This window comes from Mesocricetus auratus, unplaced genomic scaffold, assembly GCF_017639785.1.
Source record: "Mesocricetus auratus isolate SY011 unplaced genomic scaffold, BCM_Maur_2.0 Super-Scaffold_100003, whole genome shotgun sequence".
NCBI classification, from domain to species: domain Eukaryota; kingdom Metazoa; phylum Chordata; class Mammalia; order Rodentia; family Cricetidae; genus Mesocricetus; species Mesocricetus auratus.
The window spans coordinates 737,201-809,289 of NW_024429188.1; the positions used below are offsets into that span (position 1 = coordinate 737,201).

The window sequence follows — 72,089 nt, forward strand, 5'->3', positions numbered from 1 at the left end:
ATGGAGGTATTATTTCATATAAATAGGCATAGAAGACCTCTTACAGTAACATATACTACCTTCAATAAAGTGAAGTATCAAATAATACCTTTTTTTAAACAAGGGCTCTCGTTGGATATCTCAGGCTGGCCTGAAACTCATTTAGTTAATCCAGATTAGCCTCAAATTCACAATCCTTCTCTCTGTGACACTTGAATTCGTGGATTGCAGATGTGTTCCACCTTGTTCAGGTAGTAATGATGATTTTTAAGAGTACATTACAGTGGGAATATTCTTAAGATGTGCAAAAAGCCCTTAGGAAGGAATGGCACCTGACATGTTCCCAAGGTATAAAGGGGCTGGTTTAATTGGAATAGAGTAAGCCACAAAAGAATGGGGAAAGAGCCAAGATACAGAATCCAATTAGGTGAATGGAATAGTTAAAGACTGTGTGTGGACCTCAAGGTAATAGTAAGGAAATAAATGGGGGCACGCAAAGCTTCTAAGCTAAGGAATGATATTAGACTTTTTGTTTGGTTTCGTCTCATTTTGGATTTTTTGAGACAGGGTTTTTCTGTAGCTTTGGAGCCTGTCCTGGAGACCAGGCTGACCTTCGAACTCACAGAGATCTATCTGCCTGCCTCTGCCTCCCGAGTGCTGGGATTAAAGGCAGGCACCACCACTGCCCAACTGAGGTTAGACTTTTACAGATGACAATTCCGACTTCTCTCTGGAGATCAGTCTGCAGAAGGCAAAGGCAGGAAAGTGAAGACTGGTAGTAGACTCTGCTATTGACTCCCCCACCCATCAAGCAGAGCACCTCCTGCTTGAGGTTCCAATTGCACTAAAAACTTGTTGCATATGGTATATACCACAGTTATTCATATACCTGCCTCTCAGTTAAAGTACGAACTGCACATGGGAATAAGTTGGTGATAACTGGCACTTAAGTTTCATGAATAGAAGAAGGAACCATTTGGGAGACTACTTTTTGTATCGTAGGCTAGAACCCCACTTTGCCCATTTCTTTACCTGTTTTCTCTCTTCCCAATGAATATGCAGCACTTCACATGGTGGCCTGCTTGTTTGAAACATGTCTGAAGCAGCTAGGAGTAGCTTTGATATATCTTCTACTATGTTTTCCCAGAGGAAGAAATTCTCAGCTTCCCAGTAATGTTATTAAGCAGAAGCTAATTTCCTCATTGATCCCATTTCTATCTTAAATAGAAATGAAACTGCCCAAATGAAAGCAGGATCTTGAAGACATATGTGCACTCTATGTTGTTAACTGTATTATTTAAAATGGCTAATACCAATGGACAAATTGGTAAAGAAATGTGCTAAAATGCATATAATGATTCATATTTTTAAAAGGATGGACAGTCCTGCATATGCAACAATATTGTTGACATTTGAGGATATTGTGCTATGAGAAATGAGCTAGGTGCAGAAGAAAGCATGCTGCATAAGTGCAAATACATGATGCTAATAATTGTAATTGCTAATTTTCATTGTCAACTTGTCCAGACTAGAATCAATCAAGATGAAAAAGATACCTATTTCCAAAGAGGTTTAACTGAATGTAAAAGAATCACCCTAAATGCAAGTAGCACCGTCTCCTGGGCTAAGTTCCTGGATGGAATAAAAAGACGGATGGTAGTAAAACACTAATTCATTCTTTTCAGAAAAACTCCATCGCTCGTCTGCAAGCCCTGTCTCCCCCTTTATGTTGTACTATACCCTCCAAGCCAAACAGTGAGCCAAAATAAACCATTTCCTCACATTTCAAACCGACCAACCAACAACCCAGAAAACAATTCCAAAGAATAAAAATAAAACCAAACAACCAAAGAACAAAAACAACAACAACCAGTACGTGATTGGAAAACATAAACTACAACTGACTAATTCTTTGAAGACACACTGTGGACAAGTTTGAGATGTAGAATTGTCAGGATGGATGTAGACTTTGGGGAGGGAATGCCTACATCTTCTGAGTTTTCACTTGCTGCTGTGACAAAATCAGAGTTGGTTTACTGAATCATGTGTCTGAGAGTGGCCCCCTACCTCCTTATTACCCTGACTTTTAGTGCCCCTTAAAATTTATATCAGGAGAGACGACCTCTCCTAACAAAGAGATTTCTAAAAATTGTACGTGATAATATAATTTCCTACCAAATTAATTAGGGAAATAGCATTTGAACCAACTGCTTTTTTAGTATTTATATCATTTCAAACAAAGAAAACAGATAATCATGTCCTTATATCAGTTCAAAGGCAGAAATTGCTTTTGCTCAGCGCTGCCTTCTTGTGTGTGTTAACAGTGGCTGCCAAGGTAATATCAACTCTCAGCAGAGGCCTGGATGTTCTTGCATCTCATCCAGCTCACCCTAGTGAGTACGAAGATCAGAGCTCTATCTCCAGGGTACTGCCAAACAAACAAATTAAGTCTTCCATCAAACTGCCATTTGCACAGCCCAGATCAGGGCTCTTCACCTATAATTTCATTACTCTGACATCAGTAGTAACATATGAACTGAATCTGAAATTAGAATAGTAAGTTGATTGACTGACATAATTGTCAATTTATTTTAGATGTTACCCGGGGGGGGCGTTTATTCTGAAGTGGCTTTTATTAATTCCTTTCAAATTACAGTTGATGAATTTACTGGCACTGTGTTCACCATATAGTAAAGCAGCAAGCATGTTTAAGTAGTGGATTTTCAGACCCAGAAAGACAAATATGGTATGCATTCACTTATAGGCAGATATTAGTTGTGAAGTCATTGGGAAGCAGACTACAACCCATATAACCAGAGTAAAAGTATAGAGTAAGGGACTAGAGAGAAGAGAGGGATCTTTTTAGGAAGGAGAAATAGGGTAGTTATGGATGGAAAAAGGTGGGGGGACAGGAAAGGGAAAATCAAAAGAGGTTGTGGAGGGAAGAGGTAACCACGGAGGAAATATAGGAAGGAACAACTAAAACTAAGGACCATCTAAGGCGTTATATGGAAACCTAATACAGTAGAATCTTCCCAAAATATATACATATATTAATGTGAGCTAAATGAAATTGCCAAATAACATGGGAGACAGAGCCCCAACTGGACATCTCTCATCATCAAACAAAGCTTCCAATACTAGGAAAAAGTTACATCTAATCAAGTTGTTAATTAAAGGTGTCCCACAGGGATCCCCAAACAACCCAGGCTATTAGTTTCTCTCTATAAAATGATAAGGTCCTATTGCTGAAGACTACAGGCACACAGTTCACTGAATATAGAGAAGTCAAGATGGTGCCTATCCAGAGCCTTCACCCCAAGAGTGTTCATGGTACTGGAAGGTGCTCTGCATGCTACTAAAGGAGAAAGACACACCTGCCTACAGTCCCTTCAATATACACTGGGGACACGTCTACAAGACATACTGGTGCAATGGTTGCACAAACCTTATGGGAGTAACCAACCAATAACCTGTTTTAAGGTTCACTTCATGAGATGGAACCCACTCCTGATACTGTTTGGGTGGCCAAGAACCTGAGACTGATATACCAGGAACCCAGGTGAAAAGCAAATACTGCTAAAGGGATGTAGCAATAAAATGACTACCAAAGACATCTGCTATACTTATAGATCAGTGGGTTGCTAAGCTACCATCAGAGAAGCTTCCTCCTGCAACAGGTGGGAACAAATGCAGAGATCCACAGGCAGACATAATGCAGAGAGTGAGTGATCTTGGAACACTCATTCCTAAATGGGATGTCTCCATCAGATCCCTCCCCTCGGGGCTCTCACTAGGAACTTTGCAGAAGAGGAAGCAAAGAGTAAGAGTCTGTTGTGTGACAAAACTTTTCCTGGGGAGACACAACATACGTGTTTACTCAGCCCAAATAGGGAGCCCACTGAGAGGACCAGGGAGCCAGACTAGAGTCATGGACTAATGGCCCCAGCAAGGGACCAGGCCTTAGTTTCAGTTTACTGGAACTGAGCAAGCAGTTCTTGGGGAAGCCGCACCCCGCTAGCAACCATTCAGAGGGAGCCCCCACAAACTTGTGCAAACTTAAGAGAGCTAAAGATAACATCTCTCATCCTGCAGCTGAAAAGCCCCTAACCACTGAGCCACAACCAATCCTATAGCAACCTGTAAACTTTTTGTTTAAACCCACCAAGCAGTCTTCAGGCTAATCTCTCCTCCCTAGAATTCTGCTAACCTGGTTTAAAAGGAGCCGGTGGACTTCTCTCTGGGTCACCATGTGCTACCCCAACATGCTGGAATAAGCAAAGTGCTCTTGTTAATTGCATACGTTACTGTTGGTCTTTTCTTGGGGGCATCTCTTGGACCCTAATACCCACAACAGACCACAACACACATTGATGAACCAATGAATTTTACTGGAGTCACTCCCTGGAATATGGGTGAGAGGTTACTTACAGGAACAGAAATGACTCAAGGACAGCTGCATCACCAAAGTCCACACCAGCATGGATGACACCTCACAAAGCTGGGAACCGAGCCTGCAGGTAGCTTAACCATTGGAAAATGCCTTTCCAGGTGCCTCAGTTGATCTAAATCTTCTAGGCAGCTTGACTGGTTTCTACTTCTAGGCAGCTGGTCTTCTCCTCTGAGCATCTCCTTTGCAGCTCAGCTTCTCAGTCTGAGGGGGACTCTCCACTTTTATTGTTTACTCTGGCAGGGAGGGGCCTAGTGAATCTGATCAATTTCAGGGACTTCCTGAAGCAATTTTGAGTTGTTTACCTTCCCACTTAAGGAACTTCCTGCAGGATAGAATGTTTCAATAGAGGTGGAAACTGTTGCACACCACTCCATCCCTTCCTTCAGCTTTGACATTCTTTCAGTCCCCACTTCCACAATGATCCCTGTGCCTTCCAGGCAGTGACTACACTTGTGACTAAGAATTAAATCACCATGCCACAATAACAGTCACTTGTTCTCAGGAGCTTCACCAAGGGTTATGAGTTGAGGCAGGTAACAACCATGATCTATGGGCATAAACATTTAGAAGGCAGTTTGACAGAAACAGTCATCATTCTTTTTTTCTTCATTTTGTAATTTCATGTACATTGTTGTTTTGCCTGCATGTATATCTGTGTGAAGGGGTCAGGTTCCCTAGAACTGAGATTACAGACAGCTGTAAGTCGCCATGTGGTTACTGGGAATTGAACCATGGTCCTCTGGAAGAGCAGCCAGTGCTCTTAACCACTGAGTAATTTCTCCAATCCCATGAGATAATCATTCTCAATTAAGATATGGCCTTGAGTTTTCCATGCTCCAGTGGATGTTTGCCCCCACTCATGATCATATAGGTAAAACTAACTGAACTTAGTGGATTATAAAAAAAATAGAAAAGACATGAAGTTTGAAGAAGATGCTAGGGAAGATACACACACACACACACATATAAGTATTGGAAGTGGGAAACTATGTATGGCATTTTCAAAAACTAAGAAAATTTGAAAAGGCATTGAGGAAAAGTAAAAAGGTTTTCTACTTTAAAAAATTTAAAAAATTTTACAAAGGCCAGCCTGGTCTGCAGAGTGAGTTCCAGGACAGCCAGGGCTGTTACACAGAGAAACTCTATCTCAAAAAACCAGGGGGAAAAGATGAGTTTCTTGTAGATAACAGATACACGGATTTTGTTTCTTAATCTATTCATCTAGCCTATGTTTTTTGATTGGTGAGTTGAGGTCATTAATATTTAGAAATAATTTTGAAAGGTATGTGTAGACTGTAGTCATTTTAATGATTTTTCAGTTTGTATTCTTTTTCAAAATTTAAATTAGAAACAAGCTTGCTTCACTTGTCAATCCCAGTTCTCTCTCCCTCCCCTCCCCACCCCCACCAACTCCCCCAACCCCCACCCAATCCCCACTACCCTCCCCAGGGAGGGTGAGGCCCTCCATGGGGGATTTCCAAAGTCTGTCATATCATTGGGGCAGGGCCTAGGACCTCCCCCATGTGTCCTGGTTTGTATTCTTAATTGTGCTTTTTATTTCATTAAGTTGTAACATTTATTTTATTTCTATAATCTTTTGACTGGGCTTATTTACCTCTAGTTCAAGGTTTGACTTCTGTTATTCTATTTAGGGTGTGTAAGAGGGTGTTGGATATGAAATTTTGCAGGCTGCTTTATTATAGTAAGGTTTTCTTTCTCCATCAATTATGTCACAGTTTTGCTGGGTACAGTAGTCTAGGTTGGCAGTCATGGTGTTTTAGGACTGAGAGTGCCTTTCTCCAGGCTCTTCTGGCTTTCAAAATGTTCGCTATGATCACTTTGTGTTGTTCTAACAGGTTTTCCTTGATGTGTCACTTTCATTTATTCTCTTGTAGATTTCAATATTTTCAACTGTTCTGTATATTTAATATTTAAACTATAATATGCCATGGGTGTTTCTTTTCTGGTCTTGTCTGGTTCAGGTTCTGTGTGATTCGTGTATCTGTATGGGTATATCTTTCTGTAATTTGGGAAGTATTCCTTTATGAAGAAAGTGACTTATGTAGGAGAGGTGGCTCACAGACAAAGAATTTGGAGGCTACAGTACTGGAACTAGGCTTGCTTAAAAGATATTTTATCTCTAATAATATGGGTATGTGGGTATAGCTATACTCAAAGGCCAGAAGAGTGAATCTTAACCCCTGGAAATGAAATTATGAGTGATTGTGATCTGTCTGGCACGTATGCTAGGAACCAATTTTGCTCTTCAAGAGCAATGCACACTCTTAAACACTGAGCCATCTCCCTAAACTGTCCAATAGTTTAATATAGTTATGCATAGTTATACATTCGCCTTTTAGAACCGTTTTCATTGTGTCTTATGTTCTGGTATGTTGTTTTTATTTTCATCTAATTCTATGAAATTTTTAAACTCATTCGTGATTTCTTTCATGGCCCATTGATTGTTGTTCAGTGTATTGTTCAATCTGTTGAGTCTGTGTATTTTCTGTATTTCATTTTGATCAGATAGAATATGAGAAGATATTTCAATTTTATTATTGTATGTTATAACTTAGTTTGTATTCTAAAATATGGTCTGTTTTGGAAAAGCTTCCATAGGCTGGTGAGACTGTAGTGTATTTTCCATCTGCTGAGTGTAATATTCTTAAAATGTCTATTAAGTCCATTTTTGATAGATAAGGTTTGAGTTTTGGCAGGCTAACCTACTTAGCGGGTATTGAAGGCACCCACTATTGTTGTATTGAGGTCAGTCTGTGATGTTACATAAAGTAGTGTTTGTTGTGTGGAATTAGGTGTATCAATGTTGAAGTGAACTGGTTCTTTGTTAATTGTTGCTTTAATAAATGACAAGTGTCTTTCTTTTTAAAATTACATTTGTTTCCAGGGGTGTAGATCATGGTGCACAAGTGGAGATCAGAAGACAATTGGCAGGATTCTGTTCTCTCCTTCCATGGTGTGGGTCACAGGGTTTAAACTGAGGTATTCATGCTTGGCGGCAGGTATTTTTGCATTTTGCGCCATATTGTCAGCCCAGAAAGTAATCTTCTTTATCAATTTTGAGTAATATTGATTTGAAATCTACCTTATTGAGTTTTAGTATAGCTACACCTACTTGCTTATGAAATCCTTTTCTTTTAAATATATTTTTCATACTACTATCCTAAGGTTTTGTCTTTGCCAGTAACGTGAATTTTTGCAGACAGCAAATAGATGAATCTTCTTAGAATCCAGTCAGTCTTCATCTTTTGATACGAGAAATGGAGATCAGTAACATCAGAGACTCTATTGGAAAATATGTATTGATTCATTTTTTTCCTACCAGTTATCTACAATTCAAGTACTTTTTTCATACAGTATATTTTGAACATATTGTCTCTGACATCCAACGCTTCCCAGATCCTTTGCACCTCCTTACCCACCTATCTTTATGTTATTTCGCTCTCAAAACAATAAATAAATAAATAAAAACAATTGGAAAAACACACAAAAATCCAAGATAAAACAATATGCTACACTAGTGAGATCTCCAGAGATCTACAAGGATAACACCAACTGGCAAACTAAGCAATAGTGGAGAGACTACATTAAATGCCCCCCCCTTGATGGTAAGGTTGATGACTACCTTATATGTCATCCTAGAACCTTCATCCAGTGACTGATGGAAGCAGAGACAGATACCCACAGCTAAACACTGAACTGAACTTCTGGAACCTAGTGACAGAGATGGAGGAGTGATGAGCAAAGGGGTCAAGACCATGATGGTGAAACCCACAAAGACAGCTGACCGAATAAGGGGGGAGCTCTTGAATCCCAGACTGATGCCTGAGAAGCCAACAGGGGACTGATCCAGACTCCATGAATGTAGTGTAGTGAGGAGGCCACAGAAATCACTGGGGCATTGGGTACTAGTAGATCAGTGTTTATCATGGTTTATGAGTGATGTTTGGGAGCCCATTCCAAATATAGAGGGATGCTTTCTCAGCCTGGACACATGGGGAAGAGCCTAGGTCCCGCCCTGAATGAAATTATGGACTTTAGAGATCCCCCCAAGGATGGCCTCACCCTCCCTGGGGAATGATGTGGGTATTGGGGGGCTGGGGGGCTGTAGAGGGACAAGGGAGGAGGGGTGGGAGAGGGAGCTGGGATTGACATGTGAAGCATTCATGTTTCTAATTTAAATAAAAACATTACCAAAAAACCCAATATGCTAAAAACAAAAATTTCCCTACACACACACACAGACAAAACTGAAATTTTGTTTTGTATTAGCCAACTACTCCTGATTCTTGCTATTTTATTATTTTTGCAATGTCTGGTATCTTTCTAGTACTGTTTGCTTATACACTGTTCTAATGTAGTTTGCTTATTCATGTAACCTCATATTTCTTTTCAGTTTGTAGAATTCTTTATTTATATTTTACACTGCTGGGTGAGTGGTCATTAATTCCTTAATTTATGTTTAGCATGGAAGGCCTGTCTTCATCCCTCAATTATGAAGGATAACTAACAGTCTGTGTGTTTCAGAAAGATAGAATACATTATTCCATGAACTTTTGGCTTTTATCATTTCTGTTGAGCAATCTATATTCTGGTAGATCTGCCTTGTATTTCACTTTGTGTTTCTGTTAGCTCTCAATATTCTTCTTTTGTTCTGAATATTTAACCTCTATACTATACTATACTATACTATACTATACTATACTATGCAGAGATTTTTCTCTGGCCTTGTCTATTTGATACTCTAAACACTCCCTGTATCTGGATGGACATCTCTTTCCCTAGATGTGTGGAAAAAACTTTTTTTTGGTTTTTAGAGACAGGGTTTCTCTGTATTGTTTTGTAGGCTGTCTTGGAACTCGCTCTGTAGACAAGGCTGGCCTCGAAGTCACAGAGATCCACTTGCCTCTGCCTCCCGAGTGCTGGGATTAATGGTATGCGCCACCAATGCAGGTTAGTTTCAAACTCACAGAGATCTGCCTGCATCTTGTATTTTTTTCTCCTACCATATGGGTTTGTCCTTTCTACTTTCTTAATGACATTCTTTAAAGTGCAAAGGTATTCTCTTTTGGGTTTTTGAGACAGGGTTTCTCTGTGGCTTTGGAGCCTGTCCTGGAACTAGCTCTTGTAGACCAGGCTGGCCTTGAACTCACAGAGATCCACCTGCCTCTGCCTCCTGAGTGCTGGGATTAAAGGCGTGTAGACCTTTAGCTTGTATTTCTCCTTCTATTCCCAAGGTTTGTAAATTTGATCTTAGAAAGTTGTTTCATCAGTGTTGCATATTCAGTTCACAGTTTCTTGCTGTTTTATCATTATCTATGTGAATAATTTATCTACCTTGTCTTCAAGTCATGATGTTCCTCCATCTGGTCCATTTTATTTGTGAAGCTTGCCACTAAGTTTCGTGTTTGATTTATTGGGCTTTTCATTTTTAAAAATTCAATTTTACATTTTTCAGTATATCTATCTCATTTTGAAATTCTTCATTCATATCCTGTATTGAATTCCTTATTTGCTATAGCTCTTTGTTTGTATCACTTTTGAGTTAATTAGGGAGTTTGTGTTTTCTTTGACTTTCTTGAATATCTTTATAATCTTGTCCAAATATTTGTGATTCTAATTTGTTCTCATTTGGTTCCATTATTGTGGAACTGGTCATTTTTTAGACACTCAGTTAGCCTTAATTTTTCATGTTTCTTGGTTTTCTCCATTGAGACTTACACATCTGGGATTAGATTGCTGGTTGTACTTTTGTTAACCACCCATATTATTTCCATTCAATTATTTGTAAAGTTCCAGTGAGACTAGTTTTTAGTAGGGATTACATGTTGTTCCTCCCCATTGATCTGAGTATGTAGCTTGGAGGCCCCAAACCCTTAATCCATGCGCTCAGTGCAGAGTTCTGTCTGTAAGTACTGAATCAGCTGTAAGTAAGCATTATACTGACATGAATTGGACCCTAGTTTTTAGGCACTTGCTATTGCTATTCTTCTTGTAGAAAGGTAATGGAAAGCTCCCAACTGTGAATCAGATTTCTACCATGTGGAGCACAGTATTTTTCTAAATCAAAAAATCAAAGGGGAAAAAAACCCTCTACAACAGGTATTCTGCAAGCTTATTCTTGCGTATAGTATGACATGTCCTTGGTACAAGAGTGGGGCATGCAGAGCAGGATTTATGCCTCTCTTGAGTCCTGCCACCAACACTGTAATGGTCTTTAAAGGGGGGGTTGTGATCATCACTTTAAATCTGTCATATCACCCAACAAACGTAGGATCATATAAAACTAACTGGGAAAGATCTCATTCCAGAGATGAGAGCTAGTTAGACAAACCACCAGATGGTTAGGTAATGGCATCATCAGAGAAAACTGTGAAGAGATGGTCGTTGACAAAATTAGAATGAGGTTACCTTGTGTATGTATGATGTCACTTGCCTACAGTCCCATCCTTGGAAGGCTAGAACAAGAGGACTGCGATTTTGCGGATATCCTAGGCTTCCTCATGGTGAGACCTTGTCTTAATGCCAACAACAAAAGTGAAATCATTGTGCCCTTGTAAAGCAATTGATCTGAAGATTATTTTTCTTAAGTGTGATTATCTGACACAACGGAATGTCTTCTAATCTTTGCCCCTTTTGTATTCTGCTCATTATTCTTTCAGCATAAGCACATTTCAAGAATTTTCTTCCCAAATCAGTTAGTTCACCTAACATCCCTCAAGACTGAGGTCTAAAAACAATTGGAGAGTACTTGTAAAACCCCTAAAAAGAAAAGACATTCTGGAAACAGGTTCTTGTGTCTCCTCCCACTGGTTATTATACAATGGACCCTAGAGAATTAAAATGTTCACATAAATCCTGTTCTACCAGAAAGGAAACTTTGAAGCTTTGCTGCCCAACAGGAGAAACTTGCCTCCCAGGAAGAGGTTTTGTGATGGTATTTTGTTCAGGATCTAATAAAGCTTTCGTAAAGATCAGAGTACAAAGCTAGCCACAGCCATAGAGGCCAGGCAGTGGTGAGGCACAACTTTAATCCCAGCACTCAGGAAACAGAGGCAGATGGATCTCTGTGAGTTCATGGCCACTCTGGGCTACATGACAGTGAATCAGTCTAAAAGAGGAACAAAGCTCACACCTACAATCCCAGCACCAGGGAGGTGGAGACAGGAGTGATATGGCTGAGCGGAGAGAGGAATGTAAGGTAGAAGGAGACAGGAGTGCATTGTAGTCTCAGTGAGTCTGGGCAGCAGTGCAGTCTCAGACAGCAGTCTGAGATTTGGTGAGGAACAGTGCAGTCTGCAGATGCACTCCGAGGTTCAAAGGTGTGAACATTGTTAAAGGTGAGAACTCTCTAGTGGCTGGATACTTTGCTCGCTCTGCTTCTCTGGTCTTCAAGCTTTAACACCAATATCATCTCTAGGTTCTTTTTGTTTGTTTGTTTGGGCTTTGTTTTTGTTTTTTGAGACAGAGTTTCTCTGTATTGTTTTGCGACAGGGCTTCTCTGTATAGTTTTGGAGGCTGTCCTGGAACTCGCTCGGTAGACCACGCTGGTCTCAGACTCACAGAGATCCACCTGCCTCTTCCTCCTGAGTTCTGGGATTAAGGGCATGTGCCACGAATGCCCAGCCTGTCTCTAGGTTCTTTATTACTCTTGTTACAAGATTTCACATGTTTCTGGTGACTTATAGGACCAGCTTGCAGGACAGATTATAGCCAAGACAATGATGAGTGGGACCATACCTTGTCCAAAATTGCTTAACTATGTATATTTCTTGCCCTCAACTTAAACTTAAAGCTCTCACCAGTACCCCTGAATATCACCCTGGACTCCTCTATCTGTAACTCTTCCCAATGCAGCCACACTGAATGAATCTCTTTTCTCCAATCGTCACTATTCTCCCCCCCCAGCGGTGGTTAAGTTTTTTGTTTGTTTGTTTGTTTTTTAGGTTTGGGGTTTTTTGTTGTTGTTGTTTTGGGTTTTTTGTCAGCTTGACACAAGATATAGTCATCTGGGAAGAGACAACCTCAACTGAGAAAATATCTCCACCGTACTGGTCTATAGGCAAATCTGTGGGCCATTTTCTTGATTAATGATTGATATGGGAGGGCCAAAGGCACTGTGGGAAGTGCCACCCCTGGACAAGTGGTCCCAGGTTGTATTAAAAAAGTAGGATTAGCAAGCCATGGAGAACAAGTCAGTAAGCAGTATTCTATGTGGTCTTTGCTTCAGTTCCTGCTTCCAGGTTCTTGCCCTGCGTGTGCTCTTACACTGGCTTCCTACAGTGATGGACTATGATGTAGTACTGCAAGGCAAATAATCCCCTTCCTCAGGTTGCTTTCGGTCATAGTGTTTTGTCACAAAATTAGACAACAAACTAGGACATTTTAATTGGTGTATAGATGTTGGTAGCCAAACTTAACTCACCGAAGCTTCCTTTTATCCTAAATACTATGATAACATACCTTCTTATCAAACATAAGGGTCTGAGAATTGCTGAAGAAGACCCAAGACCCAAATAGTATGTAAAAACAAAGAGTGTTTATTCCAGCATGTGGGGGTCTACCACTTGTACAAATTGGCAACCCTGAAAGGAGCACATAGACTCCTTTTAAGCTCAGCTAGGGGAATTCTAGGAACATTAGGTCATCTCAAACACAATTTGTAGCTATGCTAGTACATCTTTAATTGGCTGTGGTTATAGTTTTACAATTTGGGGGCATACTTGGGCAAGGCATGTTTTAGGGAGATTACAGGAACTGTCCTCTTTGGTGACTGCCTTGAGGTACTACAGGAGCTGACTCAGTCCTGGCATGTGTTATCTCCCTCATCTCTGTGTGCATACTGCCTCTCTGGTTGTCCTTTTAAGAAACTGAAACTCAGGCCCAGTAGAACAATGAAGAAAGTTCAGACATTTCACAAATTGCTACCAAAAATACAAAACCAACCAAGGCCGGAACCTTGAGAGTATACCAAGAACTCTCTAAATCACAAAACTAAACAGCAAATAAGATCAGATCAAAATCTACAGGCCCCCATTTCTTTTATTAATTCAGCAATCTGTGTTAGTAGATCACTAACACCAAAGGATCAGTTCAAGAAGGCCAAGACTTGGAGAACCTAGAAATTCTCCTGCAATTTAATAAGTGGGACCCGTTAGCCAAAAGTCTGCCTCCTTACCTGTCTTCTCCTAAACTGTTACTGGCACTTAGTTCCATGAACCTACTTCCTATTTTCCCCATACTTTAAAAGAAAGCCAGGAAACGGAAATCAGTAGAGAATAATGTATTTACTTACAATTAGTTCAACTTGAGTAGGTACAGACTCCCACTTTCTTTCTGACTTCCCTATAGCAGCATTGCAATGGTATACAAAAGGGGAAAACAAAAATCATGAAGTTGTACATACATCTGCTAATTCAACTGTGAAATAAGCTAGCAGAACTCTGGGAAATCTCTTAACTGGCACAAAGAGTTTGAGCCTTTCCCTTTGCCTAGGATCCTGGGAAATGTCCAGTTCTCTGGGGGCATGCTGCTTAAGTGATCTGATAAGTCCAAGGAAGAGGCACAAATGTGATTATTAAGAATATCTCATCTCTCATCAGGCCTTCTGCATAAGGTCATGGTTACCAGTGTTCATTGTTGGCTTTGAGTCTCTATTGATTTTTTCTCCTCCTCTCCTTCTACCACAGTTTTTGTCCCTTCTGCATCTATCACATGCCGGTCTGTACTATGTTTTCTCTTATTGAAAGGATGGTGCATTATTGAGCCTTTCTCTTTATCTTTAATGTTTGTTCCTGCCCTGAGCAGCTGCATTCACTGTGAGGTTTAATCTAAGAGGCCTCTATTTAAGGCCTAGCCCTCCAAGATGGACTCGTTCTCATTCTGTTTTTTTTCTAGAAATTTCACTCCTGGCTATTGAAATTTTATTGACGTTTTGATATCATCTACCTCACATGGTGACTGGATCTCCAATTGTTTATAGTTTATTCCCTGTAAATTCTAGCCATGTGTATTATCTGTTATTTTCCTAAAATTTCTGGAGATTATTAATGATAATATTTTCAATATCATGATCTCTTTTTATGATCTGGTATTTATTATTTAAAATATTATAATAGTTAATACACTTTAATTATACAGATGTTGCATTATGATTTTTGTGCATGTAACTGATATACTTTACCAACTCTTAATCTACTTTCTCTTTCTTTAAAATTAATTTATTTTTTATTTAAATTAGAAACAAGCTTGCTTCACATGTCAATCCCAGCTCCCTCTCACTCCCCTCCTCCCCCCTTCCCCCCAGCAGGCTCCCCAGCACCCCACCCAATCCCCACTCCATTCCCCAGGGAGGGTGAGGTCCTCCAGGGGGTATCTCCAGAGTCTGTCATTTCCTTCAGGGCAGGGTCTAGGCCCTCCTGCATGAGTCCAGACTGAGACAGCATCTCTCATTGTGGATTGGGCACCCAAAGTCCATTTGTATGCCAGGGATAAATACTGATCTACTACCCAAGACACCCACATTCAGGGAGGTCTGGATCAGTCCCATGCTGGCCTTTCAGCCATCAGTCTGGGGTCAGCAGTTTCTGTGGGTTTCACTAGTCAGGTCTTGACACTATTGCTCATCACTCCTCCCTCTCTGAAACTGGGTTCCCTGAGTTCAGTTCAGTGTTTTGCTGTGGGTTTCTGCCTCTGCTTCCATCAGTCACTGGGCGAAGGTTCTAGAATGGCATATAAGGTAGTCGTCAAGCTCACTACCAGGGAAGGGCATTTAAAGTACCCTCTCCACTATTGGTTAGATTGCCAGTTGGTGTCATCCTTGTAGATCTCTGGAAATCTCACTAGTGCCAGATCTCTTCTCAAACATATAATGGTTCCCTCTATTATGGTATCTCTCATCCTGCTCTCCTCTATTCTTCCTCCAACTCAACCTTCCTGCTCCCCCATGTGCTCCTCTCCTCTCCTTTTCTCCCCCTCTCTTTTTTCCAGCTCCCTTTCCCCTCCCCCCATGCTCCCAATCTGCTCAGGAGATCTTGCCTCATTCCACCTTCTCTGGGGTACCATGCATATCTCTCTTAGGGTCCTCCCTGTTTCGCAGACTCTCTGGCAGTGGGATTGTAGGCTGACATTCCCCTGATCCATGTCTAAAATCCATATATGAGTGAGTACATACCATGTTTGTCTTTTTGTGACTAGGTGACCTCACTCAGGACAGTTTCTTCTAGTGCCATCCATTTACCTGCAAATTTCAAGATTCCATTTTTTTTTTTCTGATGAGTAGTTCTCCGTTGTGTAAATGTACCACATTTTCTCTATCCACTCTTCAGTTGAGGGGCATCTGGGTTGCTTCCAGGTTCTGGCTATTACAAATAATGCTGTTGTGAACATAGTCCTGTTGCATGAATGCGCATCTTTTGCGTATATGCCTAAGAGTGGAATTGCTGGTTCTTGTGGTAGACTGATTCCCATTTTCCTGAGGAATCTCCATACTGATTTCCAAAGTGGCTGTATGGGAGTTGACACTCCCACGAGCAGTGGATGTGTTCTCCTTTTTCCACATCCTTTCCCTCATAAACTGTCATTGGTGTTTTGATTTTAGCTATTCTGACAGGAGTAAGATGCTACCTCAGAGTTGTTTTGATTTCCATTTCCCTAATGGCTAAGGATGTTGAGCACTTTCCTAAGTGTCTCTCAGACATTTTAGAGTCCTCTATTGAGAATTCTATATTTAGTTCTGTACCCCACTTTTTAACTGGATCCTTTGGTGTTTTGGAGACTTGCTTCTTGAGTTCTTTGTAAATTCTGGAGATCAGCCCTCTGTCAGATACAGGGTTAGTGAATATCCTTTCCCATTATATGGGCTGCCTTTTTAATCTTGTTGACTGTGTCCTTTGCCTTGCAGAGGCTTCTCAGTTTCAGGAGGTCCCATTTATTAATTGTCTATCTCAGTGTCTGTGATACTGGTGTTATGTTCAGGAAGCAGTCTCCTGTACCAATTCGTTCAAGGGTACCTCCTCCTTTCTCTTCCAAGAGGTTCAGTGTGAGTGGATTTATGTTGAAGTCTATTAAAGTGTATTAACTATTATAACATAATTATACAGATGTTTCATTATGATTTTTATGCATGTAATTAACATACTTTACCAACTTAATCCACTTTCTGTTATCCATCATTTTCAATCCCTTCCCATCTTCCTCTCCCTTTCCATAATCATTCTTATTGATTTTTAAGACATAGTTTAAGTATTTTATTACATTTATTAATTTATTTGTGTATGTACCAAAATATATCCCAACATATGTGTGTAAGTCAGAGAACAACTTGTGGTGGTCAGTTTTCTATTTCCATGACACAGGTTTTGGGGATCAAACTTAGACCATCAGGCTTGGTAACAAGTGGTTTACCCACTGAGCCATTTCACTGGCCTCTTAAGACAAGGTTTTGTTAATTTGTTTACTCATAAAATAGAAAAATTGTAATAGTGTTTTTCTGTTTATGTATTTACTTTGCTCAAATTAATATGTCTATTTGCATTCATTTTCCATATAAATTTTATAGCTTAGTGCTTCCCTATGACTGAATATGGCTGCAATGGTTAGTCTCAAGTGTCAAATTGACTGGACTGAGAAACATTCAAGATATTAGTGAAACAAAACACTTTTTTCTCAGTGATGAGAAAAATCAGTACCCTTTTTTCTCAGTGATGAGAAAAATCAGTACCAGAAGTATTCTATCACATATACATACATGTATATGATATGATGTAATATATACTGTCTATTCATTCTTATGGGTTTCTAGACATTCTTTATCTCAGATATCTTGAATAGTACAATTACAAATTTGAGTATGTAGTCAAATTATTTTGTATGCTTATTTCATTCTCTTTGGATAAATACCCAGGATTGGTTTAAATGGATTACGTAGTAGTTATACTTTAATTTTTATGTACTTCCATTGTCTTCGAAAGCAGTTTTTTGTACTGATTTACATTCTCACCAATGATGTGTAAGGTTGTGTTTTTCTCCAGATTCTCACCAATAGTTGCTATTTTAATGACAAGTAGTTTGAGGCAAAAGGTATCTCATAGTTTTGAGGACTGGTGGTAAGTTGAGCTGAGCATTTTTATATATTTATTTGCTATTTGAATTGTTTTTTGTGTGTCAGTCTAGATCATTTGGCAGATTTTTATGGTATTATTTGTTTTCTTAAGATTGTTTGAGGTTTTATGAATTATAGATATTAATTCTCTCTCAAATTAACCACGGAAAGATTTTTCTCCCACAGTGTTGTTTTCTATGTAAATGATTTTTGTAAATTGATGTAATCTCATTTGTCAGTTGTTACTTTAGTGTTCGGAGCTCTAAATTTCCAAGATTTGCATTTGGTTCTTTCAAAAATCTCTATGTTTTTATTGAGTTGCTTTTTCATATCTTGAATTGTCTTCCTTAATTCACTCAGCTGTTGTCATTGTCCTCGCTGAATTCATTGATCATTTTTATATCATCTTTTTGAAATATTTGGCATACCTCTTTTTCTTTGGAATTGGTTACCAGGGAGTCTGAGCTTTTGGAGGAGTCGTGTTGCCTTTTTCTGCATGTCTATGCTGAGATGCGTGCTTCTGATATGACAGCTTCCATTTCCACTCAGAAATAAAAGATGTCATTTTCTTCTTTTTCTAAAATTTATTCTCCTTAAAGAGGAACACAAAATCTGAGATTTCATCAATGCCTTGAGAGGCAAACACAGACCAAAAGGAAAATGATTACACATACTGAAGTAGACCCTGAAAACTTGGGGAAGCTACCATATAAAAATTACTCCTAGGAAAAACAAAGCCCACAATAAAATCAGAGAAACCAAAAAAAAAAAAAAAAAAACACAAAAAGCCCTTCGTAGCTGTTAATAACAAAAGATAAAATGACTTTATATGGTTAAGTTCACACAATATAAAAATGTAAGTATTGGGTTAACTTTATAAAACAAGAAAAACATCCTTAAATATATTAGTGTTTAAGGGCCAAAGAACTTGTTTTTCTCCTCTTCAATTTGAATAAACCCTCAAAACTTGGCAAAGTATTTCTTGAACACAACTCTCCTGTGGTCTGCAGACACATAGCAGCTCCACGTTCAGCTGATATTATGATGGCACTGTGTGATGCCCAGCAACACATTTCCGTTGTCACATGAGCCTACTATAGGAGGCCAACATTCTGCCTTGAAATGCCCTTAGCATTACAGCTACGCCCACTGCACTTCTCTCCCAGGCCTTTAAGATGATGATTAACAAATCTAAAGGCAGCTAATTAAAAGCAGTTAGAAAAACACTATTTTAGCCAATTATGTAATCGTAGCACTTGTTGATTGGGCCTGGTCCACAAAGTGAGTGCCAGAACAGTATACTTAGCAAGATGATGTCTCAAACAACAACAAAGAGAAAAAAAAAGAAGAGAGGGAGGAAGGTAAAGAAGTCAATCAGTCATTATTAGTTCATGCTAAGATTCAGCCTTTAATTTTCCAAATAAAGATACGTCATGCTCTGTGCACACCATAGTCTAGGAACTATGATCGACTCCATATTCTGAGCTTCTAGCTACTGAAACAGGTCACCATCACCTCAGGCTCATCTCGTATTTTTCTTTGCTTACTTGCCAACTCTCCTCCAAAAGAATCATTGTAAGAAAATGACATGCAGCTGTGGTAGTAATTTTAAGCATATGATCCATTCAGGGTGTTTAATTAAAACATTATACAAGTCTTGGTAGCACTTTCTGTCTTATAAGCATGATATTGCTCTTACAATCCTGAACTTCCCAAGACTTCAATTTACCAAACTGGTTCTTGGCACTCACTGGCAAGAGTAGACTCTGTAAGCTGGGCTGATGTCATGAGACAATTTTTAAAATCATTCCACCATTTTTATTTATTTAAATTAAAAACAATCTTATTTTACATACCAATCTCAGTTTCCTCTCCTCCCGTGCTCCCATGCTCCCCACCAATCCCCCATCCCAACCACCACCACCACCACACAGCCCCCCTTCACTCCCCAGGGAGGGGGAGGCCTCCCACGGGAGTTCATTAAAGTCTATCACATCATTTGAATGTAGGCTGAGAGAGTATCCCTCCATGGGGAATGGGCTCCCAAAGTCCATGCACTAGGGATAAATACTGGTTCCACTTCAAGAGGTCCCATAGACTGCCCTGGCCTCCCAACTGATACCCATGTTCAGGGGGCCTGGTTCAGTCCTATGTTGGTTCCCTAGCTGTCAGACTGGGATCTGTGTGTTCCCACTTGCTCAGGTCAGTTGATTCTGTGGGTTTCCCCAACATGGTCTTTACCCCTTTGTTCATCACTCCTCCCTCTTTAGAACTGGATTCCAGGAGGTGAGCTCAGTGCTTAGCTGTGGGCCTCTGCTTCTGCTTCCATCAACTACTGGATGAAGGCTCTAGGATGGCATATAAGGTAGCTATCATTCTCATTATAGGGGAAGGGCATTTAAGGTAGCCTCTCCACTATTGCTTAGATTCTTAGTTGGACTCATCCTTGTGGATTCTTCGACATTTCCCTAGTGCCAGATTTCTCTTTAAACGTATAATGGCTCACTCTATTAAGGTATCTCTTTTCTAACTCTCCTCTATTCTTCCCTTGACTCGATAAATGGGACTCCTGAAACTAAGAAGCTTCTGTAAGGCAAAGGACACAGTCAATAAGACAAAACAGCAGACAACAGAATGGGAAACCATCTTCACCAACCCCACATCTGACAGAGGGATGATTTCCAAAATATACAAAGAACTCAAGAAGCTAGTCACCAAATAATATAATTAAAAAGTGGGGTACAGAACTAAATAGAGAATTTTTAATAGAGGAATCTAAAATGGCTGAAAGACACTTAGGACAGTGCTTAACATCCTTAGCCATCAGGGAAATGCAAATCAAAACAACTCTAAGATACCATCTTACACCTGTTAGAATGGCTAAAATCAAAAACACCAATGACAGTTTATGATGGAGGTGATGTGGAGAAAGGGGAACGCTCCTCCATTGCTGGCAGGAGTGCAAACATGTACAGCCACTTTGGAAATCAGTATGGAGATTCCTCAGGAAAATGGTACTCAGTCTACCACAAGACTCAGAAATTCTACTCTTAGGCATATACCCAAAGGATGCACATTCATACAAAAAGGCATCTGTTCCACTATGTTTACAGCAGCATTATTTGTAATAGCCAAAACCTGGAAGCAACCTAGATGCCTCTCAACTGAAGAATGGATAAAGAAAATGTGGTACATTTACACAATGGATTATTACTCAGTGGAAAAAAACAATGAAATCTTGAAATTTTCAGGCAAATGGATGGAACTAGAAGAAATCATCCCGAGTGAGGTAACCCAGTCACAGAAATACAAACATCGTATGTACTCACTCATATATGGATTTTAGATATAGAGCAAATTATTACCAGCCTATAATCTACAACCCTAGAGAAGCTAGGAAACAAGGAGGACTCTAAGACTCTAAGAAAGACATACATGGATTCCCCAAACCCCCCCTGCCCTCACAGGAGAAGGGAAAAGCAGCAAAATCTTCTGAGTAAACTGGAAGCATGGGGGACCAGGGCGTGAGGTAGGAGGAAGGGGGTGGAAGAATAGCATGAGGGATCAGGAAAACCACTCCATCTTAAATAGAAATGTATCTTGTCAGAAGACTCACAAATTAAAGTATAATATCCAGTTTGGGGGTAGGGTGGTTATTCCTGGAAACTCAGTGGGATTTATCAAATGGAATTTGGCCTGGAACTTATTTAATGCCAACTTCCTAGTGATATCCACAGCTTTTCCTGGAGAGAAAACTGTGCATTGAACATCTAGTCCATTCATGAAGAAAGCTGTCCTCCTTTCTTGTGACTATAACAGGACTGCAAATCTGAGGCTAAGATCTCAGCTTGAGTATTCAAAAATGAGAAGAACACTCCACATTTAGCAAAGCTCCGGATGGGGGTGGCAAAGAGAACAACTCGTGTTGCTCTTTCAGTTTCTCATATATTGCCTTCTCAGAATCTCAATGAAAGGTCCAGCATCCAGCTGCTGGGTGATACATGGAGATTTTGATCAGCCCCAAGTTCCTCCTATTCAGGGTTGTTTGGCAATTGCCAACACTAAAGTGTGACAGGATAGAGTAATCTCTATTCTGGTAATAGAACTGTTCCATGTTCATCAGTGTCCATCTAAGCGAGCAGGGTTTTATCTTTCTGAGAACCATTTGAACCAGTGTCTAGACATCCCCTTCCTCTTCTGTGTCGCTCTGAAGTCTCACTTGTACTCACACATCAAGCAAGAATGTGTTTGTTTTAGCCTTTACAGTTCGATACTGTGAACTGCTTGACATACAAACAAAGATAGTGAAGAGACATGAAAGGTAGTATGGGAACTCCCTCTGGACAGCATTCTTGGTGTCTTGTTTTCCTTCCTTGGTACTGGGGCTGAGCCCTGCACCTTGTGAGTGCTATGCAAATATTCTACCATTCAGCTTCAGCCACAGCCTTCTACTACTCTTAAGGGTTTGAAAAATGTATCTAACTGAGCTTTCCCTTGCTCCAAAATATAATCTCCTCACAAAGCAGAACAAGCAGCTGTTGCTTAAGAGAGCTGCCTTTAAAAACATGTGCACATATGTGTGAGTAAACTACGAGAGCTGAAAACGCCTTCGCATACCAACTGAGTGAACTTTCCATGAATTCACTAAGTACTGCACTTCTTAAAATACATCTCTCAAGCAATCTTATGCATATAGTGAAACTTTTTGTCCTTGCAAGAGATAAAGGAGATATTTTCCATCATGGTCATTCTTTTCTGCCCTGTAACTTGCTTATGATCATGTGATATTGCAGCAGTGGTTTTAGAAGTGGGTTTCCATCACAGAAGGGAATCAGAGCATCGAACCTTTCCAGCAGGAGTTATTACAAAGCACCACATTCATGTTTCTGCAGCAAGAGCCTTTAGTGTCCTCTGTCCGTCCGCATTGTTTTCTTCTTTCTGATTCAATGATGCTCTCACACCTACAAAGTGTTCTCAAGGATGCAATTCAGGCAGTTTAAAGAGGAATGGGTTTATGAAATAGTGGCATCTAGTCAAACTTGGGGGACAATCCAATATTTTCTCCCTTATGGTGCCACCCAATTAGCCTGTTGATCATGAAGGAAGCGTATTTATAACAGGTGAAGGCTCTTTCTGATAAGTGAGGCAATTGCTAGCAAATAGAAGAGAATCCATCATGGCAGTCCTTAGAACAATCATGTGGTCGCCATTATTCCCATGTCCAAAAAGTCCCTTTTTTCTGGTCAGCCAGAGTGCATGTGACTTTGTCACAGTGATGTATCAGGTAATCAGGTGTGTCTTGAGTACCAGAGTTGCATCAAAATTCAATTCCATCACCTTCTACTCTCCATCTCTAATGTGTGCCCTTGGATAGCAGCTACAGCTTCAGACTCCAAAATGAAAATACTGTGCTGCTTTCCTTCAATTAAAAAGAAGTCAGGCAGTGGTAGCATACACCTTTAATCCCAGCACTCAGGAGACAGAGGCAGGCAGATCTCTGTGAGTTCGAGGCCAGCCTGGTCTACAAAGCAAGTTCCAGGACAGTCAGGGCTGTTACACAGAGAAACCCTGTCTCAAAAAACAAAATCAAAACAAACAAACCAAAAAAACCATAAAACTGACACAATCTCCAGTCTCTGTCCATTATATATCTAAGGTGGCAGAGGCTTGCCCTATGCAGACTTCTCGGGGTGGGGTGGGAGGGTTGCATCCACTTCCTCTGTTCTTCTGACATGGTACTAGCCACCTCTGTGAACTACAGTTAATTGGCTTCCGGAAATCTAACCATGTCCTGCTGCTGCTTCTTGATCGCCAAGAAGCCCAAGGATGCAGTGATGCATAGACCATCATCCTCTCACTGCTCCAGAGATGGCTACTGGCATGGAAGTGGAAGGAGGCTGACTGAGTGTGACTGAGTGCTGCTGACAAGCACGACTGACTGTGGGGATTCATGTTATTCCCTCCGCTCCATGGATGGAACCCCCAAGAGATGCCTTTTGAGATGCCTTTCGAACTAATGGTAGAGGTTATGTCAATGTTAAACTCAAAGATATTTATGCTCCACAAGTTCAGTTCCTGAGCCTTGTCTGACTTTCATCCACTAGAATGGTGTCAGAGCTTGAGTAACCTGTGTTTTCAAAGGTCTTACTAGAGTGATGTCTTTCCAGTAACTCTGAGAAGTGAAGTTTAGATAGCAGAAAATATACTGCATTCTCTCTACTTATTCCTCCAAATTTGTGAAAGAATATGGGAGCAACATATGGTAAGGTCTCTTGTAGAGTAGTGTCCACAAAATGTGTGTTATTTCCTTCTGTTGTTACTGGGGTGGATATATACCCTTGGCGTTAGTCCTCTGGCTATTCCTATTCTGCATAGTTGTGGTAATGGGCTCTCCCACTCATATCCTTTGTGTTGAAGGCTCTACTAAAATTTGAGGGGAACTTGATCATAGAAGGAATAAAGTTCATTTTTTTTCAAATGGGCTGGGATTGTAACTTAGTGCCACAGCACTGACTAATGTGTTTGAAGTATTTAGTTTGGTATCTAGTACTGTATTTGAGGAAGACAAAACGCAACACATACACAAAATCAGGTAAAGAAACAAAGTAAGAAATCGACAAAGTAGAAACTAGGAAAATAATACAAAGAATCGATGTAATGAAGAGTTGCTTCTTTGAGAAAGTCAACAAGATAGACAAACCTTGATCCAAACTTACCAAACGGCAGAGTGTGAACATGCAAATGTAACAAACTCAGAAATGAAAAGGGGAACATAACAACGGACACTGAGGAAATCCAGAGAATCATCAGGTCATACTTTGAAAACCTGTACAAATTGAAAAATTTTAAAGGAAATTGACAATTTTCTGGATATATATCACTTGCCAAAATTAAATCAGGAGCAGATAAGCAATTTAAATAGACCTATAACCCCTAAGGAAATAGAAGCAGTCATCAAAAGTCTCCCAACCAAAAAAATAAAGCACAGGGCTAGATGGCCTCAGTGCAGAATTCTACCAGAAACTCAAAGAACAGCTTAAACCAATTCTCCTCAAAGTATTCCATGCAATAGAAGCAGAAGGGTCATTGCCAAACTCTTTTTATGAGGCTTCAATAACCTTGATCCCCAAGCCAAAGACAAAACCAAGAAAGAGGACTTCAGACCAATATCTCTCACGAACATTGATGCAAAAATACTCAATAAAATACTGGCAAATTGGATCCAAGAACACATCAGAAAAATCATCCAACATTATCAAGTAGACTTCATCCTAGGGATGCAGGAATGGTTCAACACACGATAATCCATCAATGTAATGCACCATATAAACAAGCTGAGAAACAAAAATCACATGATCATCTCACTAAATGCTGAAAAAGCCTTTGACAAAATCCAACACCCCATCATGATAAAGGTCTTGGAGAGATCCTGGATAATAGGAACTTACCTTAATATAATAAAAACTGTATATAGCAAACCAACAGCCAACATCAAATGGAATGGAGCGAAACTCAACTCAATTCCTCTAAAATCAGGAACAAGACAAGGTTGTCCACTCTCTTCATACCTCTTCAATATTGTACTTGAAGTTCTAGCCAGAGCAATAAGGCAACAAAAGGAGATCAAGGGAATACATATTGGAGAGAAAGAGGTCAAACATTCACTGTCTGCAGATGATATGGTAGTTTATATAAGTGAACCAAAAAAAAACTCTACCAGGGAACTCCTACAGCGGATAAATACCTTCAGCAAAGTGGCAGGATACAAAATCAACTCAAGAAAATCAGTAGCCCTACTATATACAGATGATAAAAGGGCTGAGAAAGAATTAAAAGAAATATCACCCTTTACAATTGCTACAAACAACATAAAATACCTTGAGGTAGCGCTAACCAAACAAGTAAAAGACCTGTATCGCAAGAACTTTGAGTCTTTATAGAAAGAAATTAAAGAGGACACCAGAAAATGGAAAGATCTCCCATGCTCTTGGATAGGTAATAAAAATTGTAATCTTGCCAAAAGCAATCTACAGATTCAATGAAATCCCCATTAAAATCCCAGCACAATTCTTCACAGACCTTGAAAGAACAATTCCCAACTTTATATGGAAAAACAAAAGACCCAGGATAGCCAAAACAACCCTGTTCAACAAAGCAACATCTGGAGGCATCACCATCCCTGACTTCAAGCTCTATTATAGAACTGTAGTCCTCAAAAACGCTTGGTATTGGCATAAAAACAGACAGGTAGACCAATGGAATCGAATTGAAAATCCTGATATTAACCTACACACGTAAGAACACCTGATTTTGGACAAAGAAGCTAAAATTATACAATGGAAAAAAGAAAGCATCTTCAACAAACGGTGCTGGCATAACTGGATGCTGGCATGTAGAAGACCGCAGATAGATCCATATCTATCGCTATGCAGAAAACTTAAGTTCAAATGGATCAAAGACCTCAACATAAATCCAGTCACACTGAATCTCTTAGAAGAGAAAGTGGGGGCCGGGCGGTGGTGGCGCACGCCTTTAATCCCAGCACTCGGGAGGCAGAGGCAGGCGGATCTCTGTGAGTTCGAGGCTGGGATGGACTGATAGCCTCCGAAACAATACAGAGAAACCCTGTCTCGTAAAAACCAAAAAAAAAAAAAAAAAAAAAGAAGAGAAAGTGGAAGGTACAGGAGACAGCTTCCTGAACATAACACCAGTAGCACAGACACTGAGATAGACAATTAATAAACGGGACCTCCTGAAACTGAGAAGCTTCTGTAAAACAAAGGACACAGTCTCAACAAGACAAAAAGGTAGCCCAGAGAATGGCAAAAGATCTTCACTAACTCCTCATCTGACAGGGGGCTGACCTCCAAAATTTACAAAGAACTCAAGAAGCAAGTCTCCAAAACACCAAAGGATCCAATTAAAAAATGATGTACAGAACTAAATATAGAATTCTCAATAGAGGAGTGTAAAATGGCTAAGAGACACTTAAGAAAGTGCTCAACATCCTTAGCCATCAGGGAAATGCAAATCCAAACAATTCTGAGATACCATCTCACTCCTGTCAGAATGGCTAAAATCAAAAACACCAATGACAATTTAGCTGGAGAGGATGTGGAGAAAGGGGAACACTCCTCCACTGTTGGTGGTAGTGCAAACTTGTACAACCACTTTGGAAATCAGTGTGGAGATTCCTCAGGAAAAATGGTAATCAGTTTACCACAAGAACCAGCAATTCCACTCTTAGGCATATACCCAAAAGATGCACATTCATATAACAAGGATATCTTTTCCACTATGTTCATAGCAGTATTATTTGTAATAGCCAAAACCTGGAAGCAACCTAAATGCCCCTCAACTAAAGAGTGAATGGAGAAAATGTGGTACATTTACAAAATGGAGTACTATTCAGCAGAATAAAAACAACGGAATCTTGAAATTTGCAGGCAAATGGACAGCAGTAGAAGAAACCATTCTGAGTGAGGTAACCCAGTCCCAAAAAGACAAACTCATATATGGATTTTAGACAAAAATCAGGGGAGTGCCAGCCTACAACCCCACTTCCAGAGAGTCTGGGAAACAGGAAGAACCCTAAGAAAGATATGCATGATACCCCAGAGAAGGAGAATGAGGCAAGATCTCCTGAGAAGATTGGGAGCATGGGGGGAAGGGAAAGAGAGGGGGAAGACAGGGAGAGAAGAGGAGGGGAGAGGAGGACATGGGGGAGCAGGCAGGTTGAGTTGGGCGAAAAACAGAGGAGAATAAGATGAGAGATACCATAATAGAGAGACCCATTATAGGTTTGAGGAGAGATATGGCACTAGTGAGATTTCCAGAGATCTACAAGGATGACACCAACTGGCAATCCAACCAATAATGGAGAGGCTACCTTAAATGCTGTTCCACAATAATGTGATTGATGGCTACCTTGTATGTCATCGTAGAGCCTTCATCCAGTGGCTGATGGAAGCAGAGGCAGACACCCACAGCTGAACACTGAACTGAACTCAGGGAACCCAGTGACAGAGAGGGAGGACTGATAAGCAAAGGGATTAAGACTGGGCTGGTGAAACTCACAGAAACAGATGACCTGAACAAAGGGGAGCTCTTGGACACCAGGCTGATGGCTGAGAGGTTAGCATGGGACTTATCCAGACCCCCTGAATGTGGATGTCAGTGAGAAGGCCTCAGCAATCTTTGGGGCCTTGGGTAGTAGATCAATATTTATCCCTGGCATACAAATGGATTTTGGGTGTCCATCCCACAATGAGAGATGCTGTCTCAGTCTGGACTCATGGCGGAGGACCTAGATGCTGCCTTGAATAACAGACTCTGGAGATCCCCCTCTGGAGGGCGTCATTCTCCATGGGAACCGGATTGGAGATTGTGAGAGTGGAGGGTTGCGGGGGAGGAGGGGAGGGAGAAAGAGCTGGGATTGACATGTGAAGCAAACTTATTTCTTATTTAAATTTTAAAAAAAATTAAAAAGAAACAAAGTAAAACCCAAATGAAAATAATAACCCTCAGAATACTAAGATGAACATAATCAGAGAAGAAAGTAAATACAACAAAGAACAAAGGGGTTAGAAATAGAAACTAGCCGGGCGGTGGTGGCGCACGCCTTTAATCCCAGCACTCGGGAGGCAGAGGTAGGTGGATCTCTGTGAGTTCGAGGCTGGGCTGGACTGATAGCCTCCAAAACAATACAGAGAAACCCTGTCTCATAAAACCAAAAAAAAAAAACAAAAATAGAAACTAAGCATAGTAGCACCTCTGCCATGCAGCCTACCCTCTTTCCTGAGTTAGGACTCAGAAAAGCATATCCTTAAGGAACAACTTTTATTTGTCTGTTTGGAAGGTAGTGTGTGTGGTGGGGGGTATTGGCCGAAAGCTAAGCATGCATTTGCTAGCACTTTGGGTTTTTTCACATTTCTGAGTCCCACTTCTCCTTTTGTTGTATAGCTAATTGTCAACCTGTACTACAAACAGCAAGGCTCTCTTCTACATCTCCCTTCTCCTGAAAGCTGCCAAGAGGTAGATCTCTCGTCCCTGATGTTTTTTCTCAGAACTCCAATAGAATCAGTCATCTTTGGACCTGAAAAATGTAGAAATTCCTGGGCAATGATGGCTCACGCCTTCAATCTCAGCACTCAGGAAGCAGAAGCAGGCAGATCTCTGTCAGTTCAAGGCCAGCCTGTTCTACAGAGCGAGTTCTAGGACAGCCAGGGCTACACAGAGAAACCCTGTCTGGAAAAACAAACAAACAAACAAGTAGAAATAAAAAGCAATGTAAATAAAAACAGTTTTAGAGAAAAACAAAGAATGAATGATGAAACAACAGCAAAACAAAAAAGTATGTGGGGCAGGTACATAGTGGAGTCTCTGGGATTCATGCCATAGAATGCATGATGAAGGGTATAAGATAGGGTGACCCCTTGATGTGGTGGACATATCTAGCCCTGACCACTTACTGTATTCTTACATTAGTATGCCCCGGAAGCCACCAGTGCAGAATACCACAGAAACCTTTTTTCCTCTTCTAGCCACTATGCTAGTAGATTTTGTAGCTTTTGTAACACCTACCACTTTTCAGGTTTGCCATGTGACCCACACCCTAAATCCGCCATGAAACTTTCAGTCAGTGTAATTGGCAGGAGTTATGGTGCCCAGGAATACATACTACCTGACAGTGGTGAGCTGTTGGCATTCTTCTGTATTCCACCATCAAAGTGTAGTGTAAAGAAGTAAACTCAAGAAATGTCAGGCTTCCATAATCCTTTCTGTCAATATTCCTCACATCAGCAACTACCTGCAGCAAGTACAGGCAAAGAAGCATCAATGTTTGAGTTGCCCTTTGGGGTTTGTACCACATAAATACTAGAAAAAAATAGAATACTGCCTCACAGTCACTTCGCATTGCAAACTACATTCATGGTGATCTACAATTCCAAAATGAGACTTAAAAATGAGAAAGAGAAAACTACAGAACTGCCAGATCATTTAAGACATATTCAGTTAATAAGAGCAGTATTAAAACTCAATTTCCAAGTTTTCCCTAGCAAGAGATTAGGATTTTACTGTTTCTAATGTACCTTCCACTTGCTGCAAAGTCAATACTTATCTGTTGCTTGAAGAAGTAGAGTTCACTTGAGGGAAGCTGTCTCTTTAAAAGCAAGAACAATGGGGCTGGAAAGATGGCTCTGCGGTTAAGAGCATTTAGTACTCTCAAATAGGACCCAAGTTTGATTCCCAACACTCACATTTGTCATCTCATAATCGCCTGTAACTCTGACTCCAGGGGATCTGGCTTCTGGCTTCCATAAACACCCACATCTGTGTACTCACTCAGGCACACACACATACTCATAAAATCAATTAATTAGCTAATTAAATCTTTTCAAAAACAATCAAACAAGAATTGTCTTGGACAGAGTATGTCACAATAGACAAGAACAATGGGGCTAGAAAGATGGCTCTGCCTCCTTTCCATCCCCATCTCACACATAACCACATGACGCTTTTGACATTTAAGTTCTCAAAACAGTCAGTCCCTTATTGTTCCTGCTGGAACAAAAAGTTCCCAAAATAGCTCATAACAAACTCCCCTCAGAAAAAATGGACAAGTTGAGTCTCAGAGAAACAACAGTTCATCAGAGCCAATGATCTCTTGCTGACACATTAGAGTACCCTTAGACTCCTCTCCAGCCTGAGTCCCGATGCCCACCCCTTGCCTTTTGTGGTGGGGGCGGCATTAAAACAATGAAGATATCATTTCAGGAAAGAGTTATTTGAATTTCACCTGCTCAGTTGTGATGCTAAACTAATGGCTGTCCATTTGATCCTCACTGAACTGCCTGCTATTTGGAAAGGTCAGTAGATTTTAATAGGATGTTCTTGTCAAATGATCATATGATTATCAACTTCTCCTACCCCAAAATTTGTAAACAAAATGTGTTGATAATAGTAAGTACATATACATGGTTACTTCTGTTGAAATGGAGAATAATAAACAAATGTCCTTGTACCATGATACTGTCTGATTTATATTAAAAGTACTTCATAAGTCAAAATTCTAGAATATGGAGTTTTAATGTGGGAAATTAACAGCAATTTCATTTCATTGTTGTGACTCTTTGATACATTTGACTAAACTGAGCTCTTGTTTTTACACTTGTATTATTATAGTTGTTGTTATTTTGAAACAGGGTTTCTCTGGGTAGATCTGACTGTCCTGGAATTAGCTCTGTAGACCAGGCTGACCTTGAACTCAGAAATCTGCCTGCCTCTGCCTCCTCAGTTGCTGAAATTAAATGTGTGTGTGTGTTTAATTTGTCATATTGTGGTTTTTGCATGCTTCCTGTGTTAACTATTTCTGCTTTATAAGCAAAATTGAATTTCCAAAAAAGAAACCAAAATAAGTTAATGTCAATTAAAAATGAGAAAAGGGATAAAACAACAAAGTAGCAGCCACAACAACTGAAGCAGGGCAAAATGACATAAAATAAATTTTAAAATATGAAAAACTTAAGTACACAACGCAGCCAATCATGACAACCAACACAACAAAATTTATGTAGAATAAAGTAAAACTCTTTAAAATTGAATGTGGTCTACATAGGAATAATCTCAGCACTCTGCTGTCTGGAGGCAGAGGCAAGAGTATAAATAATATGAAACAGACCTGGCTGGTCGACGTGAGTTTGTCAAAAAAGTTGATGGGAAGGAAGAAGTGAAACAGAAAAAACTAAGAGGAAGGAAAAAAAATTAACAAGTTTAAAAAAGAGGGAAGACCCCCCCCCCAAAAAAAGCCAGGCGTTGGTGGTGCATACCTTTAATCCCAGCACTCGGGAGGCAGAGGCAGGCAGATCTCTGTGAGTTTGAAACCAGCCTGGTCTACAGAGCGAGTTCCAGGACAGGCTCCAAAACATACAGAGAAACCCTGTCTCAAAAAACCAAACAAAAAAAATAGGGAAGACAATACAGGGGAAAAAAAGGAAATTCAGGCCAGTTGTTCTCTTCCACTACACTATCCCACCCAACTCTTTATGCTATTAATCATCTTCTGGGAGTTATTTGTAGTTTAAGCTTTTTGGACTTGCACTCACCTCATTTGCATATTGGAATTTTTTGTGGTGCCAAGCAAGCAATAAATATATGTGTAGTTCTTTGGCCTACTTGCTCCATGTTTGTTTGTTGCTTGCTGTGTGTGTGTTAGTTTCTGGAACGTTGGTGGGATGCACATGTCAAAGACATGCAAAATGATGGCCCTTTCATTTTCTCCACAGTTAGGGTGGAATGAAGTGCTCAGTAAACATCAGTAAGCAGAGCTTCTCTCAATAGTTCTCCGGGAAGACCTGTATGCGTGTGAAAAATCCTGGAGTGTATCTCTGGCTCTCTGGCTGGGGAGAAACCAAATGACCACATAGATATATACTAGGAGGTAAGTTCAGAGATTCCATGAGACTCTGCTTGAAGTGCTAGAACCCCACAATTGGATCCCACACAAAACCATACATGCCTGTTCTCACAGCCTCTAAGAGCAAAATGCCTTCAACACCATTTTTAATTTTAAGTGAAATTATAATTATATTTCTCCCCTTCTTATTCCTCCCTCCAACCTCTCCCATGTCTCCCCACATCCTCAAATTCATGGCTTCCTTTTCTTTCATTGTTATTGCACACACATATGCATAATTATTGTAGCTCAGGTTTATTGTGAATGTTCAAAGGGTCTTTAAGGGTTTCCCTATTCTATAAATGAGATCATAGGGTATTTTCTGGACTATATGCTACAAGATCATGGGCTGATAAGATAACAGGATCAAAGGAATTCTTACTATACTAGGTCACATGGAAGTTGAAGCATATTTTGCTGATAAGCAAAGTTGTAACCTTTTCAGATTTTCAGAAAATTAAGGCGGGATAGTACAGCTGAGAAAGTGGTGAGGTTAAACTCTAAGTTTACTTATGTTTATGCCTTGTGCATGATTCATTGATATTGTAGTATTCTTATTGGAATTGTGCCTAAGAAATGAATATTGTCTCTATATAGAAAATCTTTACAGAAAATTTAATTGCCATTGTTATTGTGTTTTAAATTTTATTCTATTTGTATGTGTGTGCATAAGTTGTGCGTGCACATGCCAAGGAATGCCTATGACGGTCAGAAAACAACTTTATAGAGTTAATTCTTTTCTTCCACTTTTATATGAGTTCTGGGGAGCAAACTCAGATCATCAGGCTGGTGTGACATGTGCTATACCAAGAATTTGTCAATTATCTTGGCACTAAGTAGACAAGACACTTCAATCAGGCTCCAGAGCAAGAAGTTCCTTTCCATTCCCGCATTCTCTTAATTTCCATGTATTTCTTGCTAGCCTCAGTTTGACCCTGTCTTATAACAGAAATAAGTAAGAATATAATTATTAAATAATTAGTGATATATTTAAGAGATTCTCACTCTTGATTCATACACTGCGACTTATAAGGACAAAGTGAAACATACATGCTTTTTAAATTATTTATTTTATATCTCCACCACCGCCTCCCCTTCCTCCTCTCCTCCATTTCCTCTCCCCACCTCCCACACACCCACCTCAATCCACCCCTCCTCCGTATTTGTTTGGAAAGAAGCAGGCCTGGGGATGGGGGACCAGGAGGGAACAGGATGGTCGAGGTGGGTGAAGGAACAGAGTGGGAGAGTAATGAAAGAGATATCTTCATAGAGACACTAAGGGGTTAGGAGAAACCTGGTGCTAGCGAAACTCCCAGGAATCCACAAGGATGACACCAGCTAAGAAACCCAGCAATGGTGGAGAGGCTACCTGAATTGGTATTTCCCTATAATTAGATTGGTGACTACCTCAACTGTCATCACAGAGCCTTCATTCAGTAACTAGGGGAGCCAGATGCAGAGATCTACAACCAAGAACCAGGCTGAGCTCCTAGAATTCAGTTGAAGAGAGGGAGGAGGAAATATACGAGCAAGGGAGGTCAAGACGACGGTGGATAAATCTACAGAGACAGCTGAACCAAGCTAGTGGAAACCCATGAACTCTAGAACGAAAGCTGTGGAGACTCCAGGGGACCAAACTAGGCCCTCCATATGTGGGAGACAGTTGTGAAGCTGGGACTATCTGTGGGGCTCCTGGCAGTAGGACCATGATACAAACCTGATACATGAGTTAGGTTGTTGGAGACCATTCCCTGTGGTGTGATGCCGTGCTCAGCCTTAATGCATGGGAGAAGGGCTTGGTCCTGCCCCAAACTATTGTGCCAGACTTTGTTGACTCCTCCCTTACCCCTGAGAAAAAGTGGAGGAGGGGGGGAGGTGAGAGGGGGCAGGAGGAGGGGTGGGAGGGAGAACTGAGGTTGGAATGTAAAATGAAACTTAAAAAAAATAAATAAATTATAAAAAAGAGACAGGCTTCCCATGGGCTTCAGCAAAGCATAGCATATCAAGCTGCCATAAGACCAACACCTCTCTCTGTATTCAAACTGAGCAAGGCAATCCAGTATGAGGAATAGGCTCCCAAGAGCCAGTCAACACACCAGGGACAGCACTGTGTCCATTGCCAGAAGTCTCAGAAATAAAGCAAACTACTCAACTGTCACTTATGTGCAGAGGACCTAGGTGGACCCCATGCGTGCTCCCTGGTTGTTGGTTCAGTCTCTGAGTTCTCATGAGCCAGGCTAGCAGTTCCTGTATATTTTCCTCTGATGTTCCTAAATCCCCTTGCTCCTACAATACCTCCTCCCTCTCCTCAGCAAGACTCCCTAAGTGGGGGCCCAAGAAACATACAGGTTTATTTGATCAAATGTTGCCCCTTTGGGTAAAGCATGTATCAGCAATGTGCCAATGCAGATAACCACTTCCCACTCCAAAACAAAATTGCAGACAAACCTGCAGTCTATAAAACAGATCGGAGTAGATTAAAGATAATGATTCACATGGCTTTACCTTTACCCCTAAAAAAAGAAGTTATAAAGGAGGAAAAACAGAGGTGGGGAAGGCTGAGTGGTCTACAGGGAATGCCCATTGTTTTCTGTTCCATTTCCATTAGTGATACCCTAGGGCTCCTTTTGATGTGAGTCCTCTGGCAGCTTCATTTAACAATGCACACTCTGCTGCAGTCTCAGAAGGCATCAGAATCACTGCAGACTCATTATGAAGCTGTCTGGAATACTAGATAAAGTTCCTGGTGACTTACGGATTTGGAGACTAGAGATACTGATGCAGTAACTTGCTCACAAATTCACTAACTTTCTGCTCTAACATCTTACCTTCCTTGCAGTTTGTTTTTCTTTGGAATATGATGTCAACTTCTGATCCAGCCCCCACTCCCACCCAGTAAGTCCTCTGTCTAAAGTGCCTGTCCCCTAATCCAAGTGGTAGCCAGTGCAGCAAAAGGCTGTTTGCTGCTCTCTGCTGCCATCTCTTGGCCACACTTAGCCACTATCTGATTGACTAAGTTAGCAAGGGCCCTTACCTGACCATTGCATGGAGTTGTCTTAATTAAAACTTTCCTGACACTGAATACTACCGACTGATTAACTCTTTCTGATTGCTAGTAGCACTGTATTGGGTGGATAAACCTGATCTGGGTGCCCCATTAATGCAACAAATTTACTGCTATAACAGGGAACTCTGCTAACCTACTTAGGTGCACAATGACCTTGATAAGTCTAGTTCACAGAGGTTCACCTAGATTTGTATTGTCTCTGTCACCAACACCAATCACAGTGTTTAGCACATAATATACACTTCTTGTTTGGTCACCTTGACATGGAAGTACTGAAAATAGACCAAACTCTATTCTTAAGGGCTATAGTGCTTTTTCCACCTAAGTGTCTGATAGTTCATAATAGTCTTGACACTTGTATCCAGGTTGGTAATGTTTACTTCCAATAAAATATTCTTACTAGTTTAGGTCTTGATGGATATGTTGGTCTTAGGAAATGTTACTGTGTTTACCTTCTTCATCAAGAGAGCATTTTGTCTTACCTAAAGGGAATAATTTCAAAAGCAATCACTTATTCCATAGCTCATTATTGTCAAGATCCAGTATTCTGGCTCTCACACTACCATTGCCATAAAGAACTTACCCACATGATGACTTCTTGGATATCAAATAGTTTTTTCAGGTGTCTTTGGTGCTCAGAATTTTGTGAATACAAGCTAAACTATCCACAGATGTTCCTTCCTTCTCAACTTACTTCCTGCTGTTGTTCTCTCACATTTCAAGCAGCAGAAAAGTCCTTGGACTCGAAATCACTTTCAGAATCTGAGCACATACTGTTGTCATCAGATCATCTTCACCCAATGGAACTAAAAATTGCTTTTATCTCTGTGTTCTTACATGTTCGATGTGACTTTTCAACTATGCTAATTTGTATTTTGGTTCACTATTGGGCTATAGACAGCTCCCATATAATAGGCATATTTATATAGCACAGCATAGTGCATTATATATAAGGCTCAAAAAGGAATACCTTGTATAACTGGGAAACATAAAGAGTCCAGAAATTCCTGAAAACTGATAGTATTGCTTATAAAAATAAAAAGTTGGTGCCTGGAGAGATGGTTTAGCAGCTAAGATCAATGACTGCTCTTATAAGGACCCGGGTACAATTTCCAGCACCCACATAGCAACTCACAACTGTCTGTAACTCCAAGATCTGACACCCTCACACAGACATACATGCTGGCAAAGCACCAATAGACATAAAATGAAAATAAATTTTTAAAAAGTTGGGGAATAAGTCTTGGTAATGACTCTTATTACAGTTTTTTACCTTTTTTCAATATGAAAATAATCTGATTACTTATTTCTAATAATCAAAATCATGTATTTGTCCATTCATTTAAAATTTCCTGAAACAGAGATGAGTAAAAGTAAATAAAAGAAATTCACATGAAGTCTCAGAATGCAAACAGAATTGCTGTTTGGTTGCATTGTCTGATGTTTGAGTACCCTCAAGACATTGAGCTTTGTATAGTCACCTGTACATTCACTGTTCTCTTTAAAAGACTTCATCTTCCATCACATATATTTTGAGAAACTTTGCATAGGCTCCTATTTTAGGATTTAAAAAGCGTTTATTTTATTTGACTATGTGTCTGCGTGTGAACATGTATACTCAAGCACAGGCACCCATGAAGGTCAGAGGCAATGGATGCCCCAGGAACTGGAGTTACAGACTGTTGTGAACCGTCTGGTGGGGGTGCTGGGAACTGAGCTCAGTATGCATTTTTACCGGGCAAACCATCTCCAGCCCGTTTTAGGATTTTAGTCTTACTTCTGATGATTAAGTTTTCACTCCACTCTTCTTGTATATGTTCTTCAGTCACTGTTTGAGTCAAAACTGGAACATGCCCACTCAGTTTTTCTACGCAAGTTTATTTTTTTACTACCAGTGTATTATTTATACAGACTTACTGAAGTTTTGAAATAATGGAGTAGTGGTAGATTACAGAACAGCATAGTACAAACCTCTGGCACAGAAGCATCACTCGCCTGCATTTGCTATTGAGCATCTCTGCAATAAGGACTCTTTCACAGGCTCTATTTCTCTACTAGGTTCTCCCTTCCCCAGCTGCACATCATTTACCATTTCTCTTCTGAATAAACACAAACTTTATTTCATCTTAATTTGCACTGTAGTTCAGTTCACTTTCTTCACTTTTTTCTTTCAAAGAAATTACATGTGGATTTTATTTGTCACATTTAAAGATATAAAATAAAGCGTATGTGATCATGATCTATTATTATTTTAATATTGGTATAGAGTGCCAATCGCTAATATTGTACTTTGATTTTTTTGTATCTGTATTCATAAACGAAGTTGGAACATCTTTTTTAAGATTTATTTATTCATGTGTTTTGTGTATATAAGTGCTCTGTATTTATGCACACCAGGAGAAGGAATCAGATCCCATTTCAGATGGTTGTGAGCCATCATGTGGTGCTGGGAATTGAACTCAAGACCTCTGGAAGAGCAGACAAGTGCTCTTAACCACTGAGCCATTTCTCCAGCCCTGGAACATCTTTATTCAGCTTGAGTACCAAAGAACGTGAATCAGGATGTGCGTTTGCCATTTGTGCTCTAGAATTTTACAAATAAGATTGCAATTTTCTGATCTTTAATATGGAAACTCATGTGGAGATTTATCACTGATGGCCTTTTCCATTTTTCTTGGTTATTCATCCATTTAGCCCTCCAACTTTTACTATAATTTCCATTTAGTTAGTTTTATGTATCAAGAGCAGTGGTTCGCTACCTTCCTAATGCTGTGACCCTTTATCACAGTTCCTCATGTTGTGGTGACCCCCAACCATGAAATTATTTTGTTGCTATTTCATAACTATAATTTTGCTACTGTTATGAATTGTTACACAAATATCTGTGTCTTAGGTGACTCATGTGAAGGTGACTCCTGTGAATGGGTTGTTCCACCCCCCAAAGGGGTTGTGACCCATAGTTGAGAGCCTCTACCTGCTGGTAGAGAACAGTTAACAGTGCTCTCTTCTCCCCTCCCTACCTGTAACAACCAGGGAGTCTGTATCTATGGTCTTCCAGTAAAAACTAAACATCCTTGAGGGTTGCTTTTTGGTTTGGGGGTTCTGTTCTTTTCTTTTTGTAGTTCTCAGGAAATGCTTTGATACTTTGTTTCCTGGTTGGTTTTGTCAAGTTGGTACAAACATAGATGTATCTGAAGGAGGGAATCTTTTCATTAAGTGATGCCTAATATTAAATGATAAAATTTTATCGTTTATTTCAATGATTTACATTGAATAAGGATTATGATCCAACTTGTTCTGTAAGCCAAAGGATGACACTGCTTCCTTCATGGCTGGGGACCCACAGAGAAGTTGATGTCCCAAGGTCAGGTACTGGGAAGCACCAACCCAGGTTTCCAGACGGTGCACATGCCATCAGAGGTGTCACTGATAAGTTATAGACACGTGGGGTTTTGGCTACACCTGTAAAAGATCAAAGCGACCTTGACAGGGTGTGTAGACCACCTTCCTGCCTCTACAAACAATGACTGTAGCCTGTAACCTGCACTGGCAATCAGACTAGGGAACCTTAGGTCTCCTACACAGCTTCAGCGAGTTTATCTTTTCTCGGGACAAGGTTTCACCATGTAGTCCTGGCTGATTCCAAACTCAGTATGTACACCAGTCTAACTTTGAAACTTGTGATAATTTCCTTGCCTCCATTTCCTAAATGCTGGGATTACGGATGGTTCCACCAAACTTAGCCTGGGTATTTATCTTTTAAAAGGTTCCTAAAGGCAGCATCTTTGAAAGATGGAGCCATGGGAAGCTTGGGGCTTTGTTGGGTGTGAAAGGGGTACAGGGTGAGACGCACTGCTGCAGTGCCTGAGAGGTGGTGCATTGTGAGACAGTACCCCATGCTACAGAATGGGGAACCAGAAAAACAGCAGCTGCAGACAGAGCACAGAAGTTCACCTCATGAGAAACTGCAACAGGATGAACAGTTGACTGTCCCCAGCTGCGGCTTCCTCCCCCAGATTCTCTTAACTGAACCCTATCCCTTAAAGCAGTGGCCCTCAACAGGGATGACTTTGTCCACAGAGGACATTTGGCAATGTAGGAGACATTTCTGGCTGCCCTCACTGGGAGTGGGGTGCCACTGGCATCTAGTGGGATAGAAGCCGGAGATATTGCTAGATAATGCACAGGGCAGCCTCCCACAGAGAAAGCCTAGGGTGCCCAAGTTGATAGGCCTGTTCTAAATGGGAGCTTCACTCTTACTCTTCCGAATCTAGCAGGAGCCAAGGCCCTTAGGATGACAACCAGGCCAATGTGAACACTCTACCTCAAGCCATTCCCATGCTGAATGGAAAGCCCAATTCCCCCAGTGTCCTGTAAATGTCCACTCGGCTGCTGGCAGTCTGTTCCAGTGAATACAACTAAAGCCGTAGGTCCTTTTGTCTTCTTTCTCGTCTGAAAAAGCTGCTACTTCTTCCTCAGAGCCAACGCAACTCCAACTGCCACTGCCAGGATGGCCACTTCAGCAGCCCCTCCAAACAGCAGTACAGCCTTGCCCTCAGAGGGCATGGCACCCTTGGCTCCCCCGGCAGTGGTGTGCTCCCCAGTGTGACTCTCTCTCCTGCTCCCAGCCCCCTAGGCACTCAGCTGGACAGCCTGCTCCGCTCCCTCCAAGGCGGCAAGTCTCACTGCTGCTGCTTCCAGCTCCTCCTGGCCAAACTCCACAAACACAGATGGAGTGGGGCTGGCTTTCTCGGCTCGGCTCTCGTTTCTGCGGCTTCCTTGGTAGTGGTCTGTGGGAGCAGGGGAGCAGTGGCTCCTGGGAATGCCTCCTCCCGCGCCTCTTCCTTCTCCACATGCACAATGTCGGAGTTGGAAGAGTTGTTCTCACTCTTTTTCCCAGCTTCACTGCTGTCCAAGCTTTTCACTTCTTCAGGATCCATGGCGATCTGCTGCCAGGACTCAGGCCCAAGGGACACCGGGAGGCTTTCTGTGTGCCAACTCTGGCTAGCAGACAGTGAGACAGGTAGGCTGTCAGACTGCCAAGATGTTGTCACGGTTGGGAATTCTCCGGGACTGACTTGTCCAGAATTGTCACTGGGTAGGATATAAATGCCATTATTATCTTCTGCAATAATTTCAGGGTATTCTTCTTCCTCAGACTCAAGACTAAAGATAGTGCCCTAGCCACCTTGTTGAATGATGAACTCAGCTGCATGGTCCTCCAGATACGTCACACCAAACTGCAGCAGGGTACTGAGGGGCTCTTGACCATGTCGTGTCAATTCCAAAAGCATTTGTTGCAGCAAAACGAGAGCCACCAAAATCTAATTCCATCTGCTGGCATGAACTGCAGTCTGCACTGTACATTCACGATATGCCTGAAAAGTCACTTGCCTATAGCTCCCTGAAGCTTCATTTTCGGCTATCAGTCCCTTCACTTCCTTTCCTGAACTGATGCTGGTGTGGATCACTGAAGTCCTTACAGGCAGCTTGGCTATCAGGCTAAGGACGTTATCATCTGGCTGAGAATCACTTGCAATGCTTTATGCAAAGGCTCTTTCAGATCCTGGGACACTCTTTCTCCAAGATGGGCCAGGCAGTCTTCTATTGAGCTTTCCAGGTTAGCAGGAATAAACACAGGTGAGGTGTGACAGCCAAAGTCTGTGCTGGTGAAGGCTTCAGAGACTTCTTTGTCCAAGGATCTCAGTCCTTCTTCAATCTCAGACTCAACTTTTAATAAAACTTCTAGGTCCAGAGACTGTGGAGCAACATCTAGTTGAACTTCTTGGGATGAGAGACCTTATTTCTCCTGAGAGAGAAGTCCCAAGTAGCTGAGAACAACATACTTTGTTTCATAGTGAAATCCTAGAGGCACAGTAGTAGAGGATGCTGTTGAATTGGCTGAAGGAACTCCAAAGAAGTCTATCTATGGATGGTGGAAATCTGGCCCCAGCCCTGCCCGAGAAGAGATGAAGGAGACGGTGGAGGAAGCAGGTGCTTCCCACAGGGTCCGGGAGCGGCAGTGACTGCTTCGAACCGTGGCCCTAATCTACCACCGCCACCATGTTGGACAGTGAGGTCACCCCTCAGAGGTGCTTCTTAAGTTCAGGTGGAGGCTAACTCATAGCATGTTTGGCAAGTCTGCTTCCTCTGATTGTCCGGTGTTTTGGGATACAGCTGCCATCCAGATCTTCTGTGTCTCTGCCTTAAGCAGTTTGGTCAAGGAGCCTGAAATAAGTTTTTCCTGGCACTGTGGACAGGTCCCAGGTCTCAAGGGCAACTAGAGAGTTCCAGTTGGGCAGCAGACAAGGATCTGAGTTTCCAAGTCACATGTGATGGCTAAAGGTTCCCATATAGAGAGCAGGTTGGGATTTCTTGAGTTCCAGAGAAGAGGTTGTGGATCCTGGCAAGCAGCTGCAAGACTTATATAACCCAGATTGGGGGGGGCAGTCAGGAAGGAGAGTCGGTAACCTAACTGGCTCCACTCAATTTGTGTTGACTAGAGACTTTGTAGTTAAATACTTTGAATAGTTCATACAGTAACATCAATCTGTCTATACATATATGAATATATATTTGCATATGTGTGTGTTAATATGCATTCAAGTAAATACGGAGTATAATAAAAGTATCCTTATCCTTTTATTCAATTCAAATGGTACACATAGTATTCAGTGATGTAAACTGAAGTAACTTTAGTTCTCTGAAACCTTTTCACCTGTAAATTTGTTACAGCAATGACTACCTTATAGAGTCATTGTGGTCATCAGAAATCAAATACATGAAAACAATTCACCTTTAGGAGAAACCCAACACATTTTAGAGTTTTTTCTTTTCAGTATTAGGTTTCCCTTCCCATTCCTTTTTAGTAGATTTCAGGCTCAATTAAGTTAGATAAGAAAGTGCTTGTGTAGGCCCACTGAACGTGAGTATCAGTTGGGAGGCCTGGGCAGTCTATGGGGCGTCTGGCATGGAACCAGTATTTATCCCTAGTGCACTTATGGGCTTTGGAAGCCCATTCCCTATGGAGGGATACTCTCTCAGCTTAGATACGTTGGGAGAGCCTAGGTCCTGTCCCAGATGATGTGACAGACTTTGATGATCCCCTATGGGAGGCCTCACCATCCCTGGGAAGTGGATGTGGGTGAGATGGGGGCTAGAGGGAGAGGGAACTGGGATTGGTTTGGAAAATAAGATTGTTTTTAATTTAAATAAAATTTTATTTAAAAAAGAAAGGGCTTGTTTCATAATAGAAAGGAGGGTGCCCTTGAACGAATTGGCTCAGGAACATAACACCAGTAGCACAGACACTGAGATCGACAATTAATAAATGGGACCTCCTGAGACTGAGAAGATTCGGTAAGGCAAAAGACACAGTCAACAAGACAAAACGGCAGTCCACAGAATGGGAAACGATCTTCACCAACCCCACATCTGACAGAGGGCTGATCTCCAAAATATACAAAGAACTCAAGAAGCTAGTCACCAAAACACCAAACAATCCAATTAAAAAGTGGGGTACAGAAGTAAATAGATAATTCTCAATAGAGGAACTCCTGTAATCCAGTTGTAGAGAAGGAGGAGTGATGAGCAATGGGGTCAAGACCATGTTGGGGAAACCCACAGAAACAGCTGACCTGAACAAGGGGAGCTCATGGACCCCAGCCTGACAGCTTGGAAACCGGCATAGGATGGAACCAGGCCCTCTGAATGTGGATGTTAGTTAGGAGGCCTGGGCAGTCTATGAGGCCCCTGGTAATTGAACAGCATTTTTACCTAGTGTATGAATGGACATTGGGAGCCCAATCCCCATAGAAGGATACTCTCTCAGCCTAGACACACAGGGGAGGCCCTAGGCCCTGCTCCACATGATGTGACAGACTTTGGTGATCCCCATAAAAGGCCTCACCCTTTCTATGGAACAGAAGAGAGATTGAATTGGGGATCGGTGGGCACATGGGAGGGAGAGGGAAATGGGATTGATATATAAAATAAGATTGTCTCTAACTAAAATTAAAAAAGGAAAAAATAAAGGGAAAGTAGAGAATTAAACAGCTATAACAATGGGGTTGTATCCCTTGAAAGTGTACTTTTTAAATATCTCAAACTCATCAGTTTCCAGTAGGAGGGCAATGAAGTTTAATAACTTCTGTGTTTAACATCCTAAGTCATAAACAAGAGAATGTTCCAAGTTTTAAGACATCTTGGGATCTTACTTGAGAATGGAAATAAAGGCTTACTGGAAATATAAATTTGTGGATAAACAGCTAGGGGATGGCCGTGAGACAGGGAGAACAAACAAAAGGGCACTTTGAAAGTCAAGTACAAAGAAATGAAATGATGGTAGTCCGAATAGAGAAGAGTCAGCTTTGGGAAGCATGACTTCAAACTACTAGAACTAGCCCTAGGACTCAAAGAAGAACTGATCACTATTATGAAGAAGACTGTGGTGGTTTGAAAGAAAATGCCCCCAAAGGAAGTGGCACTATTGGAAGGTGTGGCCTTGTTGCGAAGGGACCATATATCCTCAGCCAGCCACCTGTTTTAGCAGCCATGACAGGCTACAGATGTGCTTTACGGGCTTTGGACATGCTTTATGGAAACTGTGGCATAACAGTGACATGCAGAGAATAGTAAGTGCCCTGGGAAGGTCTATAATCCATAGCAACCAGTTAAGCAATCAACACAAGACAGGTCGCCCAAGCCCGGAAGTGCACCAGTCCTGAGACTGTTGTGCACCCCTAGACACTCCCCTTTCTCTGCCCAATAAATCCCCTCCTCCCTCCTCGAGGTTCCCCCATGTCCTTCTCACTCCACCCACCATGATGAACAGACAGAGGGCCTGAGTTAAGACAGCTAACTAGTTAAACAATAAAAGACTCTTTGCTTTTGCATTGAAATGAGTATCTTGGTGATTTTGGGGTTCAGAATTTGGGCACAACAGTTGGAAGAAGTGTGTCACTGTGGAGGTAGACTTCAAAGTCTCATGTGCTTAAGCCACACCCAGTGAGATAGATCACTTCCTGTTGCCTGTGAGCCAAGATGAAAGAATTCTCAGTTCCTATTCCAGAATATCTGCTTGTACACTGCCATGCTCCCCATTATGAAAATGGACTGAAACCCTAAAACTGTATGCAAGCCACCCAAATTAAATGTTTTTCCTTTGTAAGAGTTGCTGTATCATGGTATCTCTTCACAGCAATAGAAACCCTAAGACAAAGACACACTTTTTATTTTCATGCTTAGCAAATGGAAAAGGGAGTAACAGGATTTCAACCAAAATAGTCTAGTGTAAAGGAGTGGGCTACAGTGTCTGCAGATAATTGAGCTCTGGCTGTTACCCTTACTACAGCCATCTCTCCCCAGTGGCACAAAGCAGAGTAGATAGAGACAAATTTCAACACCATGGCAAAAGGTCTATTTTTAAAAATTCCCTCCAGTTGCCAGATAAGTAATTGATCTCTAGCTGTACGACTGTGCTACCCAGTAACTACACACTAGTAACACATTGCTACTGGGCACGTGAAATGAGCCTAATTGGAATCCCAGTTGAGTAATATGAACCAACTTGATCTATCTTGACTAAAACTGGATTGTGTCTGTAACTTCCACTCAGAGAAAGGATGGGAAAGCGTGGGAAAGAAGTGTTCTAGGTGCTGGAAAGGCAGCCTAGGTGAGAGCATGTACTGCTTTGCACTCATGCGAAACAGCTGGCAACCACCTATATCTTCAGCTACAGGGGATCCAACACCCTCTTCTGGACTCTGTAGGTACTTGCACTTACATATACATACATACATACACACATACATATATATACATATATATATATATATGGAAAGGAAAAAAGAAAAGAAAGAACTGTTCCAGAAGACTTCCACCTGGAAATTGTGATGAAAATAACTATGGTGATTCAATAATTCTGAAATCAGGAATATTGATGTGACATAGCTACAGATGCCTTTACCTTTTCAGTATTACCATGTTCATAATTCTGATCACTTAGTTAGAAGTTACAAGAGGATAGCAGATGGGCTATGCTGGAAGGAACTGAAAAGGTAGAAAGAGGGTAGACAGGGTAATGATAGAGACAATATAAATGAATTTATCATGGAATGAAATAGGGATTACAAAGGTTAAACCATCAGTAACTATCAGTAAAATGTCATGTGTGAGGTAACATTAAAAGGTATTAGATTCATTCAAAGTTTTCTACCTATATTAATATGATATTACTATTTTGATAGTTTTTCTATTGTTGTGTAATATTGCAGGGTTTATGTGTATATGGCACTGGGAATTGAATCCACCATCTTTGTAACGCTAAGCAAGAGCTACATTACCAGCACCAACATGAATTGATCTTCATTGAGGACTTTGTCTCTATATTTACAAGACATATTGGTCTGGAGTTTCCTTGTATTGTCTTTGGTTTTGGTGACAGAGTAACTCTTGCCTCATAGAATGGGTTAGAAGGTTTTCATTCTCTTATTTTTGGAAGTGTTTGAGAAACATTGGAAGTAAGAATTCACAATGAAAATTAACTGGTTCTGAACTATTTTAGATTTGGGGGCTTTTAAAATTAATGGTCATGTCTTTTTTCTTGATACGGTTATGTAATTTCTGGTATGTGGTAGTTCAGAGCAGTCTGTCATCTTTGTCTTAAGCTCAACAGTTCTGGCCCTCCTTTCCACGTTTAGTTAAATGATTGCTTTTGTGCCATCGGCGATTGATTTAAGTATTCTTGTATGCATGCTTTCTTTGTCAGTACAAGTAAATGTTTGTCATTTTAGTTCATGCTTATTTTTATTATTCTGTTGTTTTCTATACTTGATTAATTTCTGATATCACCTTTATTTTTGTCCTTCTGCTTGTAGTAATCTAGTTGTATTTTATGCATTATTTTATGGTAGAAGGTTAGCTTATAGATTTGAGATCTTTATCAAGAATTTCTTTGAACTAGTACATAAATTGTATATGTGTATAGATGTCATAATGTCTTGATACAGTATGCATTTTATAATGTTTAATCAATATGAATGCCTATCTTCTCAAATATTCATTATTTATTGTAAAATCACTGTTTTTCTTAAGCCTTTTGAAATAAGAGTGTATTATCATTATCTATAGTCTCTTTTTTATGCAAGAGAAAACCATAATTCATTTGTCTTGTCTAACTATAGCATAGTACCCACTAATCAACCTTTCCCCAGCCTTCCCTTAGTCTTCTCTTTTCCAATGCTGTGGTAACTACTATTCTAGTCGCAATTCTTAGATGTGCCAGTCTAATTTTACTTAACATAATGATCTACAGACCCATCTATATTGTCACAAATGAGAGAATTTCAATATTCATGAAATCTTTGCTATTGTTGAATAACATTTTTTTATCCATTTGATGAACTTTAGTTTTATTACATTTTGTGGCTATGGTGAATAGTGCTATAATCAATATAAGTGTGAAGGTGTCTTTTGACATGCTGATATTTATTTATTTATTGTCTCTGAAAGGGCCTCATGTTGATCAAGCTAGCCACAACTTGCTATATAGCTGAAGATGGCCTTGAATTCCTAATTCTCTGCTTCCTCCTTCCTAGTGGTGGGATTAGAGACGTGTGGAATAACAGTATGGTTTCTTTCTTTTTAGATATAAACTAGTACTAATCTTTCTTTTTGGATATAAACCAGTACTAAAATTGACAAAAATGTTAGTTCCCTTTAAATTCTTTGAGAGAATTGTTTTTATAAATGATAGTACTGTTTATTTCCCTGCAACAGAGCATATTTTTATATATTTATGGTTCCTTTTGAGCATTATCTATCTAAGCCTGTGTAATTGAGGTTTTGCTTTTTATATAACCTGGATACTAAAACTTTTATGATTTACTAGGAATTATCTTTTAACTATCTTGATGGTGTCTTTTGAAGAAAAACCTGTGTATATGTATCTTCTTATTATTTTTCACCGTTGTTTTGCATGCCAACCAGAGTTTTCCCTCCCTCCTCTTTTCCCATTCCTTCTCCCCACCTCACATCTACCCCTCCCCTCATCCACTCCTCCTTTGTCTCCTTTCAGAAAGGAGCAGGGAGTCAACAAAGCATGGCATATCAAGTTGAGACAGGGTCAAGCTTCTCTTCTTGCATCAAGGCTGAGTGAGGCATCCCTGCATGGGGAATAGGTTCCATAAAGCCAGTTCATGCACCAGGGACAGGTCCTGACCCCACTGCCAGGGGCCCCACAAACAGACCAAGTTACACCACTGTCACCTATATGCAGAAATCCTAGGTCAGTCTTACGCAGGCTCACTAGCTATTGGTTCAAAGTTGGTGAGCTCTCAATAGCTCAGGTCACCTGTTTCTGTGGGTTCCCTCATCATAATCTTGACTGCCCTTGCTCGTAAAATCCCTCCTCCCTATCCTCGACTGGACTCCCCTGGAAAGGGTAAATAGATAAGATGTACTGAGTAAACTGGAGGCATGGAGGGGGATGAGGGATGGGAACATGAGGAATGGGGTTGGTGGAGTTGGGGGCACAGGATGGAGTGGGAGAGCAATGAAAGATATATCTTGATAGAGGGGGAGATTAGGGAGAAACCTGGTTCCAGGGAAATTCCCAGGAATCCACAAGGATGCGCCCAGCTAAGACTCCTAGAAATAGTGGAGAAGGTGCCTGGACTGTCTTTCTCTTACAATCAAATTGGTGAATACCCTTCATCCAGTAACTGATGGAAGCAGATACAGAGAGGCAGAGACCCACACCCAAGCACTGGGAAGAAAAGCCTTTTAAACAGTTTTAAAGAAGTTAATTATCTATTGCTTCTGTTAGCTTGTAATCTAGCAGTGTTACTAAGAAACCATGCCGGGCAGTGGTGGCACATGCCTTTAATCCTAGCACTGGGGAGGCAGAGGCAGGGGGATCTCCGTGAGTTCTAGGGTAGCCTGATCTACAAGAGCTAGTTCAGAACAGCTTCCAAAGTCACAAAGAAACCCTGTCTCAAAGAAAAGAAAGAAAGAAACCAGTGCCTAATCCAAGGTCATGGAGAACCACCATATTTTATTTAAATATTTAGAATTTTCACCCATAAACTGAGTTCCTTGATCTCCCTCTTTGGATTGTTTTTGCATGTGCTGTTGAACATAGATATGTCTCCATTTTATGAATGTATATGTCTAATTACAGAAGCACCATCTTTTGGAAATTTCTTTCTTCATTGAATTGTCTTACCACTGGTGTGCAAAACAGTTGCTCAAAAACATGAATAATTTCTGGATGAATAATTCTAATCCATTTCTCTGACAATCTTCTGTCAGCTTCAAAATAAAAACAATTTCAGAATCTTTCCTGAGAACAAAGAACCTAATAGTCATTTGGTCCTTGAGGCAGAGTGCCGCACAATGGTTGCCTCTTACTTAGGGGGTGGGGACTGACAATAGGTAGATGCTCAATCCACAAGACTGAGTCTAGAAAGTCCTGACCTGGTGCCAGAAGTCTGGAAGTTGCCTGGACTGCTGCTGATTCTAAGCCCATGATGAAAGCTTGGGAAGGCTGGTTCTGCTATCAGTTAAGAAAGTAGCAGCAGCAACAGACACAGAGTCAGTGAAGTCAACAGCAAGAGGGAGGCCAAGAGAGCATACCCATTTTATCCAGACTGCTTTTAGAAGGGGCTGCCTGCAAGCTGGGCTGAATCATCCCATGTCAATCAAAGCAATCAGAACTTCTTCAATGAGGCTCCATACTGGGGGATTCTAATCTGTAGCAAGTTGGCACTAAAACAAATAATGGTCTCTTTATACCAATATGGTACAATTTTATAACTTTAGTTACATACTAACTTTTGAAAACAGGAAGTGTTTTTCAAGAAATCTGCTCTTTTTCATTATTGCCTTGTCTATTCTGGTTCCATTGTATGTTTTGTGGATATTAGGATTAATGGGTAGTCTATGATGTTGATAGTCATTTATTCAATTAAGAGAGTATTTCCATCTTAGATTTTAGTAAATGAAACAGGAGGATTTTTCTGTTTATTTATGCATTCTGTAACTCCTTTAAGTACAGCTTCTAAGTTTCTAATAACCATCATTTTATCCTTAACGTCTATACAACATACAATTGAAATCATATGGTATTTGTCTTTCTGTGGCTACTTCACTGAACACAATGAATTACAATTTCATCCATGCTGTTAAAGAATGAGCTTTATTCTTTTTAACTACTGGGTAGTATTCCATTGTGTACACATACCACAGTCTTTTAAATCTATTTATCAGCTGATGAATAATACTTGAAATAAATATGAGTACAGATGTTTTCTTGATGTGCTGACTTCATTTACTTTGAATATATATATCCACCCAGCAGCATAACAGGTGGCAGATCCATTTTTTAAAAGAAAACTCCATACAACTGTAAGTAATAACAACTGATTTATATTCCCAACAGTGTATGAATTTTCTTCCCAAATCCTCCTTAGTACCCCTTACTACCTTTTCTATAATACTATTCATTTTATAGTAAGATGATATTGGGATTTTGATTTGTATTTTCTCTGTGATATGCATGCTGAGTCCTTTCTCACTTGACTGGTGTCTTCTTACTAGAAAAGTCCATTGAGGTTTCTGGAACATTTTTAATTTATATGTTTTTGCATTTGTTTGCCTTTTTGCTATGGATTACTGATCCATATATTCTGAATATTAATGTCATGTTAGGTGAGTGAGTTACAAAGAGTATTTCTCATTCTTTGGGGTTTTTTATTTTGTTGATTATTTCCTTAGCTGTGAAAAAGAATTTTAGTTTGATGCAATCTTTTTTATCATTTTTATTTTAATTTTAAATAGCTTGTTTTACATGTCAATCCCAGTTCCCTCTCCCTCCCCTCCTCCCGCACTCCCTCCCCCCACCCCACCCTCCCACCCTATTGCCAAATCCTTCCACATAGGGGATATTTAGAGTCTGTCATTTCAGTCTGGGTAGGGTCCAGGCACTCCCCTAAGAGTCCAGGCTGAGAGAGCATCCCTCTTGTGCTATAGGCACACGATGACTGTTTGTATTCCAGGGATAGATACTGATCCACAGCTCAGGGCCCCATAGGTTGCCCAGGCCTTCTCGCTGACACTCACATTTGGGGGGTCCAGATCAGTCCCATGCTGGCTCTTGATGCAATCTTATTTATTTATTTGCTCCTGGTTTTTTCAAAGAGCTCCTGTGCTTTTAAATTTCATCCAAAACATCCTTGCCTGTTCCAATGCCATTAAGTATCATCACTGTTTTCTTCTAAAAGTTTTGTAGCTCCAAGTCTTATACTAAGTCACGAATCCATTTTTTATTGTATTTGAGTCTAGTTTTTACTCTTCCTCCTGTAATGACCCAATTTTCCATGCACCATTTATTGGATATAATATCCTCTATTTAAGGCTTATCATTAGCCTATTTGTCAAAAGTCAGTTTAATGAGGAAATATTAAGCTACACAAACTAGGGATGTCCTAAGTTATTTTATTGAGGGAGAAACTACTTATGTGAGAAGCCAAGAAAGCTGAGAACCAAAGGTTTGTACGCTGCTCTCCAGGCCACAACTGGAACCCAAAGAGGAAGCGTCTCCTCCCGCTAGCTCTTTTATCCCCGTGTACATTCCGGGCATGGTCAACGCTATGGGTATGTAAAATCTCTCCCTACATCAGTTGGTTGTAGTTTTTGCCTTTTGTTTCTAGGTTGTATCTTCTTGCATTGGCCTTGCATTGATCTTTTTCATGAACCATGTTGTTTCAGCTAGAATAGCTTTTTGGTATATTTTCAAAGGCAAGAATTTGAATGTTTTCAGACTCATTATACTTGTGGAAGATGGATTTGGCTATTAGGAGTTTTCTACTTTTAGAATATTTTTTTTAGTTCTTTTTGAAAAAAATGCCAAGTATTGTACAGCTCACTTTGGTAGTGTGGATAAACTTGATAATGTTAATTTTTTTCAATATGTGTGTCTTCTTCAGTTAGGTCTCTTATTTGATGGCTAGTATAAGACAAGATTGAGCCGGGCATTGGTGGCACACGCCTTTAATCCCAGCACTGGGGAAGCAGAGGCAGGTGGATCTCTGTGAGTTTGAGGCCAGTCTGGTCTACAGAGCTAGTTCTAGGACAGCCTCCCAAGCCTGGTCTACAGAGCGAGTTCCAGGACAGGCTCCAAAACAATACAGAGAAACCCTGTCTCGAAAAAAAAAAAGATAAGATTTGATTGTTTTAATGACATCTGTTTAAGAGAATTACATATAGGGATGTACTAGTGCTTGTATGTTGTTTTCCTTTTGTTGAAAATAGATATTTTTCTCACATAATGTATCCTGATTATGGTTCCCCCTCCCCCAACTTGTGCCAGTCCCTCCAGAGCTCCCCTCTCATCCATATAAACCCCCTTTCTGCCTCTCATTAGAAAACAAACACATTATAATAGGACAAAACAGAAGGAAAAGAACCAAAGAAAAGGTACAAGAAACAAATATAGACTGAGAGACACACTCATTTGTACGTTCAGGAATCCCATAAAAAAAAAAAAAAAAACTGGAAGCCATATGTATAAGCAAAAGACCTGAAGGTTAAAAAAAGAGAGAAAAATAAAAATGTATATAAATAAAAAAGATTTTTAAAAGGCCTTGAAAAGGTACCTCCAAAGATATCACTGAGTTCATTTCCTGTTGTTGTCCATCCACTGATGGGCATGCCATCTACCCTTAAGAGTAGTTTGTTGCTGGGTGTTGGTGGCGCACGTCTTTAATCCCAGCACTCGGGAGGCAGAGGCAGGCGGATCTCTGTGAGTTCAAGGCCAGCCTGGTCTACAGAGTGAGTTCCAGGACAGCCTCCAAAACAATACAGAGAAACCCTGTCTCGAAAAACCAAAAAAAAAAAAAAAAGAGTAGTTTGTTGCCCCAGTGAGACCCCTTGGAAAAAACCTAGATTTTCGCTTGCAAGTGGTTATCAATTGGAGATTGTATCTGCATTAGGGTTGGGGGCATGTGTCCACTTCTTTCAGCTCTAGCTCACCATCTGATGTAGACATGGTCAGGCCCTATGCATGCTGCCGCTGTCTCTGTGAATTCATATGAGCTTGGCTGGGTTGATTCCGAGGGCCTTGTTCTCCTGGTGTCCTCCATGCCCTCTGGCTCTCACACTCTTTCTGTCTCTTCTTCCACCATGTTCCTTGATCCCTGATGGAAGGGTCTGAAGGAAACATCCAGTTTAAGACTGAATGTTCCAAGATCTCTTTCTTTCTCTATGCATGTTATCTGACTGTGGGTCTCTGTATTTGTTCCCATCTTCTGCAGGAGATAGCTTCTTTGATGATGGCTGAGCAAGACACAGATCTATGAGTATAGCAGAATGCCATTAGGAGTCATTTTATTGCTATGTTCTTTTAGTATTTGGTTTTACCCTAGGTGCCTAGGCTATTTAGTCTCAGGTTCTTGGTCACCTGAGCAGCATCAGGTATGGATTCCATTATTATTTGAAATGTCTTTTTACTCTCTTTTGAATTTTGGGGGCCTGCCACCCAGCTCCCAAATAAATCGCACATGGAATTTTATTATTAGTTATGAATGCCTGGCCTTAGCTTGGGTTGTTTCTAGCCAGTTTTTCTTAAACTAACCTATCCTTTGCCTCTGTGCTTTTCCTTTTCTGTTCCTGTATACCTTTCTTTCCTTCTTACTCCATTCCTGGCTGTGTAGCTGTGTGGCTGTGTGGCTGGCCCCTGATGTCCCCCTCTCCTGTTCTCTTGTTCTTCCCTTTCCTCATTTTTTCCTATTCATACTCTCTGCCTTTCAGCCCTGCCCCTTGTCCCTGCCTCGCCGTTGACTGTCCAGCTCTGTATTAGTACATCATGTGTTTTAGACAAGCACAGTAACATAGCTTCACAGAGTTAAACAAACGCAGCATAAGCAAAAGTCACACACCTTAACATAATATCCCTCAACATTCCATCTCATGGAGTGGGCCTTAAGTCAGATCAGATGCCACCATTGCACTAGCAAGCCCTGCAGGCAGGATGCTGGGATTTCTCCTTTGGTAGCCTGTACAGTACCTTCCTACACCAAAGACATTAGTTCATATCAATGAAGAGTCTATGTAGGCACCAACACAATTTCTCCATGATCAATGAGTTCTGTAAATGTCTTCAGCAATAGGACTGTGCTATCAGGGAGCTCCCATGGGACCACTTTGGCCTACAACTCAATTAGAGGTAATCAATTCCTGGAACTGAGAGCTTCATTTGGTAACAAGATATGTCTAGTTGGGGCTCTGTCTCCTCAATTATTTGGCAATTTCATTCAGATCATCTTCATATATGCACATATTTTAAGAAATCTTTAAGGTTTATAGAAATCCATATTATCCCATAAATGGCTCTGAATTTTAGTTATCTCTCCTCATATTCCCTCCTTTATCTCCCCCTCTTCACTATTCTTCCCAATAGATTCTCCCATTCCAATTGCCCCACCCTACCCAATCTATCTACAACTATCTATTCTATTTCACTTTCTAACAGAAATCTATCTGTTCCCCCTCACCCTCCAGTACCTTGCTCTATATATAATCTCTGTAGCTCCACAGATTATAGTTTGGTTAACACTGACTTAACAGCTAACATTCACAAATAAGTGAATATTTATCTTTCTGGGTCTGGGTTACCTCACTCAGTATGATTTTCTTTCTAGTTCCATGCTTTTAACAGTAAATTTCGTGGGGTTTTTTCTGGTGATTTTTCAAGACAGGGTTTCTCTGTGTAACAGCCTTGGCTGTTGTGGAACTTACTCTGTAGACCAGGCTGGCCTCAGACTCACAGAGATCTGCCTGCCTCTGTCTCCCAAGTGCTGGGATTAAAGGTGTGTGCCATCACACCAGGTATGGTTTCATTTTTTAAAACAGCAATATTCCATTGTATAAATGCACCTCATTTTCTTTATCCATTCTTCTGTTTAGGGACATCTAGGCTATTTCCAATTTCTGTGTATTATGAATATTGCAACAAAGAACATAGATAAGCAAGTGGTAGGATGGAGCATCTTTTGGGTATATGTCCAAGAGTGGTATGCCTGGATCTTGGGATAGATTGATTTCCAACTTCCTAAGGAACTGCCACATTGATTTCCATAGTGGCTGTATAAGTTTGCACTCCCACCAGCAATGGATGAGTGTTCCCCTTATTCCACATCCTCACCATCATGAGTTGTCACTTGTTTTATTGATCTTAGACATTCTGAAGTGTGAATGGTTAGGTTTTAATGAGTTTGTAACCTTTCTGTTGTTTCTATCATTGCTGATATCCAGCTTTAATTTGTGGTGGTCTGATAGGATACAGTGAGTTATTTCAATATTTTAATCTGTTCAAAACTTCCTTTGTGTCCAAATGTGGTCAATTTTGGAGAAACATCCATGAGGCATAAAGGTCTATTCTTTTGTGTTTGGGTGAAATGTTCTGTATGTATCTGTTAGGTCCATTTGGTTTATAATATCAGTTAGCTCCTGAATTTCTCTGTTTAGTTTTTGTCTGGATGATCTGTACATTGGTGAGAGTATCGTACTGAAGTCTCCCACTATCTGTGTGTGAGGGCCAATATGTGTTTTAAAGTAGAGTAGTATTTTTTTACAAACATGGGTGCCCTTGTGTTTGGTGCATAGATGTTAAGAACTGCAGTGTCCTCTTGATGGATTTTTCTTTTGATGAGTATGTAGTGTCCTTCCCCATCTCTTCTGATTAGTTTTGGTTTGAAATCTATTTTGTCAGATATTCTATTAACCTGTGTCTTTTTACAAGGGAATTTAAACCATTGAAGTTGAGACATATCAATTAGCAGTGTTTGTTCATTCCTATTATTTTGTTGTGGTGGTGTTTGTGTGGTTTTCCCCTCTTTGATTTGTTGGTTTGGGATTGTTTATCTATGTGGTTTCTTGCATGTGGTTGACCTCTTTAGCTTAGAGTTTTCCTACTAACGCCTTCTGTAGACTGGGTTTTTAGATAAATATTGCTTAAATTTGGTTTGATCATAGAATGCCTTAATTTCTACATTTATGGCAATTGAAAGTTTTGCTGGGTATAGTAGTGTGGGCTAGAATCTGTGGTCTCTTAGAGTCTGTAGCACATCTGTCCAGGCCATCTGGATTTTAGAGTTTCCATTGAGAAGTCAAGTATAATTCTGATAGGTCTGCCTTTATGAATTACTTGTTTCTTTGTTTCCCTTGCAGTTTCTAATATTCTTTCTGTGCTCTCTATCTTTATTTAGTATTTTGATTATTATGTGCTTAGGGAACTTTCTTTTCTCTTCCAATCTATTTGGTGTTCTGTAAGCTTCTTGTACATGTTTAGGCACCTCCTTTTTTGGGTTAGGGAAAATTTTCTTCTGTGATCTTACTGAAAATATTTTCTGTGCTTTGACCTAGGTTCTTCTTCTGCCTCCATTCCTGAAATAGACCATTTAAAAAGAAATTTAGAGGTGGAATTTAAGGGAGAACCAGGTCCAAGAAAGAGAAATAAACAAAAACTAGCTTGTTTCAAGATAATTTTGTAAAAAATCAGAACAAGATAATATGAGTATAGCAGAATATTTTTAGGAGTCATCAAGACACTGTCATAGATCAATGTCTTGTTCACTCATGATCAGAGATGCTTACCCCTGCAGTTTATGGAAACAAATAAAAAGACCAATCTTTTTTAATGTGTTTTTTTTCTTTTTAAAAAATTATTAATTAATTTTTTCATTTGTTTTACATACCACCCACAGTTTCCCCTCCCCCCTCCTCCTGTTCCTGCTCCTCTCCCCCTCCCATCTACCTCCCTGCTCCATCCACTTCTCCTTCTCCATTCAGAAAGGGGCAGGATCCCCATGGTAATTTGGGTGGTTTGTTTTTAGTTCTGTTTTTGTTTTTGTTTTGTTTATTTGTTTTTCTTTTGTCACTCAATGTTTTGTCTGGGCATTTTTTAAAATATCTTACATGTTTTTGATATATTATCATTTCTGGTTTTGTTTTGTTGGCTTTCTTTGTGTATAAATGTGTGTCTAGCATCTGTATGTGTTTCTTGCACTCCTTCTTTGACTTTTTTCTTCTGTGTGTTTATGCATTTTGTCTTGTACTGGTTTATGTGTTTCTGTTTTATCTTATTTTTAGATACTTTTTGTTAAAAACATTTTGTTTTCTAATGAGAGAGATAGAAAGACTGGGATTTGGGTGGGTGGGGAAGATCTGGCTAGAGTTGGAGAAGGAGGAACCATAATCAGAATGTTTTGTAAGAAAAAAATCTAGCTTTAATAAAAGGGGAAATTTTAATTATATATTAAAATATGAAAAAAGAATCTGAGAAATAGACAAAACAGAGAAATCAGAGTGATCATGAGTCAAGGGTCCTCTCTGAGGATGTAAAAGGAATGTCTCTCTCTGAAGCTTATAGGGTGAAGAATAGATGAACACATTTTCAGTGCAGAGAGTATGGGTTAGGAACCATGGGCATGTGATGTTGGCAACATACCTTTATAAAGATGGGAACATTTTATGTTCACTTATGCCCAATTTTTAATGTTGAAAGTGGAAAGAACCATTCCAAAATAAGGATAGGAATTATCATATAACCATAAAATTAAGTAAGACAAAGCCATACAAAATAATTTCTAAAATATTTTTTAATGAACTTGGGTAATGGCATTGCAAAAAAAATTAGTATCAGAAAAGTAGGTACTTTATGATACTCTCTTATAAATTAACTAAAAATTAGTGGTTATTTATGTGTCCCAGACCTACGAATGATTTGTGTTGATATTTTTATTTTAGAGTTTTTTCACATTTCATACAAATCTTATAAAATCAAAGAAAATACGTTTTAAAAACCAAGGCAGCTCCTGTGTTTCTTTGCTTTGTTGGCTTAATTCCTGCCAGAGGCCTGCCAGTTGCTATTCCAGCCTCCCATGCTGCTTCTCTGCAGAAAAGAACAGATGTTCTTAAAGCCAATGCTTATGCAAGATTCAGAAAGGTAAGCTGTCTGCTGCTATTGCTCCTTTGTACCCTTATCCGCAGTCTGACGCTAATAGGATTGTGTAGAAGAAAAGATGGTAGTCACCTCCTACTGCTCTTACACACAAGCTCTATAGAGCTATTTCTCTTATTGTTTGGAGGGAGCAGACTGTGGAAACCCTGAAAGACCGAATTTCTAGTGTTTGTGCATGCATGCACGAATGCGTGAGAGAAAGAGGGTGAGAGAACTCTGTGTGTGTGTGTGCGTATGTGTGTGCTCGCACGTGCTCGCACATGTATGCAATAGGAGCATAACCAACTAAAAAGTCTAGGTCTGCTTATATTGTTCTCTACTTCTCTCGATTTCTTACCACTTATAATTCAGAGTGTTAGAGTAGATCTAACTTTGGAGATTATTCCATTCTTTTATCCTGCTAATCATAAAATTCCTGTTAAAAAGGTGGCATAATCGGTTTAAATTAACACAGCTTGTTATTGATTCTGGCTTTTGTATTGCCAAGAATGTCTTTTATTAAGCACTCCCTCGTATAATATCCTGTTTTGTTCCTTGATTAGTGTATGCCTACTTCAAATAAACATATTTGATATATTAATTTTCCTAAATTAGTGCTAATTTAAAATCAACATTTAACCCATCATTAAAGAACTTTTATGATCTCTCTCTCTCTCTTCCTCCCTACTTCCTTGTTTCTTGAGTTTACTTATTCAGCAAACATTTATTAAACCAAATTTTGTCTGCATGTGTGTATGTGCATTACTGCGAGCCTGGTGCCCACAGAGGTCAGAAGAGGGTAGGGGAACCCCGGAGGAAGAAGACAGATGATTGTGAGCCATCATGTGGGTGTGGCAAGTCGAAACTTGGTCTTCTGTAAGTGTTATTAATTTCTGTAAATGGATCAATTTCTCCAGTCCCAAGAATAATGTCTTAAATACACACAACAAAAATACATGGGATTACAATGTACAAAATTCACACTGAAAACAAGAAAATAACCACCTCCATAATAACCTCAAGCTAATATGTAGAAACAAATTTAACAAAAGGGTAGCAGACTTCTAAAACAGAATTTCAAACACTGAAGAAAGAATTTGAGATATTGAAGAAGATACTGGGAGATGGAGAGCTTGTCCCTACTTGTAGATAAGTAGGTTTAATAATGACTGTTTCATTTTTTTTTATTGAGGATACACATTCCCAGCCATACTTATCTCTTACATATATGCTTAGAATTCAAATGCAGGCGATCTTCTTTTTTGTTTTGTTTTGTTTGTTTTTGTTTTTCGTGACAGGTTTCTCTGTATTGTTTTGGAGGCTGTCCTGGAACTCGCTCTGTAGACCAGGCTGGCCTCGAACTCACAGAGATCTGCCTGCCTCTGCATTCCGAGTGCTGGGATTAAAGGCATGTGCCACCAATGCCCGCGTTCAAATGCAGGTGTTCTTAAACAATAGCAAGTGTTCATACTTATTGAGACATCTTTCCAGCCCCAAAGCAACAAGTGTGTGTGTGTGTGTGTGTGTGTGTGTGTGTGTGTGTATGAGGACAAAAGAAAAAATAAAAATACATTGAATGCCAAGGGGTGGCATATTGTAGGCAAACAAAAACAAATCAGTACTGGTAGGACCTAGAAAAGAGATACCAGTATAGATTCTTTTGGTGTAAAATCCAGCCCTAGTAATACAGGAAATGGAACCTTTAATAGGGTATTGATTTATATAATTATGTACACATAGAAGGATGCAAAAGACCTCTCTTGTCTCTTCTTTATATATATGTATATATATATATAATTTTTAAATTTAAATTTAAATTAGAAACAAGGTTGCTTCACATGTCTATTCCAGGTCCCTCTCCATTTCCCTCCCCTCCTTCCATGCCCTCCCACCAACCACCCCCCAGTATCCCCTCATTTGTTCCACTATGTTCATAGCAGCATTATTTGTAATAGCCAGAACTTAGAAGCAACCTAGATGCCCCTCAACCGAAGAGTGGACAGAGAAAATGTGGTACATTTACACAATGGAGTACTATGCAGCAGAAAAAAAACAATGGAATCCTGAAATTTGCAGGCAAATGGATGGCACTAGAAGAAACCATCCTGAGTGAGGTAACCCAGTCACAAAAAGAGAAACATGGCATGTACTCTCTCATATATGGATTTTAGACATAGATCTGGGGAGTGCCAGCCTATAATCCCATGGCCAGAGAGTCCAGGAAACAGAACCTTCATTCAGTGGCTGATGGAAGAAGAGGCAGACTCCCACGGCTAAGCACTGAGCTGAACTCAAGAACTTAAGAAATCCAGTGACAGGGAGAGGGAGGACTGATGACCAAAGGGATTAAGACTGGGCTGCTTTAACCCCCAGAAACAGCTGACCTGACAAGGGTTAGCTCTTGAATCCCAGACTGATGCCTGGGAATTCAGCATGGGACTGATCAAGACCCTCTGAATGTGGGTGTCAGTGAGGAGGCCTAAGTAATCTATTGAGTCTTAGGTAGTAGATCAGTATTTATCCCGGGTATACAAATGGACTTTGGACTCCCATCCAACAATGAGAGATGCACTCTCACCCTAAACTCTTGGGGGAGGGTCTAGGCCCTGCCCTGGATGAAATGACAGACTATGGATACCCCCAGAGAGGGCTTCACCCTCCCTGGGGAAATGAGGGGACTGTTTCATTTTTTAAGACAGGTTTTCTCTGTGTCCTGGCTGTCCTGGAACTTGCTCTGTAGACCAGGCTGACTTGGAACTCACAAAGATCTACCTGCCTCTACCTCCCTAGTGTTGGAATCAAAGGTATGTGCCATCACCATCCAACTATAGAAACTTTCTAAGGAAGAGAGTGGTCTAAGCATAACTAAAAAATGTGGGTACATTTAATAGCCATCAAAAATTTAAGGAACAATACTAGTTTTAGGGATTTTCAAATAAGAAGTTTGAATTTTAGGATTACCCATTTTAGAGATTCCTACAGGAATAGGTTGTTATAGACATTTATTTCACTTAGAACCATCTTAAACTTCAGTTTTTGAGAGAAAATATTCTCATTAACAGTTGTATTTTTAAAAGCCAATAAAATATATTTTAATATCACTGTAAGAGTTTTCTTTAAATGCTTAATTTGTTAAGCTTAGCAAATAAACTCTTGTTCTGTTCAAGGCACCCTGCTTTATGATTATAAGATTAAGTGGTACATATCCCAAATTGAGGTATTCAAAATGCCTGTTTTCACATTATGGAAATAGATCTGTGGAATCTGTTTTTATACTCATAAGATACTACATTTTGCATCTTGCTAATCACTTTATGTCTCATCTGATTTTCTTTTCATCTGCATCTTTGCTTCTGAATGCCACATTAAGGATGATGGAAATTACACTATTCTTTAAACTGAAAGTGTTACTTAATATAGCTATTTAGAACATATAAAATTGATTATAAGACATTGATTACGTACCAAGAGGTACATCTACTATTCAAGGCCATTTTGATTAAAGTTGTTATGCTTTATTTATTAAAAGATACATTGAAATTTTGTCTTACCCCAGTCAGAATGACTATTATAATTTTCTTTAAAAAAGAAGCACTTATAAGGATATTTGGAAAAAGAAACTCATATACAATACTCGTGCCATCTGTGTAGCCAGTATAAGGGTAACTATGATGGTTCATCAATTAACCAAAAATAGAACTGTGGTACAATCCAACTATGCCACTCCTTGGCATATTTCCAAAAGAGTGTAAGTTAACATACCACAGACAGATCAGTGTTTATGTTTATTATGGCACTACTCACAATAACCAAAATATGGAATAAGCCTAGCTAACAATCAATAAATGAATGAATAGTGATATTATGATATATATGTGTGTGTGTGTGTGTGTGTGTGTGTGTGTGTGTGTGTAAGATATTGTGATGGTTTGAATGAGAATGGCTCACTCACACAGCCTCCTATATTTGAATGATTGATTCTCAGTTGGTGGAACTCTTTGGAAAGTATTAGGAGTTGTGACCTCATTAGAGAAGATATGTCACATATGGGGGTGGGCTTGAGGTTTCAAAAGACCATGCTGGACCCAATCCCACAATTCTCTCTCTCTGTCTCCTGATTGTGAGCTCTCATTTACTGCTCCTGTACCATGCCTGCCTGCTGCCCTTACCCATGCCATGATGATAATGGACTAACCCTCTGAAACTGTAAGCAAGTGCTAATTAAATGTTTCCTTTTATAAATTGCCGTGGTCATGGTTTCTCTTAACAACAATAGAAAAGTAACATGAAAATAGAAGGAGGGCTGTTTGATGGTAGGAAATGGAGTATTGTCAGAAACAACAAGAGAAGACAATGGGAAGAAATGAAAGACAAATTTGAATATATACAAATATGTACATATATACAATAAAAGCAGAAACAGGACTATTTGGGGGAGGAAAGGAACTATAGGATGTAGAAAAAGGATGAGGAATGAACATGAGAAAAGTACAATAATATATATGTATAAAATGTTTGCTAGTTAAAGTTCAAAGACAGGACTATAAAATAAACTATTATATACTAAAATACTCATGTTAATATTTAAAAATAATTTTGTAAATGTGTCTTTTTGATATTGTAACAAGGCATTAAATAAAATACCCATATAAGTTTATTGCCATGATTTTAAAGTCCTGATAGGCATAAATTAATCTTCAAATATTATTAACATCTACAATGTGAAATAGAAACCTCTGTGATTTTAATAACTGGCCATCTAATAATACTCTTTATATTATGCATTGCTTCCTCCATTTACCAGGAAAGGGAAATTAAATTTGGTTTTTTTGTTTTGTTTTTTTTTTGTTGTTGTTGTTGTTTTGGTTTTTATGAGACAGGGTTTCTCTGTATTGTTTTGGAGGCTGTCCGTCCAGCCCAGCCTCAAACTCACAGAGATCCGCCTGCCTCTGCCTCCCGAGTGCTGTGATTAAAGGCGTGTGCCACCACCGCCCGGCTTAAATTTGTTTTTTTATTCTTCCATTACCACTGAAAATAGCATGTAATTTATTTTTCATCCATGAACCCTAAGGATTCTATAATATGGAATACAAGGAGTGTACATGGTCCTTGAGTTAAGAACCTGTCTTTAGAAAAGAAATATTTATTTTTATCTGTAGGTATATGCTCCTGCACGACTATATGTTCCCTAGGCCAGTGAGGGTGTCAGATCCTCTGGAAGTTGCCATGCAGAATCCTGGGAACTGAGCCCATGTCTTCTGAAAACCTTAAGCACTCTTCACTGCTGGGCCATCTCTACGGACCCTTGAAGCTTCTTTTTATATTGCTTTAATAAAATATTATCCACATGTCAGACATCCCATTTACAACCTGCAATTCATTGTTGTTGATTTTTCTAATGCTCAAACACAGCAACACTTTTATTAACAAGGACAGAGCACATTGTTTTTAGTTTATTCTGAGATTTATGAATTTTATATTTTATGATTCCAAATACAAACTCAGTACCTTTAAGCAGTCTACCTTCTACACTGGCAGGCAAGCACAGCAACAAACAATTAATCTTCTATTTTCCCCGGGCATAGAATTATATATTTTATAAGTGGAATCTCCTTTTATAAATTTACTCTTTTCTTTATTGACATGAATGTATATATACATGTGTAAGGTACATGTGTGGGTGTTCACAGAGGCCTCGGGAGAGGGTATCGCTCCAGCTCCAGGGGATCCAACACCATTCCCTTGCCTCTGTGATCACCTGCTCCCTATGCTTTGGGGCAGGGAAAAGTGACAGGCTCAAGAGAAAAAGGCCCAGAGTCCAATCATCCTTCAGACACTGTTTATCAACACTGCAACAAGGGATCCAAGTAACCAGGTTTCAGAGTAAAAGTCATGCATTGTGAGGAAGCAGGCTTACTTAATACGTGACCAGTGCTATGTGACCAAGACAGGGGACTTAGTCTATATGATTTAGTCTACGTGACAGGCATCACTACTTCTCTGGAAAGGGGAGTGGGGTTTGGTTAATTTGTGACTCATACAATGTGACAATAATCAGGCTGCTTTCTACCCCAAGATGGTCCTGGGTCTGTTTCCACTCTTTTAACAGCTCCATCTGCTTAGAGCTTGGGTTTTCTACTGCAGTCATTTAACTGAGGAAAAGCAGGGGTAAGGAAAATTTTGCCATGCCTTCAGAAGCTCTGCACAATAAACCATCAATACAGCGTTAGTTTCCATCTGGCAGTGCAATTCTGACACTAGGAATGAGTACAATGGCCTGCGTAAAGCTGTTGGTATTCAGCAGCTGGCTGTTAGAATTTTGAGTACTTCAGTTCATTATAGTGGGAGACCATGCCACCCATCCTCTATAATTAGCAAGTCGAGCTTTGCTCCTTAAGTAAAAACAGTACTTCCAACATGCTATGGCAAGTGGGGAAATAAGGAAGGAAAGTTACTCAAATAGAGTTTGATTTTTCCCAGCGCTTGAACAGCTACGTATTTTCAGGGAACTAAAATGATTGTTCATCTTCTAGAGGAAGCCCAGGCTGTTCTTTGCTAATTGTATCATATTATATGAACATTTTATTCTAATTAATTCTGCCAAAATAAATACCACATGTCAGAGACATGATAAAGTTTAATAATTGATAAAGAATGTTCAGGTGACTTATAGTTTTCCATGCATATTTTAGTGAGCCATTTTATTACCTCTACAAGAAGTCAATCCGGATAGTATAGTAGTTTAAGAGCATCTTGAGGACCTCGATGTAGATTCTAATTTTTAAATCTATTTCCTGTATTTCGTATGAGGGATAAATTACATAACATAAATCAAATGCCAAGTACTGTACTTAAGGCAGGGTTAAATAAAAGGTAGTCATGGTTCTTACCCATAAGAACCCATTGAACTACAGACAGTGTTTCTGAGTGGTTTACTATGCTTCCATGCTTCCCTGCTGTAGTTAGACAAGCAATCTCTCTGCGGTTGTGTGGTTAAGCAGCAAGTTTCTTTTCTTTCCTTACTTGACTGGTGCTCCAAGTAGAGGACTTTCATGCAAAATGATACCCAGGAGGTGCTTTATTTTAAACTATGCACCTACCATTTCACTTTTCGATTTTCTAGAAAATATTACAAATCATTAACCTGCGACAACCTGTAAAATATTATAGGAATTCTCCATTCAGGTGACAGTCCACATCCACAAACCTTTTCTTTTTTCATTTTGTTCCTTAATATTGATGAAAAGAGGGGTTTAATGATTCTCAATCTACTGCTGTCTCCAACACACACCTAAGAATGACAAGAAAAACTAGTTTCTCTGCTTTGTTGCATGACTGATTTCTCAATTTCTTTCTTTCTTTCTTCCTTCCTTTCTTTCTTTGGCTGCACCTTTCTTTAACAGGTTAATAAAATGTCTCACAAACATTTTTAGAATCATATTGCTGATTAAAAACTATAAGTCAAGTATCTAATACAAAGTCACCTTTCACAGTGGTTGAAAATTAGACATATGTAAAAAGGAGATTTATTAGAGTGGCTTACAAGCTGCAGTACAGCCGATGCAACAATGATTGCCTGTGATTAGAAACTCCAAGAATCCAGTAGTTGTTCAGTACCACAAAGCTGGGTATCTCAGCTGGTCTTCAGTGTATGCTGGAATCCTGAAGGAGTAAGTTCTAATGCCAGTGAAGGGATAGATATGCTAACAAGATGAGAGCAAGCAGGCAAAGAGCAAAAGATCCCTTTCTGTGTGTCCCTTATATAGGCTGCCAGCAGAAAGTGTGGCCCACATTAGAGGTGTGTTTTCCCCCTTGAAGATCCAGATCAAAGGTGTGTGTCTTCCTGCCTCAAAAGTCCAGACTAGAAACTGGGCTGTGGTGGTGCATGCCTGGTCTACAAGAGCAAGTTCCAGGACAGCCTCCAAAGCCACAGAGAAACCCTGTCTTGAAAAAATAAGTCCAGACTAGAAGCAGATTCTCTCACTTCAAACCAAAAAAAAAGGATCTCTCACGGGTATAACCTCCATTTTTGGATTATAGTTCATTCCAGATATAGTCAAGTTGACAAGGAAGCATAGCCATCACAAACATTGTTTCTATTCCTTTTCTCTGTACATCTCTATACTCAAAGTAAACTGAACTTTAATGTTTTTTCATTGCTAGGGGTTAAACCTGGGGCCTCATATATGCTGGTCAGGCACTGAACTACATTCTAATCAATGTACATACAATTTTTGGTGTCACGACTATTAAGGTGAATAGAAATTAATAAAATACAAATCACATTGTCAGTACAAAAAAAGATTAACTAATTTAGAACTAAAAAGATATAGCTCATGAGGTAAAGTGTTTTTCACATGAAATCTGTAATCAGCATTTCCTATCAAACTGAATCTCAGGAAAAGATGGACTCAGCACTGAGTTCTGTCAAACACTGATGAAAAGGAGTTGGAGAGATGGATCAGTGGTTAAGATCACTTGTTTTCTTATATAAGATCCAGATTCAATTCCTGACACCCACATTGCAGCTCAAAACTGTCCACAAGCTCCGTTCTAGAGGTTCTGACACCCTCTTCTGGAATCTCCAAGCACCTGTCAAGTACATGGTACACAGACATACATACAAGCAAAACACACATATGCATGTAGTAAAACAAATAAATCTAGAGAAAAAACATTGAAAGTACTGATAGTATTTTTCTTATAGTCATTCATAAAATTGAAGAGAATGTTTTTATAAATTCATTATAAAAGGCCCTAGACAAAAAAAGCACATCAGAAACAATCCAGGAAAAGTAAACACAGCAGCAGATTTCAAAAGACAGCTCCACAGATGGGAGGACATTTACACATTAGAATCAATAGGGCTTGATCAGTTCTGACTCCTCATCTTGTTCTTCTTGAATGAGTCTAATAAGTAGATGAAAGTAGATGCAGGTTGTATAAGGGTATGTGTGTGTTTCTATAGACAATGGCTATATCCCAGGAGCAATCTACATGTTCAAACCAATCCCCATCAAAATTCCAGTGGCATTCTTTGCAAAACTAGAAAAAACAATCCCAAAATCAATATAGAAGTACAAAAGTGTTCAAATAACCAGGTCAGTCCTTAGCAGAGAGGGTAATGCTGAAGGCATCACAATATCTGATCCGGAATTGAGAAGCCATAGTATTGCTGGGGGGTATGTGAATATAAGAGAGATGAGAGAGAGAGACAGAGAGAGAGAGAGAGAGAGAGCATCCAGAGGCATCTGGCAGAATCCCTAACAGACAGAAAAGAAGCAGGATGGACATGACCAGGGCTATCTGAGAGAGAGAGAACAGAGCAGTAGGAGGAAACCCCTCACCATTATCAAGAGAACAAACAGGTGTCTGGGGAGATGAGAAAGGCCAGGTTAGAAGCTGTGAAATGCATAGCAAGTGTTTGTGACTGATTGAGCCTGGAGTCTGCCATGAGCTTTAATATACAACCATGAGTAACCACATGTCCCTTCTGAAATGACTCCTTTTGGAAGATGGGAAATGGTTTCACAAGTTCCTGAGGAATGCTGGATTTTATCTAACCACCAGAAATCCTTCAATAGTCCGACTTGAGCTAATTTCTGGCTATTTAGACTACCTGAGGTCTATATATGGAGTGCCTCATACCTAACAATCACAAAACAGACATGTAGAGCAACGCAAAAGAATACAGGACCCAGAAATAAAACCACATAACTTAAGCTTCCTAAACTTTGACAAATGTATCTTAGTTAGGATTTTTATTGCTGGGAAGAAAAGGCACAATGACCAACAGAACTTAGATGGGAAAGGGTTTATTTTAGCTTGCAGTTGTAGTACATCATGAAGGGGCATCAGGGAGGATGTTTGAGGTGGGACCATAGAGGCAGGAACTGAAGCAGAGGCCATGGAGGAAAGCTGTTTACTGCCTTGCTCCTTATGGTTTGCACAGTCTGCTTTCTTATACCACCCAGGACCACCTACCTTTCCATGGGTGATGCTGCCCACAGTGTACTGAGCCTCTCACATAAACCATTAATCCAATGGGTCTTAGCGTCAAGTTCTATAGTGTTGGCAATAACATATAAGGCTTGGGGATTTATAGGATTCCTTTGGCCAAGAAACCAAAAAGTAGTAACCAATACCTGGTACTGGGACATTTTGTTAGTATAGATATCTAGTCAGGGTACTGCCATCTCTTGTGCCCTCCTTGCAGGATAACTCTACTAAAATTCTCTTTATTGGCGTACATATTTTAGGAAACTTCTACAGTAGTAAGTTTCCATATGGCTTTTTCAAAAGGTCTGTACTTTTAAGTTACCCTTCCCCATTCATGTCTCTTCCTCTGTTCTGCCTTCCCATTCTCCACCCCATTAAACACTTCCTGTTCTGTTGTTACCTTCCCCCTTTTATAACACTGCAGTCTATGCTCCCTCCCTTGAATGATCCTCTTCCAGCCCATGGTCCCTTAGTAGTTACCTTACTTCTCTTAAGTATTCCAAATGAAATACAAATGTCGAAAGAATCAAGGCTAACATCTACATATGACAAAAAACATTCAATGTTTATGTTTCCAGGCCTGGGTTTTGTCTGGGTGACCTCATTCTCAATGATTGTTTCCACTTCCATTCATTTACCTCCGTGCTTCATGATTTCATTTTCTGAATAGCTGCACAATGTCTTATTGTGTAAATGCACTACAATTTCATTATCTGTTCTTCAGTTGCTGGAAATCTAGGATGTTTCCATTTCCTGGCTATTGTGAATAGAGCATCGATGAACATAGGACAGAGAGCGTCTCTGTAGTAAGATACAGAGTGCCTCTTGCTGAAGACATCAAATACCTGAGTCACAGAACATGGAGAAATGAAGTTGCTATTCACCTGGAAACTTCATCTCTACTGGCTATTTTCTTAGTGCCAGAAGGTGATGCGATGCATGTTACTGAGAAAAACAAATAGTCCCCAATCACACCCAGCTGTGAAACCTGTTAGCAACAATAAAAAGTGGCTTGACAAGATATGTCCACTGGTACAAGAGTGGCACAAATGTCATGGGGTAGCAAACCCCTTTCTGATCTTTCTTGGATCTAAGATCTGCTTCATGAGATAAAACTCCTTCCTGGCACTGCTAACAGACCAAGAAGCTAAGGTAAGTTAGGCTCGAGGGAACAATCTACTGCTGTTATTATGCTTAAATGGATATAGTATTAAACCAAACTCTATTGAATTATTACTATATTCATAGTTCAATGAATCTATCAACCCTCATCATAGAAGCTTCTTGAAGTAGGTGGGAATGAACACAGAGACCCTCAGCTGGTCAATGTGTGAAAATAAGAGACCGCAGAGTGCTCAGTGCTAGATATGAAATCTGTATCACACCCTTTCCTACCAAGTCTCCAGTGCTCATTACACATAACTATCACTTAGAAAAACATCTAAACACAAGAACTGAAGAATCATTCTCAGATTGTAAAGGACATAGGAAAGCAAGACATTAAAACCAGTCACTAATCATGTAACAATGGTACATGCTGGGTAATTTTTGTGTCACCAATAAATAATCTGTGTATCAGTGACATGTTATCAAAGGCTATTCACCTAAAGCTAACATTGCTTTTACATTTTCATAATCTTAACCATTATTTTGTTGTATGTGTTGCTTTGGATGTTTTGGATACACAGAATATTAAGGATAAACTGAAGGGATTGGAGAGATGGCTTAGTCGCTAAGTGTGCTTGCTACTCTTACAGAGGAGCTGGATTCAGTTCCCATCACCCACACATGGCTCACAAATCCTGTGAACCCAGCTCCTTGGAATCCAGCACCATCTCTTGACCTCTGAGGGTAGTGCACATGCAAACAAAACACTCATACACATAAAATAAAAAGAAATCTTTTTGAGATGTTATTTTTATTTAAATTAGAAACAAGCTTGCTTCACATGTCAATCCCAGCTCCTTCTCCCTCCCCTCCTACCCCGACTCCTCCAGCCCCCTACCCAATCCCCACTCCGCTCTCCAGGGAGGGTGAGGCCCTCCATGGTGGATCTCCAGAGTCTGTCATTTCATCCCAGGCAGGACCCAGACCCTCCCCCATGTGTTCAGGATGAGAGAGCATCCCACCATGTAGAATGGGCTCCCAAAGTCCATTCATATGCCAGGGACAAATATTGATCCACTACCCAAAGCCACATAGATTATCTAGGCCTCCCCACTGACACCCAAACTTAGGGGGTCTGGATAAGTCCCATGCTGACCTCTCAGCCCTCAGTCTGGGGTCCATGAGCTCCCCCTTGTTCAGGTCAGCTGTTTCTGTGGGTTTCACCAGCCTTGTCTTGACCCCTTTGCTCATCACTCCTCCCTCTCTGCAACTGGTTTCCAGGAGTTCAGTTCAGTGTTTAGCTGTGGGTGTTTGCTTCTGCTTCCTTCAGTCACTGGATGAAGGCTCTAGGATGGCATATAAGGTTGTCATCAATCTTATTATCAGAGAAGGACATTTAAGGTAGCCTCTCCACTATTTGCTTGGATTGCCAGTTGATGTCATCCTTGCAGATCTCTGGAAATCTCACTAGTGCCAGATCTCTTCTCAAACCTATAATGACTCCCTCTATTATGGTATCTCTCATCCTGCTCTCCTCTGTTCCTCTCCCGACTCAACCTTCCTGCTCCCCCATGTCCTCCTCTCCCCTCTTCTTCTCTACTATACCCAGCAGAAACAAATCTTTTTTAAAAGAACAAATCAAATACTAAACAGCCTTTTAATGTAAACTTTATGGAAAATTTGATACTACTAAAGTTATTAAAAGGGGGACAAGGGAATAGAGAGATTTCTCAGTAGTTAAGAGTACTTGTTGCTCTTCCCAGTACCCACATGATGCCTCAAAACCATCTGTAACTCCAGCTCCAGGGAATCTTACACCCTTTTTTGACACCATGTGAAATACACACATGGTGCATAAGCATATATTTCAGCAAAACACTGTTATATATAAAAGAAATAAACATTTAAATTGTGAAAGGGTAGATGATAGAGAAAAAAGTAAGCTAACCTTATGGAGGAAATCTAAATAATATGACTAATAGTGTGCTAAATAAGTGGTAGGGTGTCATTGCAATGAGGTGCTAATTGAAAAGAATTGAGAAACCAAAATATTCAAGTAAGACTTATAAAGAATTAGGAAAATCAAATGCCAACGTTACTGAAATAGAACTTCTGAATGTATTGCCTATGTTCTGACTACTAATCAAACGTTGGAATAAGATGTAACAAATACAAATTTAATGCTATATATAGAAGCTGACTACCTTCTAGAAGTTTTTAGTGGTGTATTGACTATCTGTATGCCTTCAGAATATTTATTTTGTTCAATAATAAAATTACCAGACTCCAAATTTATGAATTGGTATTTCTTCCAAGTCCCTTTTCTTATTTTGTAACCAGTGAGAGGTCTGAAGGGCAGTTTACATCTATTTCCTGATGATCTATTTGCAATGTTGAGAGTAAAGAGCTAAAGGGATGAATATCTGGTTACACGGAATTAATAAGTGATCATACTATTATCCCACCAGCGCAATAAGGGATGTGGAAATGTAAGAGCTTGTTCAATGACTTCTTCCTGACCCATTAGCTGACATTTGTTAGCTTGCTCATTTATTAGAGGTAAGCAGGTGACTGAGCACACTGGACATATCTGTGTTGCTTGCACCTTTAACCTCTGAAAGTTTCCACAGTCTTTCCTGTAACTAATCCTACCAAAGGTCTCTCCATCCTAAAGGGGCCCTCCAAGGTCTCCCCTTCCAGGTACAGTTACCAAGGCAAATAGCAAATGAAGTGGGGAAGGGTTCAGAGGAGACATTTGTAAGTTTCTGCAGGGAGTCAAGACAGTGGAAACTCAAAGCACTTACCTATCCAGTGGAGTAAAATATTCCTCACAATGCCTTCCCTGCTGCTGCACTTGGCAGATAAGCAGAAGGGTACCAAGCAGAAGCCAATGCTGAACTGCAAACTGGAATTGATTATCATTTCAGTTCACTTAATTAGTGGTCATGAATCCCAATCTCTCTGCCATCAGAGATTTGTCTTCGACCTTGGATATGCAGACTTTTTTTAGTAGCATGGTCAAGAAAACAATTAAAAATAGCAATCTTCATAAGCCATCTCATGTGTTGCCCAAAAGCTTTACACTTTAAAAAATTAACATTCAGTCTGTTTCAATATGTCAGATAAATCTACTAAATGAAAGGTGTGGAAGGACATGGATTTGGACCTGATATTTACACTGAGATTTACAAATATGAATTACAATGGCTTACAAGCTGTGGACCAGATAGTCCAACAATGGCTGTCCACCAAGGGAAGGTCCAAGAATCCAGTAGTTGTTTTGAGACTGGATGTCTTAGCTACTCTGCAGTATATGCAGGAATCCTGAAGAAGTAGGTTCTAATGCCAGTGAAAGGATGGACTTAGTTATTATTGTTCGCTCTTATTTAAATATATAATGAAAAGAGCAACCTGATCAAGGAAAAATACAAAATGTAGAGTTGGAAGAGAAAAGGAGCACCAGGAAGTGTAAACAGATTAAAGAAAAGTGTGATGCTAAATGGAAAAAAGACAGTAGTGACCTCAGAGCAAGACTCCACGCAGCTAAGCTTCCAACTTGTGAAGAGGAATTAAAGAAAAGCTCAGGGCCAAATGTTCTGGTGTACACCTTTAATTTCAGCACTCAGAAGGCCTGGTCTACAGAGTGAGTTCCAGGATAGCCAATTCTAAACCTTACAAGGCTCCCCTCTCATTCTTCTTGGGGGGCCATTCTAATTAAGAGGAAAGAGCTATACAAAACAACAATGAAAAACCTCTACTATCTGACAATCTCCAATAACAGATTCTTATTTTACCACTTTCATCTCCAAACCCCACTAGGAGGTAAACAAAAATGTAATTTTTAAAAATTTTACTATATGCATTTCAACCCATGTGTCTACAAAACAAACCCACTCTTCGGTTCCCTGTTGA

The 72,089-nt window shown here is 40.0% G+C and overlaps 1 pseudogene; it reads right to left on the reverse strand.

The window, feature by feature from the left end:
• Positions 1–39,482: 39,482 nt before the first annotated feature.
• Positions 39,483–43,665, reverse strand: LOC101824047 (annotated as a pseudogene).
• Between the last annotated feature and the right edge of the window lie 28,424 nt (positions 43,666–72,089).